This window comes from Carassius gibelio, chromosome B4 (assembly GCF_023724105.1).
Source record: "Carassius gibelio isolate Cgi1373 ecotype wild population from Czech Republic chromosome B4, carGib1.2-hapl.c, whole genome shotgun sequence".
In the NCBI taxonomy this organism is placed as follows: domain Eukaryota; kingdom Metazoa; phylum Chordata; class Actinopteri; order Cypriniformes; family Cyprinidae; genus Carassius; species Carassius gibelio.
This window is the reverse complement of record NC_068399.1, coordinates 11,766,511-11,838,599: the sequence shown is the minus strand read 5'-3', so window position 1 is coordinate 11,838,599 and position 72,089 is coordinate 11,766,511. Positions and strand designations below refer to the sequence as shown.

The following is a 72,089-nucleotide window of genomic DNA, read 5'->3' as shown; positions in this document are numbered from 1 at the left end:
AACTTTACCCTCCCAATTGTATGTAAGTGTGAACTCGTGAACCATTGAAGAGGAGTGGATGAACATTACACAGGTAACAATCAACAACTTGATCAACTGTGAAGGAGATGTGTTGCACTGCGTGAGGAAAAATGGTGATCACACAAGATACTGACTGATTTTCTATTTCTATTTTCTATTTGCCACAAATAGAGTAAAACTGCACATTTTAGAGTGGCCTTAATTTGTGGCTAACCTAAGGGACACCTGTGCAATAATCATTCTGTCGAATCAGCATCTTGATATGCCACACCTGTGAATTGGAAGGATTATCTCGGCAAAGGAGAAGTGTTCAGTAACATAGATTTAGACATATTTGTGAACAATATTTGAGAGAAACAGGCCTTTTGTGTACTGAGAAAAAGTCTTAGATCTTGACTTCAGTTCATGAAAAATTCATTATTTAAAATATAGACTTGCGGTAAGCAAGCACACACACACATCTGTGCCACATTACGGCTCTGACAAGGTTTTGTTTCGTCGCCCATGCCATAGGTGTAGATATATGTTTCTGCCAGTTAGTGTCCACTGCCCACACTGCATAATGCACACTTGTAATATATCTAAAGAGAGAGAGATTCAATGATATTGCTGTAAATGAAGTGACCCCAACTAAACAAGCCATAGGCGACAGCGACAAGGAACCAAAACACCATCTGTGACAGAATGGAGAAAAAATGGAGAAACCAGGCTCAGTTGGAGGGCCAGTTCTCCTCTGACCAGACGAAACCAGCAGTTCAATTCCAGGCTGCAGCAAAGTCAGATTGTGCAGAGGAATAAAAAACATAATATGCCTGCGCATCTCTGATTTGATGTTGGTCTACCATCACGCTCAATTTTTCTTCTTCGCTGTGAATTACAATTTCCATTCATCTGACCATCCGCAATCTTGGAAGCGCCTCCACAAGAAGTTTGGAGGTACAGTTGCACTGCCTTACCACATAGGTGGTAAGCCAAATTGGTAAATACCCACAAGTGTAGGTTAGATCTTGTGTATGTTTAAAAAAATATTGATATTTGGTGCCAGAGTATCGATTACATCTCGCGGCCAGAAATATTGTGATAAATTGGCTCGTCGATTTATCGCCCCACCCTAACAAAATATGTGTAAGAGATGATAAAATATATACTATAAAATACTAAAAATATGTACCAGCATGTATGCAGAATTTTACCAGAGAGAGCGAGAGAGAGATAGAAGACAGAGCAGAGGTAGAGAGCAATAGCAAAGCCCCCAAAAAGGATAGCAAAGAAGAGGGCTAAGAAAAGAATGTCCCAAGAAATAGACTGAGAGAAGAGAAAGAACAATTGTTATGGTCTTATTTTATGACTTAAAGCCAAACATTTAATACATTTTTCCCACTGTAATAAATGTGTAACAATTAGCAGACCTTCGATGTATACACATCTTGGCCTAGGCCCTTTTTTTAATGTAACTTGATAACTCAATTTTTATATATTGTTTCAAGAGTGATGTTGCCATATGTGTTACCTACAAAGTCATCTATTATTTTCACATCTGTACGTTCATATAAGTTTATAAGATATATAAAATCCACAAAGTAAAATCTGTATGATGTATCTGTATGTATCTTCCTTTATTAGGATCACAGGTTCAGTACAATCCTGCCATAAATTCTGTAGACATGTTGTGTTTTGTGTTTGATCATGTGGTTGGTGTAACCGACTTAATGTAAGTGTGAGTTTTTAGGTTTGTTTGTCTTTCCATGCACTCTCATGTCTATGTATGCTATGTGAGCAGAGTGTTCTACCCACAAGCCATCATACCTGTGGGCCATGCCACAGTTATGTTGCCGTCTATTCTCAATGTTCCCTGTTCTCACCTGAGGGTATTTTTTATTTTTTATTTTTTTTACCTTAATAAAAAGCCCATCAAACTCTGTTCCTGAGTCATTGTGTTTCTCATTCCCTGCACCTGCACAACCATATAAAATTATGTATTATTTAACTGTAGCATTTTTTAAATTCTAAACTTAGGTGTGTGGCACATTAGACAAAACTAAAACAAATAAACCATGTGAACAACCTGATTTCCTCAAGGTAAGGCATTTGACTTGTATAATCAGTTTTCTTCAGGATGAGAAATTATATAAAAATATTTTGATAGCCACATTTTATTTTTATTAAATGTTATAAATGTTGAAATGTTTAAAAATGTTTAAATTAAAAGATAAAATGTTACATTCACAGTAAATTCCTCATTTATTTATATTCTTACCAGGGAGTGGATAAACTGGTATTATAATTATGTTACACAAGTACAGAAATGTTACATCTGCATAGGATCATTGATTGTCATTTGGGCTTTATGTCTTTATGACCCCACATTTTACATTTATTTGGGTGCTAAATTGGCAGTGGTTCCCCCCACTTTCAAGGAAATGCTAAACAGATCCACACTCTCATCTCCCCATCGAATTTTAAACACATTCCAATGTACTGGGAAACAGTCATTCTCAGTACCTGGCTCCAAATATCTGATGGCCAGCTAACTACCCCCATGCTCACAATACACATAAGACACAGACATAAAGACATTTTCTTTATTTACACTAAAAATAATCAGTTACAAATGTATCTGGTATATGCATGTGTTTTTTTTTTTTTTTTGTAGGTTTTCCTACTATATTGACATAGTTAACACTCGTTATTTGTATTTTAAGCTGTAAATGCTTATATTCAGGTTTATGAATGTATCTCTGATTTAATATCTTCTAGATGTTTCTTTCTTGGTATCAAAATGATCTGCTCTTTATTCCTCAAACAATGATCTACACTATGTATTCGTGAAATACATCATACTATTTGTACTGTATTTTGGGTAAAACTGCACCAATCCTCCAGACTAGCGATAAACATGCAAATGGCCAATAAATGGAGACCAAGAAAACTTCTCCTGCTCAAAAATTCATGCCTGGTATTGGCCATTCCACCCAAAAGGTGGGTGTGTCTAGGAACTATTAAAAGTCCCTAAATCAGACTAATCATTGCTCAAAAACCCTTCTTCTTTAGACAGACACTCTCCAAGACTCTTCAAAACTCTTCTCTTGAGTCTTATTTTCTGCCATTTTTTTTATCTTCAAGTACCTTTGTCAATTAGCTTAGACCTTTCCTTACTTCAGAAGAACCAGAGGAAAACCTCTAGCTCACTCTTAAAGAACTCATCAATAACCCCAGTGTCTACAACATCAGGACTCTTGTTCCGCAACGAAGCCAATGCAAGTAACCTTTTAAAACTATTTAGATGCGTATTTAAGTTTTTAGCCCCTTTTTAAAGATGATTTTTAATTCTCTTATGATTAAGTTGTGTTTAATTGATGTCAAATACTGACATTCTTTTGCTCTTCTCTCTCTTCCTTACATTCATTCATTCTGCATATGTGTTTTGCTTAATTGCGTTTTATGTTAGCTGTAGTTTAATGTATTAAATCCCTTATTTTCACAGTTGATTGTCTGTGTGTGCTGCTCACAATTCAGAGTCACAAAATGTTGATCCTTGCTGAATGTTAAATTACTGCTTGTACTGCATAAAGTAAAGCTATTTTTCCTTGGGTAGAAAATAATCTTTCCTAGAATTTAAAAGGATGGATAAGGATGGACAGATCAAATAATTGTTATATTAAATTAAAATTAAATTAAATTTATGCATTTAGCAGACGCTTTTATCCAAAGCGACTTACAGTGCATTCAGGCTATCAATTTTTACATATCATGTGTTCCTGGGGAATTGAACCCCAAACCTTGCGCTTGCTTTCTTGCTAGCGCAGTGCTCTACCAGTTGAGCTACAGGAACACATATATTGATTCTGTTACAGTTAATTATACGATTTCATACTATAATAGTTATAATAAATTATAAATGTCCCCTTTGATCTAATTTGCTACATAAATATTGTATTGAGGATAATTTAAGAGTTTTATTTTTATTTTTTTTTATCAAATTAATTACATGGTTACACTTTAGTATAGGGACCAATTTTCACTATTAACTAGTTTCTTATTATCATGCCTATTATTAAATGGGTCATATGATGCGATTTCATACGGGAGTAAAACACGGGTTTGATCTTTGATACATGAAAGGCGGGATGAATTCTCCTGTACGCCGGAGGAAGTGTGAGTCGGACTGTCACCGGACTAATAATTTTGGTGACAGGGAACGGGCCAATAAATTTGGGAGCTAACTTATTGGAAACAGAACGGAGTGGAATGTTGTTGGTATAAAGCTATAGTTTTTGACCCACAACGTTTATGGGAGGCCTTGACCGGTGGCGATAGGCCTTAGCCTTAGTGCGTGCCCTCATCTGTGAGCCTGTGAGACTCTGCTCCACGTGCTGTGTCACCTTTGGATGAAGGCGTGAGCGGAGGAGACTTCGACTTCAGATTCCAGACTAGGGAAAACTGGTGGCTGGTAACCTATACTACACTCAAATGGAGAGAGGCCCATGGATGACAATGGTAATGAGTTATACGTGTAGATAGTTGTTTGCTCCAGGATTAAGGATTCTTGGATACCAAACATCGCAACATTCTCTCCCAATCTTGGTTTACTCGCTAGGACTGACCATTGCTTTGGGGAAGACAATTTAACTGTAGCTCCCAATAATTTACAAAACTCTTGACAGAATTGGTACACAAACTGAGAACCCCTGCCATGTAACCAAAATATGTGATCAATTACAGTAATCGCTATCTCCTTGGCTGAAGGTAATGGCAAGTGAATAAAATGTGCCGCCTTCGAGAACCGGTCCACTACGGTCAAAACAACCGTCATGCAATTAGATGGCGGGCTTACCCCTCCTAAGGCAGTCTTGACCTTCGATTTGACCTCTCATATGAGTGTGGAGATAACACATTTCTCAGGTAAAATACACTTAGGAGTGACAGGGCGTTCGGATGGATCAAAAATGAAAGATAATGAATCGGGTTTGATGTTTTTGGAACCCGGGCGGTACGAGAGAGAAAAGTCCAAATGTCCAAAAAAGTGCCCACCGAGCATGCCTGGAGTTGAGTCTTTTAGCAGATCTAATATATTCAAGATTCTTATGGTCAGTCCAGACGATAAAAGGTACCCCGACCCTTCTAACCAATGACGCCATTCCTCCAATGCTAACTTGACGGACAACAATTCCGTTACCAATGTCATAGTTACGTTCGGCAGGTGGTAGATGATGGGACAAAAACGAGCAAGGATGCATCTTATCGTCTGAGGAAGCGCATTGGGAAGGAACTGCATTGACCTCCACCTTTGATGCGTCGACCTCCACCACATACTGATGTGTGGGATCAGGCGACTAAGATGGGAGCCAAAATGAAGCGGCTCTTTTGGTTGGTAAATGTAGCCTCAGCTGTATCTGACCACCTGAACGTAAGTCTGGAGGAGGTCAAGGCGGTCAGAGGTGTGGCTAGTTGGCTGAAATAACGAATGAAATGCTGATAGATGTTGGCGAATACCAGAAACCGCTGTAGGGCCTTACGGGAATCTGGACTTGGCCAATCTATCACAGCCTTAACCTCGTCAGGATCCATGCACACTCCCTCAGAAGAGACTATGTAACCTAGAAAAGAAACAGATTGTGCATGAAAAATAAATTTCTCTGCCTCGACAAAAAGCACATTCTCTAGCAACCTCTGAAGCACTTGCCCGACGTGTCGCAGAGAACCTTCTTATCAACAAAAAAAAAAAAACACCCCACAGGAGAAGAGGAAGGTCGGATGAACCCCGTTGCTAGAGAATCTGAAATATATTTTTCCATGGCATTCCTCTCAGGAATAGAATGAGAATAAAGTTTTTTTATCTTTAGACTGATAAATTCCTGGTAATCTATAGAACAGTCATAGGGATGATGTGGAGGAAGAGAAGCAGCGTGAGATTTACTGAACACTTCCTTCCGGCCCAGGTACTCTGCGGGTACGTTTGACAAAAACGCTGCCTTCTCCTGAAACACAGAACCAGACAGAGACAAACAAACAGACACCATACATGACTCGTGACAATGCTCACTCCACATAGTTATGGAGTTCGAGCCGCAATCCACTTGAGGATTATGTTTAGCAAGCCAAAGGTGGCCTAAAACAATGGGTGCAACAGGGGAGTCTAGGAGGAGGAATGGAATTGTTTCTGTGTGATTGCCAGAGATGATGAGGGTTATGGGACCAGTCATAAATGTGATGTTTGGGAGTTCTTGATCATTAAGCTTTGACAGAGATCTGATGGGAGAGCGATGTGATGGGTAGTTTTAACTGGTGTGCCAGATGAGTGTCTGCAAAATTACCCTCCACTCCAGGAGGAGAGTGGATGATGAGGGCTTCCCGGTGGATATCCCGCCGGATAGTAGCCTCAACTTTACTACCGGGCTTGCTCTTTTACCGGGAAAGAGTGTAAGAAATGTCCAGAGCCACCACATTAAAGGCAGAGTCCACGGGACCTCCGTCTCTTTCTCTCCTCCTGGGACAGCCAAGCTCTCCCCATCTGCATGTGCTCGTTAGCGACGACAGGACCGACCGTGTTATCCGTGCTGCTGCTATGACCTCCAGTGCTTCCGGGAGTGCGTGTGGATCGAGTGTGCTGCTCCAGTTGATCAATGCTGGCATCAACCCATAGAGCCAAGTCAATTAATCTGTTGAGTCTAGGAGGTAAATCCAGCATGTAAATTTCTCTGAACACGGTCGGCCAGCCCATGCAGGAACAGATCCTCGCCTCCTCGTTGCATTTGCACTCTACTGCCAGCGTGCGAAATTCGATCGAGTAGTCAGCAACAGAACAGTCACCCTGACTAAGATCTACAGACAGCCAGCTACCGCTCGGTCAAAGACGCTCTTCGTTTCTGCAGCGAGTGCAGGGAACGAGGAGCAGCACGGGTCCCAGTTCTCCCACACCACCATTCCCCACAAGGCTGCCCATCCCGTCAGTAGCATGAGAACGAAAGCCATTTTAGACTCCTCCGTCTTGAACGTTCGGGGCTGCAATGAGAAATGCATTGAACATCTGGTAAGGAATGTCCTTCTGTCTTTCTACAGAAGTTTGGCTCACTGGCATTACTCTGGGGAACCGATAGGCAGGGCTCCGGTCGATGGCTCGTCTCTGGTACAGCGCGGGCAACAGGTGGGAATGCTAAGTTGTTGAATCTGCTGGGTCTGGTGTTGGAAATGCTCTCCTACTGCTGATCCATCGGCGAGACGATATGATGGATGCAATCTGCCAGCATTGTTGAGCTTTCTGCTTCCATGAATGGTCAGATCATTCTGTAACGGTGAAGTATGAGAGGAAGCAAATGCAAGAGTAATGATGATTTAATGAGCCAAGTTCACACAGAACCTCAGAGAATTAACAGAAAGCCAACAGGATGGATATAGGGTAGATCTCTTGCGGCCAGGGATCAGTTCTGGAACCAGGGGTTGGGAGTAAAACACGGGTTTGATCTTTTGATACATGAAAGGCGGGATGAATTCTCCTGTGCACCGGAGGAAGTTTGAGTCGGACTGTCAACGGACTAACAATTTTGGTGACAGGGAACGGGCCAATAAATTTGGGAGCTAACTTATTGGAAACGGAAAGGAGCGGAATGTTGTTGGTACATGTAGAAAGCCACACTTTTTGACCCACGACTTTTACGTATTCTACCAACCTTGACACTACCTCACTGAGTGGGAAGATTTGTATAACACCACCTAAAGGTTCACACAAAGAAAGAAGGCATAACTTTTATTCTCGCTGTAGTATTATTGTTGCCACTGCCGGCATGTTGTAGAGATGCTGTGTGTGTTCATCGTGAAAGTGAAACTACTTTGTTTGGCCTTCTAAAAGAGGATGATGTCTACTTCATCATTCCTATAGCTGATCCATGCTGTTCGCTGAGGAAATACATAAACTTCATGCTGTGGATCGATGTATCATCTTTCACTGTGGACAAAGTGGAGTCGAGTCTAGGGTCGACATGTGGTTGCCTCAAGTCCGCCGGCCGTTCCTCACTCAAAAACGGCATGCAGCACGAATCACAATGCAACACGTAAAAACACAAGTCATTATAATGAGTAATTATTTCCCCAATGCATGCAACAAATGCCTAGTTTGAAATTAGTTTTATTGGTTTTGTCTGCTGGGAGACATCATCACAGTGTGTTAAAGGGTACATCATTTTCGTCACATGCTGGAGGTATTCAGCCAATCACAATGCACTGGATAGCTGGACAATCAGCATACACCTCACTTTTCAGAACAATGAGTTTTGTAAAAATCTAAGCGTTTCAGAAAGGCGGGGCATAGAGGAAAAACAATAATGTACATGTACAATTATGTAACATACATATCACATAAACACATTTCATTATACCAAATAACCCAAATAAATATATAAATAAAAATAGTTATTTTTAGCAACGTTATATGACCCCTTTAGCATATAGCACATATTCTGCATGACCATATTCCATTTTACATGTCCACCAGCAGCACCACTGGCATTCGTGCATTGACTACAATAGACCACACTTTCTCATTTGGTTTGCTCTTTTTTTTTTTCATCACCAGAATTCAAAATTATTGACACCACTTGCTCATTCTTGAAGTGAATGTTTGAAAGGAGAGTAGATGAAATGCTTTGGACTGCTATCTCAAACTGAATGCGATGCGTCCAGTGTGTGATAAGTTGCCCTAGAGACACGCATCACATGGCGGCGGAGCTATAACCAAAATAAAACACACCTAAAATCAAATGAAAATCCTCATTATAAATGCATCATAACACAATCGGTTTGTTCACAAAATCAACAAATGTAATGTTTAATGTAGGACCTCGGTGAACAGTCACGTAAATAACTGCAGAATCGGCTGCTTCGGCCAAAGTAATTATAAGAGCCTACTTCCTCCAATCTGTGATCTGAACACAGTTAATGATTAGCTGAGGAAAACAATGCTCAAGATTGTCTGGACCCATTTTTGTCAGGGTAACAAATGGCTAAAGGACATTGCGACATTAAGCGAAGTGATAACGTGATCATACAACAGAGGAGAGGTCTGTTGCAAAATGCCCCCACTCATGAGGAAACTAATGGTACATTGACATCCTGAGTCCCTAAAAAGGAGCTGATTTAATTAACTCTTTTTACAAAATACAAGGATCCTGTGTATCACAGCATCACATGATCCCAATGTATGGAAACGCCCCAGGAATTGTTAATAATTAGTGGACCTCAACACAAAGAATCAATACAGGATCACCCCATGACTTTGCTTCCTGCTTGCTTGAGAATCTTTCTACGAACTGAACTTTTCAACAAACTATCTCAAAAGGACAACCATTAAGAAATCTGAAGGTTTAACTATAGTCACAAATAATGTTTCATGCCTTTTATATATGTTTGATGTGCTCAAGTTAATCGGTGCAACTTTCACCAATTTTTTATGTATGGTTTTTATAACTTTAACAGATAGTGCTATTAAATGTGTGTAAGATATGGAAAGTTTAGTATTGAATGAAAGCTCACGTTATTTGTCTAAACTTGGAGCAAAGGGAATTTCCAGATTCTGTATTGTGTGCATATCATGACACTTTATAAGGTATTAACGCAAAGATCCATCCCACATGACAATGCCACATGATATTTAATCGAGAAACAGTACGGGGCGTGTCTAAGCTCTGCAACAGCATCCCATTGGGAGATGAGCTAATATTTCCTTACATATGGTGGAGAATGCGGGCAAATTTGACCTAAAAATACATAATACCAAAACATTTTGCATTGTATTTGTTCTATTTTATCCGGAAGAATAGATCAAAGACAGAGAAACAGTTTGTTGTGCTATTATAGGTACTTTATTATTGCATGCCAGTGTGTGAATGAATGACTGCAGTAAAGCATTTAATTGTCCTCCGAGACAAAATAAGTCGCCCTAAAGCGCATAAGAAAGAAGCAAGCGTGTTCCTTGTTTTCCTTTCTTTTAAGATAAAGGCCTCCATAGTTCGATTTGTTTGTGCGTGTCCCACATCAAATTCGTCTATGTTATCTCCCAGGTTTGAGACATTAATCTAGCTAATTAATGTTCTCTTGCCAGTTAATTCACTAAAACTAGTGAACTTGGGAACGCGGTGCTCAGAGAGAGTGTCTGAACGTTATATTATGGGAGAATTATGAAATCTTGATCAAGTAAATCATTGTGGTTAAATCCATATGTCTGTAGACTTAAACAAGTGCTGAGATCCGCCGAGATCTTAATAACGTATTTTATTAATTACAGTTAATCTGTAGATTAGTTTACCTCACTCTAAAGAGCTGAGATGGTTCAGCGCTCAGTATACATTGCCATAGTAACAGCCGTAACCCGGAAGTTCTAAGAAACTTTTACCGGGGCAGTTTGAGCTATTTTTAAAGAAATAGCATAGCATGAGCTAAGCTATCTGAAGCTAGAGCCTTTGTATTGTAACATATGCAAACGTAAATAGCCTTGAAGGCTAGCAGTTAGTACATAGCATTTTTGTGGGTTTAAATGCAGTGTGTTTCGCAGTGTTTGAAGTGTTGAAGTGACTTTACATCTGAACTTTAACTCATTTTCACCTCATTCTTTCTCTTTTACCTTCATTAATCTCCGTTCTCCTCTCCTCCCACTGGAAAGAACATTGACAGATACAAAATTAATAAACGCTAGTTTGTTTACTCTTATCAATTGAAACGCTGTTGTTTTATTGATAATTAATGATGGTTCTCATCCCCATTACTTTAATGATGCGTTGTGATTAATTCAGCTATAACATTTATAATTGTAATGACATATGGTTTAATTTAATTTCATATTTAATTACAGATTTGGAATTTTTATTTAATTTCATAAATTAATTTCAGTTCCGGCTTTGACATAGCTACAATATTTGCTGATAATTGAATTGTAAGTGCTTTTATAATCTAATCAAAACAACATTAAAGATTTTTAAATACTTAATCTGTCATTATTGCTCTGAAATTGTAATTTCTTCTGCAATTTAGCAGGGTTTGGGCTACCCTGTTTCAAGATACTTATTGATTAATTTAATTTGTATTGCTCTTAGCGGCTTTTAAAATTTAACTAATCAAATGTTAATCAGGAAATACCTTTACTAATTTGAAATTTGAATTTAATTTGCAATTTAGTTTTGGGTCTATCTGCTGGGACTTCTTTTCCCTTTCAGTTATTTAATTACCCCAAAAGGAAAATAAGGATTTTCCTCAATACTTAGGTTAGTTAGTGTTATCCCTGCTAACACAGTAAAACCAACCTCTAGGTGTATCGACTCAACAGCGCTACCACCCTGTCATCTTTCCTAAACATTGGGAGCAAAACTCTATTTTCTCTCTCTCTCAGCTATCCTCTTCTGATTTGACTACCGTTGCCATTTTGGGTTGTACCTGTGAGAATCATAAAAGCAGAGAACTATAGAAACATTTAATCAAAAAATTTTTGTGAAACCTGAACACTTCATTTCAAAATTGTCTGACTCTCAACGTACCTTCCCTTCTCACCCTGGGAGCCCTACCCAGCCAAGGCTAACGTAGGTCAACAAGAGAACCGATAGTCGTCCGCCAAGTATTGAACCCGCAGCTAGAAAAACGCTCATATTTATGTTTGGTTGTCAATCCTACTTGCTGAGAAACCAATACGGTCATTGCTATTGTTCTCTTCCGCACTGAGGAATTTTAATATCAATTAGTCCTGTTATTTAGAAATCCCCATTTCAAAAGCCCTGTCTAGAAGCATCCTTCTAAATCGAACTTAATTTTTTTTTTTTTTTGTCTTTTTTTTTTTTTTGTCCTCATTCGGTGTTGTCTTCCTCACTCTCATCTTACCATTGGCTCTTATCTTTCTTTACAAGAAAAAGAAAACCCTTTCTTTTATAGGCAAATGGGAAGCTGACAAAAGATATTTTGTTTCTTGCTGTTTTTTCCCCCTCTTCTTTTATCTCTCTGTTCTCTAGCTGTTCTATCTTTGTGTGCTCATTTATTTTCCCCACAGAAATTACAAATTAGAAGCACACCCACCAGAGATTCACAGTCACTGAGAACTAAACTCGCCTGCCCATTACACACTCCACATCAACCAACACGTGACATTGCACCTTTACACCTCTGTTGTCTTTGTTTTGTTTTCTCCTCTTCAAGTTCTGTGTCAGTCTAGGTTCGAGATCTCCCTCAAAGCGGCAAAACATGTCTCGCACAACAGACCCTGTTGGCCACTGGGAGGACCTCGAGACTTGGCTAAGTGTCACAACAGATAGCCTCCTACCTAAGGCTGCTGAAACACTGAAACATCAGACACAGGACCAGCTGGATGACAACATAACAAGCCTCATGAGACAAGACCCAAGTCAAAGCTACAGTCACAAAGAACTAGCCAAGATCACTGGCTCCTTAAGCCACACACTCATCGCCACCCTCAAGCTGAGCGACAGGCATGCCGCCCATCTCCAGCAGGAGCTAACACGCGCACAACGACGCATCACGCAGCTAGAACTGGAGGCTCAGGAACAACGGGAAGAACCAGATGAAGTGGAACAAGGCACAGAGGAGGAGATCACCAGGCTAAAAGAGACACTAGTAGCTACTACAAAAGAAATGGAACAAGTCAAGGAAGACTACGCTGATCTCTCCAACAAGCTACAGTATGCGGAACAGCTCCTGGAAAAGGCCAAGGGCGACTTCAGAGACAAGAACGGCAGAATTACAGCCCTTGAAACTCACCTGGATGAGTCAAGAAAGGAGATCAGCCACCTAACACGACAGCTGGACTACATCAAAGAGGAGTCAGTCAGCTTCAGAGAGGAACTCAGACATGCCTACGCGCTGTGTTCTGAACCTCCAAGGACACAATGGGCACCAGTCTCACCCCTGCCAAGCAGGCCAGGGTCCCCTGTTCCTGGACTGACACGTGATAAAAAGGGGGAGGGGGCAGTGCCGAAACACTCACCAGCTCCCTCTGAAGAACTTCACGTAACGTCAAAGCTGAAAGAAATGGCTCCAGCCAGCCATAGATCATCACGTGGCTTGGACCTCAAGTACCTCGACAAACTCGCCAGGAACATTGGCAAGTTTACCCCAAATGGGCCAGGCAGTCAGGGGATCACAGGATATCTGCAAGATGTCGACTTTCATCTGGAAATGAGACCCAGCGTCACCGACAAGATAGACTTTATTTGATCCGAGCAACATCCAGCTCAGAGGTTCGCAGTTTCCATAAAGACTGATTACCAGCTGCTCCGAGAAGCCCTCATCAAAGAATTTGCTGACCCTGAGTCGGAACAAGGACTAGTGACTGCCCTGGAGACGAAACAAGGTCGCCAGGAGCCATCCCAATTGTTCTACGGCCGACTCAGACAAGCCTACTTCGGGACTCGCAATGAACAGAATATGGAGGAGGATGAAAATTTTAAAACCCTCTTCCTGAGGAATCTTCACCCCGGGGTAAGCCACCATCTTGGCGTCCTTGCATGTCCACGCACAATGAGTGCTCAACAACTGCGAGACTTGGCACATAAGGCCTACGCTAAACAGAAGATGACTTCAGAAAAGAGCAGCAAAACCATGGCAGTTCTCGACTTCAACACTCAGAGTCAAGGGCTGGCCCTAGAGGGCACCCAACGTCAAGATCATGCCAAGGCAACACCCAGAGAGTGGAATGCACCCTCGTCCAACAGAGAACGGGACTCCCACACCGGTACACAACCTAAACAAAGGAACAACCGCTGGGGTGGACCGCATGGGCGACAACGCTCACCTGGACGTCACTGGGAAAACTCATGGGACCGAACAAGACCTCATGAGAGACATAGGGAAAGATCGTGGAACCAGCCAAGCTCATTTGGAAACTCAAGAGATAAAAACTCATGGGAATTCAACGAAAACTCCAAGGGAAAACGACAAACATACCCTGGAGCAACCAACCCAAGGAATCGACGAAAAAACTCACAAAGATCCCTAGCTGACCGAGCTCAACCTGAATCCACACAAGAACAAAAGACTTCACCGTGCTTTGACTCCCAAGAGCTGATGAAGATGATGATGAAAGAGTTCTTCCATCGAAAGGAGGAAGACCGAAAGTGGGAAAAGAAAGAGAAACCAGATACAGCCTGACTAGCGGCCGGACGAGAAGACAGCGACCACCTGACCCAACAAACCACAGAGAACAGCACTCCTTCACCTCACTCTCAAAGAACTATAACTACCCTAACTTCAGATGGACAAGCAATCGTACCTGAAAACCCAGCCACAGAGTTAGTCCCTAACTCAACACCTGATGCTCCAGATCATAGCAGAGCTCAACAAACCCCTGCTAACGAAACCTCTCAAGTCCCTGAAAGTGCTGTCTTGGTCGTCTGCCACTCCTCCGAAGAGCACCCAATCAGTCCTGACATCTTACCTGTTTCCTCCCAAACTCCAGTCCCTCAACTCCTAGGCGACCTCATTGAGAAAGGTATAGCAAGAATGTTTTACCTCTCCATCATCATCGAACGCCACATCAAAGTCGAAGCCCTTCTCGACACGGGAGCCGACATCACTCTAATGTCGTCAGAACTCCTTGAAGAAGTCCAAGAAAGAACAAAGAGGTCTAGTAGCACCCTCAAACTTCAAAGGTGTGAACTGAACCTCCAGGCATATTCCCACATGGGTCTAAAACTAAAACATGTGGCCCCAATTAACCTAACTGTGGGACCAATGAATCTCGTCCACCCAGTGTACGTTTCACCACTCAACACCTATCCACTCCTCATCGGGAAAGACCTGCTTAATCGCTTTGAACCTTTGATAGACTTCAAGCACCTGAAGATCTGGACTCAAGTCCGCAAGCCTCTGCCCTTCCAGTCGGTAAACCCCAACGAGTCACAGTGTCAAGCCACGGACACCGCCCCCCATTCACTGACTGACGATGCAAAGTCAAAGCCAAGAGCAAGCTCAACTCCGAGTAGCAAGAACCAAAACCCTTTCCTCTGCTCATTGCAAGCATCTGACTCAGACTCAGGTCCTCTTCAAATCATGACTGCCATAAACGTCCAAGACACACCAGTGTCTGATGCAGCACTAGCCCTGTGGTCTGAAAACTCAGCCATCAGCCTAAAGCTTTTCAAAACATTAAAGCAGAGACATCAGAGCCTTCCACATGTCTCAAAGCACAGCCGCTTCCCTCTCAGTCCATGGTCAACAACCATGGCTACCTCAAAGATTGTCTGCGCTGTAGACCTACGCTGGAACAACAGACTCTTGAGTCACTACTTCCTCGTTGTCCCCAACCTACATCATGACATCTACATAGGAGCAGACATCATGGTTCGTCTCAATGCCTACATTGACAGAGTGAATGATGTCATATGGGCTCCCCCATCACAGCAACGGACCACTTCAGTCAATCTCAAGAACCTTCGATCTGGCCAAACAATCCCAGATGCGTGCGCAATGATCAGTGAGCAAGAGGTCACAATACCTGCCTACAGCAAGAGTGTCAGCGTATGCCTCAACATGCGACCTGGCCAAACTCTCAACAGTAAGCTAGGTTTCTTCCAACCTTCCAGGACCTACCTAAGACTAGGACTGACCTTGGAGGCCACACCTCTCATGGAAGTATCATCTCGTGCCATGTATGTGTTGATCAACAACTGTACGGCCAAGGACATCAACATTCCCAAAGCCAGTCACCTGGGATGGCTCATCAACCAAGCGTTCTATGACTTTGAGCTAGCAGTACCTATCATTGGTCCCATACCAGCCGAACTAATGTCGGATGAATGCGACGACACTGTAACATTCACACAGCCCCACGAAGTCATTGCCATCACTTGTGTTCTGCCAGTGTCCAAAGAAAGCGTCTGTCGATCAGAACTAACAGACGACACTCATCTTGCTGTCTATGCTGTCTCAACGCAGTCTGTGACAGAATCAACTGAACGGCTGATCACTGAGGCCCAGAGTACCTCAAATGATTTGACAGAGGAACCCTACACCGGGTTCAATGCACAAGTCCAACAAATCCTGAGCGAGGCGGATGCCCTCCACAGTGAAATGGATCGCCAAGGACTGCGAGAGGTTCTATGCAAATACAAGGACTCCTTCGCAAAGGATTCCCTGGACTGTGGCTTGACCGATATCCACATGGTGCGCATCCCAACACATCCAAATGCACCACCCACATTTGTGCAGCAGTACAAAATTCCGATAGCGTCCTACGAATCGGTCCAGGAGATCATTGACTCCATGTTGGAAAAGGGGGTTATCCGGCCTTGTAACAGCACCTACTCTGCCCCAATATGGCCAGTCCTAAAGCCCAACGGCAAATGGCGGCCCACCATAGACTATCGCAAGTTGAACCAACAAGTTCCCTTATCGCGATGGCCCATGACTCAGTTGGACCAAGAGATTCCCAAAATTAAACGCTCAACGATCCTGTCCACACTGGACGTTGCTTCCGGATTTTCGACAATCCCTGTCCACCCTGATGACCAACACAAACTGGCATTCACTTTTGGCAATCGACAGTCCACCTTCACACGGTGCCCTTTCGGCTATGCCAACTCACCAGCTGAATTTAACATCTTCCTAAACAAAGCATGCCCTGATGCCAGAGCCAGAGGTAACCTTGTTTACGTGGATGATGTCCTTATGAAGAGCTCAAATGTGGCAGACCACCTCAAAGAAATTGACCACGTCCTGAACCAGCTGACAACAGCAGGAGCAAAAATTGCCCTACACAAAGGACAGTGGTGTAAAACTAAGGTAAATTATGTTGGCTTGCTCATCGGACGTGATGGCATCGAACCACAGTCCAGCCGTACACAAGCTATCCAAAACATAAAGACACCCACTAACATCTCTGAGCTACGAAGCTTTCTTGGAGTGTGCAATTACTCACGACAGTTCATCGAGAACTACGCTGACATCGCAAGACCACTAACTTCCCTCCTGAAAAAGGATGAACCCTTTGCTTGGTTGGAAGCTCAGGACACAGCTATGCTCTGCACCTTGCCTGGCCTACCCCGACCCGGAAAAGGAATTCTATCTGGAATCTGGATTCCCCAATGATTGCCTCAGTGCAGGCCTCTACCAGCTCCATGACAAAGACAAACGAGTGGTCGCTTATGCCAGCAAAACATTACTTCCCCCAGAATGCAAATACTCAGACTGTGAAAAAGCGTTGCTTTGCACTGTATGGGCCATTCAGCGTTTCTCCAACTACATTGGAGCGCAAAAGGTCATCATAGAAACGTGTCACCAGCCAGTGACCTTCCTTAACAGCCAACGAATCAGGGATGGCGTGGTAACCAACGCACGCATAGCTACATGGCTAATGACGTTCCAAGGACGGGACATTGAGGCAAGATATGCCCAAAACCACAAGTCATCTCTGGGCAATGGGCTAGCAGCCTGCCAAAACTGTTCAATGGACATGCCGCACAATTCAATGGAAACCAAAGAACTGTCACAACCACAGGTGACAAACTATAGGTACTTCGAGGAGAATGTGTGTGAAGGCATGCCCACAACATATGTCGATGGCTGTTCTTACAATCAACAGGGCAACTTGAAGGCTGGAGCTGGTGTGGTCTGGCTCAACAACGACCCTTGCCCACCACAACAATTCAGACTGGGCCCTCAATCATCACAATATGCCGAAATGGCAGCCATCCTCATCGCACTACAACTTGCTGCATCCCACAACATCAGATAACTCCTCATCTGTACCGACTCCAACTATGCCCGTCTAAGCTTCACATGCCATCTATCTGGATGGAAACAGAATGGATTCAAGACAACTAACAACAAACCAGTCAAACATCAGGAACTCTTCCAAGCATGCAATACCATAGTCACCGACCATGACATGATCGTTTATTGGAAAAAGGTCAGAGGTCACTCACGTCAACCAGGACAAGACAAAGATCTCAATGACCAAACTGATGCCCTCGCCAAAGCAGGTGCATTACATGGAGAGTCCTGGACATTTTCTGCCCTCACACCCACCCACCCCATCAGTGGCGGCCATAACCCGCCACCAGCACGCCACTGGTGCGCAAACCCCCACCTCCTCCCAAATTGAACTCTCACCTCAATTCACTTCTGATGATCTCTTCACCCTTCAAGCATTGGATCCAATCCTACAAACCATTGCCATTCACATTTCTGACCCACTAACTCATCCCATTTCCTCCTCCGACCTATCCAATTCATCCGATCTCCGCCAACTTCACTCGATCAAGCACATGTTGCATCTCAAAGACGGCATTCTCACATATGTCCCTGAGCCCCTAACTTCGCCAAAGCTTGTAGTTCCTCAAGGCCAAAGGGGGATGATGCTGGCACATGCCCACGATGCACCATGCGCTGGACACCACGGTGCCAAGGCCACCTACGAAACGCTCAAGCAAGTGGCGTACTGGCCTAGCATGCAGCAAGACGTGGCGGAATATGTTAAAGGATGCCTGGTGTGTTGCCAGTTCCAACCGGCCAATCCAAACCACCGAGCACCACTACAACGGAAGGGAATGACGTACCCATGGTCAGACCTCCAAATAGATTGGGTAGGACCCCTACCACGGTCAACACGAGGTAACAAATATTTCCTCACTGTGGTTTGCGAATTCACAAAGTGGGTAGAGTGTCTCCCAGCTCCTAACGACACAGCAGAAACAACAGCCTGCCTGTTAATGAACCACATCTTCTCAAGATTTGGACTGCCTTCAAGAGTCAACTCCGACCGAGGAACCCACTTCACCGCCGAAGTTATGCAGGAAGTATGGAAACTCCTGGGCATACAGGCCAGGCTTCATATAAGCCATCACCCAATTTCCTCAGGTCAGGTCGAACGAGTCAACAGGACGGTGGCAAGCATGTTGAAGAAGTATGTGTCCGCTAATCAAAAGGATTGGGATGTCAAGCTTCCTCTTGTACTGATGGCCATCAGGGCCACCCCTCATCGGTCTACTGGAGTACCCCCATTCGAAATGATGACGGGACGGCAAATGACACTACCGTTACACCTGCTGTACCAACCTGGTGACATGAACCTCATCACCGCCTACACCACTCACCAGTACCTGGAAGAGTTGCATCGGCACCTGAGAGCGACTTTCGCCTTCGCACAACAAAACCTCCAAAGAAGCACAGAAGGTCGAAAAGCCTACACTGTAAAACCTGACAAGTAAACTTAACTCAAACCGTTTGAGTAAACAGATTGCCTTGATTTAAACCATGTAAGTTTTAAAACTTTGCATTCAAGTAATTAAGTGATTAACTAAGTGCTGATTGAGAATTAGTGATGAACAGCTGCTGCTAACAAACAGAATCACTGAAGAAAAGAGAAACACAAGAACTACTACAACTGACTTCAGACACAGCCTTAGATGAAATCAACTGAAATAAAATACATGAAATCTCTCAAGATCTGATTAAACAACCCCACAAACAGCATCACCAGCTCCACTTATTAATAACCAGACTGACTTTATTTCTGTCAGACGTCTACAGAAGATCTTATTGAGAATGAACTAAGGTTTAGATGTTGATTTATTGTTTCATTTGAAGTAACCATGTTAGAGATCAGTGTTTGCTTTAGTTGGGCTCTTGACCCTTGACTTCTGTCTTAGTCTTTTCTCTGGCTGTTATAACCGTGTGTTTCTAAAACACATTTGTTGTAACTCAATAGCCCAGAAGAAATGCCATCAGGTATTAACCTGTACCTAGGTGTGGATTGTTATACTTTATATTGGTGATGATAATCATCAATTATCGATCCATATGGAGTCTAATCTCTGATGAAATAGGGGTGTTGTGTAATTTGATTTATTATAGTAAAAGTGATTCTAAGAGCCAGTGGTTCTGTAATAATCAGTTAATACAAAGACTTTCCAAACAGTGTGGTCTTCTACAGTGTCAGTTAGTCACACACAGACATCAATAATCAGATTATGAACCTCAACAATGGTGACCATAAAAAAATAAAAATAAAAAAATGCTGCAGAGCATGCTGGGAGCCATGGATGAGTTTTGTACTACAATAGTACCCAGCATGCATTGCAGCATGTTTTTTTGTCACCATTGTTGAGGTTCATATTCTGATTATTGATGTCTGTGTTTGACCCGTTACTGGCATAGAAGACAAATGTATGTGTACAAAATGTTTATGAAGTCTTTTTTATATTAACTGATTATCACAAACTCTTAGTGTCACTTGTATTAGGTCCACTTCTACTAATCACACATTTGTTTCCTCAGCAATTAGACTCTGTACAGATCAATATTTGTGAATAATAATCATCACCTATATAAAGTAACAACACCTAGTACACCTAGGTACAGGTTAACGCCTGATGGCATTTTTTCTGGGCTTTTGAGTTACAACAAATGCGTTTTAGAAACACACGGTTATAACAGCCAGAGAAAAGACTAAGACAGAAATCAAGGGTCAAGAGCCCAACTAAAGCAAACACTGATCTCTAACATGGTTACTTCAAATGAAACAATAAATCAACATCTAAACCTTAGTTCATTCTCAATAAGATCTTCTGTAGATGTCTGACAGAAATAAAGTCAGTCTGGTTATTAATAAGTGGAGCTGGTGATGCTGTTTGTGGGGTTGTTTAATCAGATCTTGAGAGATTTCATGTATTTTATTTCAGTTGATTTCATCTAAGGCTGTGTCTGAAGTCAGTTGTAGTAGTTCTTGTGTTTCTCTTTTCTTCAGTGATTCTGTTTGTTAACAGCAGCTGTTCATCACTAATTCTCAATCAGCACTTAGTTAATCGCTTAATTACTTAATTGCAATGTATATCTTCTTTCAGTGAACTCAACTGAATTAAGTTCAGAGTACTCCTAACTGTTAGTTTTTTCAACTTAAATGGTTTAAGGCAATCGGTTTCCTCAAACGGTTTGAGTTAACATAACTTGTCAGGTTTGAGTAAGGCTGTATCTGAAGTCAGCTGTTGTTCCTTTCTCTCTTTTCTTCAGTAATTCTGTTTGTTAACAGCAGGTGTTCATCACTAAAGCTCGATTATCACTCAGTTAATCACTTAATTACTTGATTGTAATGTTTATCTTCTTTCAGTTAACTCAACTGAATTAAGTTCAGAGTACTCATAACTGTTAGTTTTTTCAACTTAAATGGTTTAAGGCAATCAGTTTCATCAAACGGTTTGAGTTAACATAACTTAAGGATGTCTGTTTACTCAAACCGTTTGAGTTAAGTTTACTTGTCGGGTATTACAGTCAAGGCAATCGGTTTACTCAAACGATTTGAGTTAAGTTAACTTGTCGGGTTTTACAGTGTACTATGAACCAAGGCACAATGCTCCTCATCGCCTGTCAAAGAAATTCCTACCTCACTGGACAAGACCCCACAAGATTGTAGACAAGCTCTCACCTGTTGCCTATCGGATCAAAATCAGAGAAGGGTGCAGTGAGCCAGTCTTTCGATGGGTCCATCGAAACCAGATAAAGAGGCACCAGGGCTCCAACCGACAGGAAAAGGGGGAGATCAAACCAACTGACATAGACTAACAATCTATACCCCCTATACAACATGCTCTATACCCCCTAGTTATAACTATCCTTTTAAAGAAACATATAGTTTCATTTTACACAAAACCTACACACTCCTCCACAGCACTGCTAGAACCAACTCCTAGTGGAGAGGAGTCGCTCCACACATGTGACACTCCGTGTACATTCTTAACCTAACTCAGTGTCCTTGTGTCCCTCTTTGGTTTATTTTTTTTATTTTTTTTTTTCTCCTCTGTGTGTTTCTCCTCTTATTTTCTTACTATAACTTCCTTTCCTTTCAGTCCCCTTCAGGAAATCCCTTAGATGGTCCAGATCTAGAGATAACAGGATTGACTCCTTTCACCCAATTTTTTTTTTTACTAAATCATTGTGAAAAGCTGTCTGCATCTAAATTAAGGTAACCCAAACCAAAATTGTCGGAAAACGATGGCTAGTCAACACCTCAGTGTGTACAGCTACCGTCATCTACGAGCAATTATCTCGCCTAACCTAAACTATATGGATCAATGTCACTAAGGGCTCGATCCACTATATCAATGATCTAGCATTATATCACCTCAACGACGATGAGTATTAGGCTGAACTCTAAATCTCAATGTTCTTCAAACCGCATTCCTTTGTCCTTGATCCATAATTGGGAAAAGGATCAGGTAGGAAGGAACACAACTGATTGATTTGACTCCTGCCGATGCAGCCTTAGAAGCTATATCGTGCTTTCCGCCCACTGGTGAGCCAATCGTTCGGTCTTTGTCTGTTGCTGACACAGCGCTTCGCATCTCTACTATCGTAGGATGTATTGTGACCTTGATAATAGGCTTCCCCCCGCACAAGAAAGTGAATGCCGTACAAGTGTCTCTCAGTTAACGCACGTCTGGCGTCCTAAGAAGTTTCTTTTTTTCGACCTGTTAAAACTGACCAGGAACCCATATTGAAGAACCCAACCAACCTGATTGAGATTACGCCCATACCGCTTTGTCGAACCACTGACAGTTAGATCGATTGAAAACCCAATTATAACTAATCCTAAACAATACACCCCTATGTCACTTGAAGTGTTCTTAACCCATCTATCCCAAGTTACCCAAGTCCAGCACCAGAATTCAACAAGTCATGGAGATTGTTTGTTGTTTGTGTCTTGTGCGTGTGTGTGCCTGTTCTCTCTGTCTCTTGTTCTAGTGCCCGTCGATGTTCGCACCAGGAACATCACCGCGCAAAAGGGGGACTGTAGGACCTCGGTGAACAGTCACGTAAATAACTGCAGAATCGGCTGCTTCGGCCAAACTAATTATAAGAGCCTACTTCCTCCAATCTGTGATCTGAACACAGTTAATGATTAGCTGAGGAAAACAATGCTCAAGATTGTCTGGACCCATTTTTGTCAGGGTAACAAATGGCTAAAGGACATTGCGACATTAAGCGAAGTGATAACGTGATCATACAACAGAGGAAAGGTCTGTTGCAAAATGCCCCCACTCATGAGGAAACTAATGGTACATTGACATCCTGAGTCCCTAAAAAGGAGCTGATTTAATTAACTCTTTTTACAAAATACAAGGATCCTGTGTATCACAGCATCACATGATCCCAATGTATGGAAACGCCCCAGGAATTGTTAATAATTAGTGGACCTCAACACAAAGAATCAATTCAGGATCACCCCATGACTTTGCTTCCTGCTTGCTTGAGAATCTTTCTACAAACTGAACTTTTCAACAAACTATCTCAAAAGGACAACCATTAAGAAATCTGAAGGTTTAACTATAGTCACAAATAATGTTTCATGCCTTTTATATATGTTTGATGTGCTCAAGTTAATCGGTGCAACTTTCACCAATTTTTTATGTATGGTTTTTATAACTTTAACAGATAGTGCTATTAAATGTGTGTAAGATATGGAAAGTTTAGTATTGAATGAAAGCTCACGTTATTTGTCTAAACTTGGAGCAAAGGAAATTTCCAGATTCTGTATTGTGTGCATATCATGACACTTTATAAGGTATTAACGCAAAGATCCATCCCACATGACAATGCCACATGATATTTAATCGAGAAACAGTACGGGGCGTGTCTAAGCTCTGCAACAGCATCCCATTGGGAGATCGCATCGTAGGATGGACCAAATCTGCTTTGATAAAACCCCAATGCTCCAGTCTAGTCTCAAGTCTAGTCTCCAAGCGCATCATCTCTTGTTGAAGGTGATGTTGTGTCGCTTAAATGTGGTGCGCTGCGCTACGTTGCTCTTCCATCTAGGCCATGGCTTGAACTACCAACACGCTGCTAGCGTTCTTGCCATCCAGAACTCAAAACCACTCCATTGAAACTTTGTGACAGCGAAACCATGCTTGCTTGCTTGCGCCTTTTCAACCCAGGCTCCTAGCCATCAGCGTGCTTGCAAGTCATAAAGAGCTTCAACTTTCCGTGACAGAATCTTCAAAGCTCACGCCGCACAAACGAGAGGACTCGGAAGAAACTTTGTCCACCGTCAAGGCAAGAGCTGTTGAATCTCTCAAAATCGCCGGGCAGTCAACCAATCAATCAAGGCAAAGGGCATCCTCAGACGTCATCTACGCAACCGCGAATCCCAGCCGGGATTCCCCTTTCAGCTCAACGCGTGTTTAGATCCATATAATCTATAGAATAGCTCAAAAAATTCTTGTTTCATTTATAAAGAAGTATTGTCCTGTGTGGTGTATTTTAAGATTAAACTTTGCCCAGATCCTGTGCTACCTAGCCTGTAGCGTATACATTTTCTTTCTGTTTGTATTATCTTGTTCATGAAGTAAACTCAAACAGATTTTAAGGATATACTGAATTTTAAGTTCGCTGGACGAACCGTTGATGAAGTATAAACTAAATCAATTTGGACCCAGTTCAAGGAAAGCAATTCGAATCTTTAGATTTGATTCTTATCAGAATAAATGAGCTAATATTTCCTTACATTAATGTAAGCCAACACATTATGACAGCACTCAAAACTACTTAGCAGCAGATACTTCATTACAAACAAGCAGAGTTTATATTAAATATTATTCTTGCTCAGCAGCCCAGTAAATGTCTTCACTTACGTTATTTTTGGCTTCCATCGTCATGTGAATAATAGCTCATTAGTAAATCAGGGTATATATCTTCTTTCGATAAAGAGCTCACATAGGGTGGAACTTGTCATGAAGTTAGTGATAACAAAACCCGCCCATTTAGAGGAAAGATATGATTAGTCCGTTTTTCTGTAATTTAAAATTATGCTCCCATTGATTTACAATTGCTTGGTCCTCTGCAACTTCACAGCTGGACCACCAATCACAGAGCTGCAAATGCTAGGTGGAAACATTTTAATATGGAGGAAATAGTTGGAGATCATTTAACGCATTCACTGAATAGGCAGATTTGAAGAATTTATTTCCACAGAAATTGTATTTATTTTATTTAGATGATGATTCTGAAATTATGAATCACTTAAAATGATTTATTTATTTAAAAGAAATGATGGCTTTTATTATAAAGAACATTTTTAAGTTTTTCATTTAAAAAAATATTATTAAAAAATTGTAAATATTGTTTTTACAATAGTTTAGGCCCTCCCTGACACACCAGCAAGTCCACCTCTGAATGTCTGAAAAAAATTAATTGCCAATTATCGCAAATGCTTGATTGCAGTTGTTGCTGCAAAGGGTGGCACAACCAGTTATAAGATTTAGGGGGCAATTACTTTTATACGTAGTGCCAGGCAGGTCTGGATAGCTTTTTTCCCTTAATAAAAGAAATCATTAAATTTCACAGCGCTATAAATATATATATATATATATATATATATATATATATATATATATATATATATATATATATATTCACACACACACACACACACACACATATATGTGTATACATGTATAGTCCTTATTTTATGGACATGTTGAATGGGCTACAGTAATGTTATTTAGTCTCTGATTGGTTTTAGTTTAGTATTTTAAAGGTTATTTTAACTTTAATCTTGAAATAGAGATTTGAAATGTGATGAGTAGGTTCCTGTGGTTTGGTTTGCAGTTAGAATTTTTTCACAATAAGAGGTATTTGGACACTCTGAATAGGATGTCTTCGATCTACCATCCATGTTCCTTAATACAACTGCTATTCTTTAAGGTAAGCCAGAAGTAAATTCCAGATGCTATTTTCACATGTATTCTCTGTATAGGTCTGTGAGCACTCAGATGAGGACATGCCCTTTGCTTTCTGTTCAACCCGTTCGTGGACTGTTGGATGAGAAGTTTCAGATTGTGGTAACAAATTTACCACCAAATCAAAAAGTGACACTACACTCTCTGCATCAATCAGATGACAAGGACTTCTGGGAGGCATTTGGACACTATGTCAGTGATGAACATGGATCAGTGGCAGGTGCGTAGTACACTAATGTATGATTTGATTCCGTCATTTATTGGAACCAAGTGGAGTGGGATCAGGAGAAATGTGACATGGGTTCTCTTTGACTGATTGATGAGCTGCCGGATTCTAGATTATCTGTAGATACTTAAACTACTGCAATTCCCTGCTAATCAACATGACTATTACTGAAATGACAAGAGCTTGATTAAGGAGCTCTGCTGTGTTTTCTGACAAAAAAGATCTGATTTTCCAGTGTTAAAAGGGCAAATTTGCCTGAATGTACATTGTTGAAATGTGGGTGGCAATTTCACCTGCTAATGAAACACTTCCCCCAGGTAGTCTTCCGTCCCCCAGTTGGATAACAAGGATCTCCATCCTAACAGAGCTGATGCTCCTTTATATAAGGTACTTATAAAAGCATGGGGATCTACAACTAGGTCCTACTTAAACTAGATGGAAAAAAAGTTTACTTTCACACTTGGTTCCCTTTCCTGGTCCAAACCTGAGTTCTATTACTCCCCCCTCTCCCTGCCCCCACTGGACTGTGTCCATATTATTTTATTTGGGTCGAACCATAGTTCGTTTGTGTAATCAAGCCAGCAGCTGTTTATCCTATTGCTTATTAATGATGGTGAAGGAGAAGGCGGCAAATGCATAATGTTGCTCTCTGCAATTTTATATATTTATGTTTTTGAACCGTTCATTTTGTTTTCAAAGCTTTTGTACATAACGGCACTTAGTCTGTCTTGCGAAATGTAATGCAAATACTCTAAATGGTTTAAATGCACTTGAATGGTTTAAACGCAGAGCACAAATTCTAAGTCATGTAACTTACCTTTTTTGAAAACATTTTCCAGAGCAAATTAATTACAGATTTTATAGCAAGGATATCAAAATAACAAAAACTTTAAATTGGTATTTTAATATCCGTTTCACGAGTTCACATTTACTCATAATTAAATAAAGGTTTAAGCATATTTGGCGTGCTGTCCGGGGAGAGAGCTCCGCGCCCGGCAAGACCCCCGAGCCAGGGGAAACCCCCCCCCCATCCGGGGAGAGGGGTCTGAGCTCGGAGGCCGGCCCAGCCCAGAGTGCTCCCCCGAGTGCTTCTACCTGGCTGGGGTAGAAACTTGGGTGAGGGTGCGGGATTGGGGTGGTGAGGAGATACGTGAAGGCTCCTGCGGGAGCTGATGCTGCTGCGGCAGTGAGGAGATACGTGAAGGCTCCTGCGGGAGCTGATACTGCTGCGGCAGTGAGGAGATACGTAAAAGGCTCCTGCAGGAGCTGATACTGCTGTAGCCGTGGGGGAGATATATAATGGCTCCTGAAGGAGCAGGGTGCTGTTGGAATGGGAAATGGAGATGACTAGGGAAAAAACGGGTGGCTGATGAGGGTTTGGTGGGCTTTTTTGAGATTTAAGCGGTCTGATCGGATAGGAGTGTTTGGTATTGGAGAATAGGTGATTGAAGGTTAAAAATCTAGATAAAGTGGCCCTTCATGGTCTGATCTTTTTTACTTCGCTTTATATGAAATGACATGGCTTCATTGTCCAAGACTGCTAGATCAGAAATGGTGGGGTGGATATTTGGTTTAAAGCTGGAAGTGGTAGTGAGCTCTGAGCATCTGAGAAAGCCAAAGAAGGCTAGGATAAACATGGCATCTAGCGTTCGAGCAGTGTGGATGGAATGGTAACCTTTGCGAAGCGTAGAAATGCATTTAGTCAGGATTTCAAAGGTTATGGGCTGCCTGGAGTCTGGGCGCGTGGGATGGGCTCTTTGAATGCCTTTGATGAGAAGGGAGGTCTGTGAATTGGCTATTTGGGCTGAGGGTGAACCAAATATGAGTTTATGGAAAAATTGGATTCCACTTAGATAGCTTTTGATGGAGCTGACTTGGAGGGTTTTGTTAATGTTGAGGAGTGATATAAATGAGGTGATGGAAAGTAGGGAAAAATCAGGGAACAGTAGATTATAGGCGGAGTGGAATGCTTTAAAGCATTTCCATGCTGTGAAGTATGACTGCAGGGTGCTGGGGGAAATGGCTTAGAGAATAGAATTTCTTGAAGTTTCAAGAAGGGGTCTCAGAGGAATATTAGCTCTGAATAAGGAGGCACTGGGGTTGGGAATGGTTCCGCCTGCGGTGCCAACAGCCTGAATTTCTGAAAGGCAAAACGAGAGAGAGAGTCAGCTATTTGGTTCTTTACCCCGGGAAGGTGTTTTGCGGTTATGATAAACTGATCGCAAGCTGAGATCCAGATTAGCCGCTTTAGTAAGGGCATTAAGGTGGGGGAATGAGAACGGCCGTTATTAATGCAATGGACGGTAGCCTCATTATCGCAGTGAATTACGATGCTGGTGGTGGACCACTCTTTTCCCCATAGAGAGGCTGCCACGACGATAGGATATAGCTCGAAAAGGGATGATGATATTAATGGCTGGGGTAAATCTAACAGCTGGGAGGGCCATGTAGAAGCGAACCAGCGGTTTTGGTAAAATCCTCCGAAACCGATGGAAGGGGCGGCGTCGGTAAATAATTGGATGTCGGTTGGGGATGAAACCAAATCACTGTAAAAGAAAGATAATCCGTTCCATTGATTAAGGAAGGATATCCACAGACTGAGCTCATCGCGGCATGGATTGGTTATGAATAATCGGTCCTCTAGCTCGTGAACGGAGGACGCGAGAGAGAGGAGGTGAGAGACGAAAGGGCAGCCTTGAGGGATTATGCGCATCGCGAAATTTAGATGACCGAGAACGGATAGCAGCTCACGTTTGGAGCAATTTGGATTTGCTAATAGAGTGGAAGCCACCAGAATGGTTCTGTCGATTTTTTCCTGGGGTAGAGAAGCTTGAAATTTTTGTGAATCTAGATTGATTCCCAAAAATTCGATGGAAGTGCTTGGACCTGACGTTTTTTCCTGTGCGAGGGGAATCCCGAGCTCTGCAAAAACCTTTTGAGTTGTCATAAGGTTTGCTGCTGGGATGGAGTCAGGCGGTGATATGATTAAGAAATCGTCTAAGAGGTGAATTAAATTAAAGTAATTGTTGGAAAGGATCCAGCAAATTGCTTCTGACAACATGTCGAAAATGTGAGGCGGACGGAAAAGTAAAATTTATTTCTCCAATAGACGCCGAATAAGTGCCAAAAATCTGGGTGGATGGGCATCACTTTAAACACAGAGGTGATGTCGACTTTGGCCATCCAAGCGCAGCGTCCTGCGTCTTTGATCATAGTGATGGCTTGGTCGATGTCGTGGTAGTGAAGAGAAAATTCGTCGAGTGGAATGAGACTATTAATGCTCGGGAGCGGGGAATTATGCGGCGAAGAAAGATCGATGATGAGGCGTTTTTTACCAGAAAATTTTCTGGTTGCTACGCCTATGGGGCTGATGCGGAAGATGTGAAGTGAAGTGACATTCAGCCAAGTATGGTGACCCATACTCAGAATTTGTGCTCTGCATTTAACCCATCCGAAATGCACACACACAGAGCAGTGAACACAAACACACACACTGTGAGCACACACCCGGAGCAGTGGGCAGCCATTAATGCTGCGGCGCCCGGGGAGCAGTTGGGGGTTCGATGCCTTGCTCAAGGGCACCTAAGTCGTGGTATTGAAGGTGGAGAGAGAGCTGTTCATGCACTCCCCCCACCCACAATTCCGTCCGGCCCGAGACTAGAACTCACAACCCTTCGATTGGGAGTCCAACCCTCTAACCATTAGGCCACAACTTCCCAACCCAACTTGTTGAAGGGGGGAACGGAAAAAGGGAAGATCATGAAATCAGCGTCTATTTCTTTCTCAATTAACAGGTCAACTGTTTCGGGTTCCGTGAGAGCGGACTGAAGGTTGGGGCATATGAGGCTTTGGGAGGGGAGACTTTCGACCCCAGGATGAAAACCGTGTGAGAGGCCCGACAGTAGGTAGTTAGAAAAATCTGGGTTGGGGTGATGGAGCAATTCAGAAGATAGGCGAAAAATATTTACTGGAGTCGATAAGTATTGTTTCTCATTTTTATTGACATTTTTTTGTACAGGACAAATCAAGCGGGCGTGAGCGCCGCCACAAAAGTCGCAAATATGCATGAACCGGCAGCGTTGTCTTGAGCACCTGCCGGCATTGAAGCTGATGCAGAGTTGCCTATCAGAGAAAGAAGGGGGGCGGCGATTAGAGGCATTGGGGAGGGAACGATTGTTTGGGAAATTTGGTACATAGCTGGTGGACTTGGGTTGGGATGGTTCGGCACAGGGAGGAATGGATGGGTTGACAAAAGGGCATGTTGTAGAGGAGTGTGCGATGGATCGGCATACTGCGCATGTGATATTATTGCAGCCTAAAAATACCCAATTGTGAACTTCAGTGTCCAAAGCTCCCCAATAAGGACACTGATTCCACTGAGATACTCGGATGGCGCATTTTGCCGAAAATAATTTATGGTAGGTGTAGAAATGGGAACCCCCGTATGATAACGCGAGCTCTGCGATTATTGTGAGATAGTCGCTGAGCTCGCGTCTCCGTTGTGGAAAAGAGGAACAGATTACTTCGGAGTAGCGATTGAAGGCGATGGAGAATTCGGGAAATGAAAGAATACGGGACTGAATGTGAGTGGTGTTTTTTAGAGTGAGTGAGAACTCGCCGCAGTCAATTTGGCGTGGCATGGGTAGGAGCTTAGCTGAGGACAGGGAGAAGGATGAACGGGCATGAGAGATGGAGGAAGGAGTAACAGCTGACGGAACCGCCTGCGGAAGCCGGCTCGCTCTTGGAACGGTTGCAGGAGCTGCACGAGAAGAGAGCCCAGGAAAGAGAGGGGGAATAATGGGTGCTGGAGTCTGTGCCATGAGTGGAGGCGGCCTTGTGCTGTGGTCAGCTCCGGTGGCGAGGAACATATTATCAAAAAGGGAGGGAATGGTGGATGTTGGGTCTTTTGCCATTTGCTGAGGCGGTCTCGCCCTAGAGCAGGATGGCGGGGCTGGGGGCCATGGGTAGGGGAGAGGATTAAGGGTGGGAAAACTTTGGGACTGGGAGTAAGACTGCGCTGATAGCGGAGGCGTGCTAGCGCTATCTTGGCGGCTTGTGCAGGCGTGCGCCTGTGTGTCGTCTGGAGCATAGCGGCACTGATTTGTTTTATCTTTGGTTTTAGATGGAGGAGTGTTTATTGGCGGTGGCGCCCTTGCCTGGAGGGATACGTAGAGGGCTTGTAACTCCGCCTTGTTTAGCCGGCGAGGAACGGTGATGCCGGCGTTTGAGAGGGCCTGGCGTAGACTTGTCAGTGTCCATTTCTCCGTGGCTGGAGCGGAAGAGAGAGCTGAGGCATGAGAGGATGCTGGTGACGGTGGCTGACGCCTGGAAGGTAAAGTGGAATCCCTGCGTCTGGAGGTTTGAGCGGTGGTATTGCGGGAAGATCTGCGACCCCGCGGTGCAGCCGCTGGCTCGGTAGGAGCATCTTCTGGGGCGTTGGTGTCCCGAACTTCGGCTGTGGACGCATGCGGAGCTGCGTCGTGAAAGGTGTCGTCTTCATCAGAGGATGATTCGGTCTCAGACATGCTGCAGCGATTCGATGCGTAGTTTCTGGAAATCGAGAGATAGCGAAGGAAGGACTTCTTGCTTGATTATTTATAGGCGTTTTCCTCTTGAGCTGATTGGTAAACTGTGTAATTGCTAATGATGAACTGGCCGTGTTAATTATCCGTGCATGTTCCTCCCGAAATTTGTTTGAGAAACTTCCCTTCAGGGAAAAATAAACACCTAGATTCCTGTGCTCATATATCTGGGTCAATTATAAGTAGTGACTTCTATATTGATCCAGAAATCAACTGAAACTTTGTTACAATTTGCAATGTTATGGATGTATGCTCTCATGTATAATTTAGGGTTCAAAGATGAAAGTTTGGGAGGCACTTATGAAGGCACAGAGCCAATGGGGTTGCTTTGGAGCATGAGGCCCATACCAGGGAGTCGACATGGACTCAGGTAGCTTTGCCTAGAAAAATGTTATGGTGTGTGTTTTCTATTACCAAGTATAAATTCAGGCTTCATTTTTATGCGAGGAGTTTGGAAACCAGAAGTCACCTAACTACTGGTCTTTACGCCAGGTTACGTAAGAGGGACATTTTCAGACCAATGGAAGTTTGCATTTCAGTATACTGTGAGCATCTATCTCAAGGCTTCAGCCAGCAAACACCCTTGGCAACCAGTGTCACTGAGCGCTGGTACATCGCACCAGGTGTGAAGAGGATAAACATCATGGAGAAAGAAATACAAGGAACTTTATTCCTGCCTCCAGGTACAAACATCCATATTAGATTTATAATCACCCACAAGCATTCAAGTTAAATTCTGACATTGATTCATATTCCCTGGTATCCCAAGGGGTTGATTTATATTCTATTTTATGTCAAAGAAGTCAGGTAAATTGCTTGAAAATGAATTGTTGTGTTTTAGGCTCCGGGACATACCCAGGAGTGCTGGACCTGTGGGGAGGAGGTGGTGGTTTGGTTGAGTACCGTTCTGCCCTGCTTGCATCTCATGGCTTTGCATCCATGGCACTTGAGTACACTCAAGACACTGATGCTTCTTACTTTGAGGTAATTCAGAACTTTTGGTTTAATAATGTGGACCAATTTGACATGACATTTAATTTAGTTTGGCATTGTAATTACCTACCTGGAGGTCCAGAGGAACTATTTCAGCACCCACTCAGATTTCCGGGCCATAAAAGCAAATGTGATAATAAATGGAGTTACAGGGTTAGTTCACACAAATAGCAAAATTATGTCATTAATAACTTACCCTCGTGTTGTTCCAAACCCGTAAGACCTCTGTTTATCTTTGGAACACAGTTTAAGATATTTTAGATTTAGTCCGAGAGCTCTCAGTCCCTCCATTGAAGCTGTGTGAATGGTATACTGTCCTTGTCCAGAAAGGTAAGAAAAACATCATCAAAGTAGTCCATGTGACACACACAGTTTCAATGGAGGGACGGAGAGCTCTCGGACTAATTCTAAAATATCTTAAACTGTGTTCCAAAGATAAACGGAGGTCTCACGTGTTTGGAACGACATAAGGGTAAGTCATTAATGACATAATTTTGCTATTTGGGTGAACTAACCCTTTAAGATTATCAGATTATTTTGTAAAAATTATCACAACATCTCATAAACTGTTACAAAGAAGGTGGTCACACATTGGATGAATGCAAAAAAGAAAAAAGAAAAATAATTATAATTATAATTAAAATTAAATAAAATAAAATAAAATAAAATAAAATAAAATAAAAACACTGTCCTTCAGCAGGAGAACAGTCATCCATCCTGAACCTTAACTCAAAATGTAAAATCCATTTGGACTGAGTGCATTCAAAGCTGGACGCAACGTCGGGTTATGTGGTTGGAGAACTGTTTATATAGTCTTTACAGATATGCATGTTTATGTATACATGTTTTTTGTAGAAAGCATACCAGATACTGAATAATCATCCAATGGTAAAGAAGGATCATTTGGCTGTTCTTGGGCTAAGTTTGGGAAGTGCCATCACACTCAGTATGACTTCCTACTCCAAAGTCATTAAGGTTTGCTTGGCACATGTAAACACGTGTATCTACATTTTAAATGCAGATTATTTGTATTACATTAAATATTTTGGTGTTTCTTTTTATTGTGCAGCCCCAGTGTTGTGTGTGCATAAGTGGAAGTCATCTGATGCCTGTTGATAAATCCCTCTCTGATCTCTTTGAGCTGATGAAAAAGTGAGACACAGAAACCATGAGGATGTAGGATGAGAATGTTATGTCATTATACGTGTTTAGCAAATATTATATTTTTACACAAAGTTACACCACAATTAAATGAGCACTTAAGTTACAGTTAAATGTGTGTGTGTGTGGCTAAATTGGCTAATTTACTTATCTTACAGAAAATATTGGCATATCTTTAGGCTCTATCTATCTATCTATCTATCTATCTATCTATCTATCTATCTATCTATCTCCCCCCCCCTCTCTCTCTCTCTCTCTCTATATATATATATATACACACACACACACACACATATATATATATATATATATATATATAGAGAGAGAGAGAGAGAGAGAGAGAGAGAGAGAGAGAGAGAGAGAGAGATATGCATTTATTAGGTTCGACAAATTTATTCGGCATTTATGCATGTATATATATGCATTTATTTAGTTTTTTCAGCTTTATGTTCAAAATTATCAGTATATTGCAACTTTCATGTAAATATTCAATATCTTGAGTACATTCATAATTTAAATTTCTCACCAAATCTCAAGTTTCAAGCCTTTAGGCTCTCGTGTTGCTCTGACATTTTCTCACATGTTTAATATTGTCAGATATCAAATACCATTAGATTAATAAATTAAGTGTGACTTACGTGTCTAAACATATTATGGGTACATGATAAAACAATTAGAACAACTGTAATATTGAGTAAATTTGTACATTGTGAATATTTTACTACTACTACTACTACTACTACTACTACTAATAATAATAATACAAACATTTAATTCCAGCAATGCAGATAAGCTATGTGTGAATGAGAACAACCAGGTTATCCTCAGAAATCTGATCCTATCGCTTCCCAGTCAAAGTGCCAAAATTGATGTGAGTATATATCATTATGGATTTGTTGATATGTTTGTTTTGTCTAGTTTTTAATTTATTTTTAATTAAAAAAAAATTCCGTTAACTTCAATCATCTTTTAAAATGCACACAGGTCGGGAGAATAAAGTGTCCTCTTCTGTTGGTAAATGGTGATGATGATCAGGCTGTTCCTGTAGTGGAATCTGCTGAAGACGTGAGTTATATATTTTTTTCAATTCTGTCATGTGAATCTTTTTACTAAACATTGATTTCTACAGTGACATAAAACAGAGCAAACTTCAAAACTTCATTAAAAGTTCATGGAACACTAAATTACATTTATTTGTTTGTGTTGCACATCATTGCAGGCAATGCTAGCGTCTGTTAATATTAATTGTATGAGGTTAAAGAGCAACACAGATGGGAAATAAAAATTACCTGTATTACAGTGTATGATGTAGCTTCCCATCAGTGTAAACAATGTGCAAAGTAATTAAACTAAAAAGTACACGATTTAGTTATTGGCTTCTAAAGTAAGGAGTCGACTCTGAATCGCTGAAACGAGTCGTTATAGATTTCAAATCTTTTGCCCATCTCTATGTACGTCACTAGGAACACTTTGCATAATAATCTCCGCCTACCGTCTTGGGAGAAACGTAACTCTGACCTGCCCCACCCCCCCACACAGATGCTCCGGTTGGTGTAATAGCATCATGTCGAGGAGACAGTGTTTTTAATTGTAAAGGCAAGTTTGTTTTATTTTCACTGCCAAAGAATGAAGATCAGAAGAACCAATGGCTAAAATTCATTTTTACCACAATACCAGAGCAGTACTACAAATCCCTATTAGAAAATTGCTTTTCTAATCTCGGTGAGTACAAGGCGGGATTTTCAAAGCGTTTGGCCATAAAAGAGGGTTCATTACCAACTTTATTTAGACCAACAAGCATCTCCGAATCACAACGCGAAGTATGATTATGAAGTTATGTGTTTGTTTTCTCCCGAGCGTCTTATCAGTATGTGTGCTGTCTGCAGCCTTTGTCTGCGCTGATCTTCATTTACAAACATGTCATTAAAATGAAGTGTAACAAGTGCTGCTAACAGATATTCTGTGATAAACTAATCCATATGAAAACAACGCAATGTCCGTTTTTCACGTCTCCCTTCATTATATCTAATGTGACCACGCCCCCGCGCTGAACGCGCTATTCAGATTCAAACTTAAGCGCGCGGCTTGAATACACCCACACAGAAGAAAAAGCAGGGAGACTGTTCAAGTTTTTTATTTTACTGTTTGCTTCGCGATGAGAGGTATAAGACATAATTCACCCCAAAAAGATGCTAACGTATTGTTTACCATGAAGGTGTGTGCGGAACAACCAATCAAAACTGACTATGTCAGTTGACCAATCAGAACACAGTATGCTACCGAAAGGTGGGGTTTAAGGAAATTGAATCTTTTGAACAGCTTCGCACGAACCGTTTGGGGATCTCTGAGAATTTAGGTAATTTTAAAATGATATTTTGACAAAATGACAATGTTTTTTAACCTTGGATGGATTTAAACCTATTGTACAGGACTTATAAACAGTGATAGGAAGCTTAGAATTTTCATCTTACTGGCTCTTTAATTGTAAATTGTAAAAGGTCTCAGGTTACGTAGACACTGCGTCCTCTAGGGCTCACTATGGGGAGCGCCTTCACCATGACCAGTGTCTGAAGCATACACCTAAACATGACAATAACATTGGCTGGTGACAGTCTGTGATGTCATCACCTGGCGTGACCAGAGTATAAAAGGGCACCGGGAGAACACTTACCTATTAAGAGCTGAGCTAGGAAGCCCAAGCCTAGGGCAGAGCTCAAGGCTTGTAATCAGGAGAAAGAGATTCCTTTAAGGGGATACAGCCAGATGTCTAAAAACCATTCCTGGCATGACACCCACGTAGTCTACCAGCGGTTCTGAATAAACCTGCTAAAAGAACTTACTCGACAGTTCTTTGGTAGCAACACCCTGCTCAGAAATTTATCAACAGAGATACATAAGTTGAGTAGAGCCCAAGGCGAAAACCAGGGCCTAAACCAACTCAGAGAAAGGGAATGAGGCTGACAGCACCCAAATGCCCAGATAAGGAGCAGCACGCTTGCAAGAGGCCCTTCATGGGAAGCACAGCTAGCTCACTTAACAAGCAACCTGCAAGAAAGGCAGGAAAGGCAGGACTATCCTCCGGGGTGAGAGGAGCACTGCCTGGCTTGACCCAAATGGAGGAATCTTATCAGGGAGGCAGCAAGCGGCCCAACTACCTGATGTCACTGTCATGGAGCTCAAGTGCAGGGGCCTCCACCCTTAGCAAGGAGAGAGAGGAACCCAGCTTGACCAAAGTGATCAATAGCCCAGGATCAGAGGACCTAACTCTAAAGTTGAGACAAGGACTTACACAGTCTGCCCAGAAACCAGCAAGCTCAAGGGGACCCTTAAGCAGAGAGGGGAGCACAACCTTGTCTGCATGGGACAAAATGGGTTGGTGTGGGCGGATAGACACTTGTGTGTGTATGGTATGCAGGAGAATAAAATGATTCACTCCCGCAAAATAGAAATATCTAAACATAAAATATCTAAAACAAATAAGTTGTTATTCATCTATTGCACAAAAGTTATATGAACTAATATAAATGATTAACAGGTGCAAGCGTGTACAGAGTTTCTATTTAGGCTATAACACGTGTTTGCAGTATTGAGCAATGCAGTGCTGAATTTGCGTGCTCATGATTCCTCTCATTATAACACACAAATTGTAGACATTATGAAAGATTAATTATGCATATATTTATTGTGTTGTAAGAGATATGTGAGATTGCGGTAAAATGAGATAACTTTTAGAGACTATAAATACAGCGCTCTTTGCTGGCATTCTGCAATTCTAAACCATGCATGCAGCAGCCACTTACTTTAGTTAGTAATAACAGTGCTCTGTTATGCTTTAATAAGTATTTATCGAGAGCGTGCATGCTGGGATTTCATAAATTTCATGGAGGAAAAAGTAATGTAACTAGTAATGTAACTAATTACTAATTACTTTTGAAATAATTTAATCAGAACAATAAGGTGATTACTTTCAACCCTCTGAGGTCTAGGGGGTTTTGGGGGCCTGGAGAAGTTTTGACATGTACTGACTTTTGTGCTTTTTTCAGTTGCTTCTAAACATATTCATAGCTAAAGTCTGAAAACACTGTATTCAGTACAAACTTGAGTTATCTTGAAAGATTAGTCTCCAAGCTTTTCAACGATGTGTTACATATGGAAATCTGATAATATATGGAGAAGTTGTGGCCATTTGAAGGTAGGCACTCAAAAAAGCTCAAAAGGGATAAAAAATGGCCTCCTAAGATTGTGCAGATTGTCACCGGTTCTCACCGGCTGGGGGTGACAATAGGGCTAATTTACATCTCATTTAGTAAAGGATAATGTGCATCGTAAATGTCAGTAATTTATCTTTTTTGACTTTTTAAAAATGATTTAGAGGCTGAAATATGTGATTTTTATCTTTTTCTAAAACATTTTTTGCCATAACTCTATTTGAACTTGTGCATTGTAGATCACATGTTGCAAGACACTCCTTTAAAATCTGACCATGATTTTTAATGTTATTATTTTAATGTTAATGTAAACAAAAAGCACATATTGATGCTTATTCTATTTGTTATTTGCTGGTTTTCTACATAAAACTTGGTGAATGAACACAAAACAACAAACTTTGATGTTTATGGAAACAGAAAAGTATTATTGCAAATCTTGTTGCCTCCAATGAAATAAATCGTTCGGGCACACTTACTCTTTGTCGGGGTTTTCTTTGTGGATTTAACCATGTCCGAAGTTTGTACTGTGCGTCTGTTTGCCTCTAAATGTCCAATAATTTACATGTCCTGCCACTCTTATTAAGCAGCTAAAGAATATAACCAGGGTTCTAAATTAACACCCGCCAACCCGCCAAATGCGGGTTAAAATTCATTTTGGCGGGTGTTAATTAAAACTTACTAGCCAGTTTGGCTGGGGATGCATGACATGAGGCTCTGTTCTCGATCATTTATCCCCCTGGCAACACTTCCTACATTTCCCATGAACACTATGCTGTAATCCTACGTGATGACGTTTCATATGCCCATTGGCTGCACGCAGTTTGCAGTGAAACCAGCGCGAAAAAACAAGGAATAGAGCTTCCATCAGAAAACACAAGGAAGAAGAACAAATGGAGCCAGAGCATGGACCATAGACTGAAAGAGGAGGGAGTAAGCTATTAAAGAAAAAAATTAAGATTAAACTAAATGCGGCTGTGATTGGGACGGATTTCTGGGGGCGAAAAGAGGAACGAGGCAGGGGATGAGGATATTACGGAGCCCCGCACGTCACCTGTAGGAGAAAAAAAAAAAATCAATCCGTGACGACGGTTTTGCAATCCGTCCCCACAGATTATAAACCGTACTCACGAATTCATGAACTTTTCCCTTGGTTAAACAAACCGTACCCACGAATTCCCAATCCGTGCGCTCAGATTTTGTAAACCGTACTGTCAGTTTTTGAATCCGTACACACGAATTCATAATCCATGCGCATGCTTTCGCAATCCGTTCCCTCGGATTTGTAAACTGACGCGCATTTGTAGCTCCGCCCCCACCTGCAGATTAATTTCTGTTTATTAAACATTATTTTTCATAGTATCCAATGAGTCTTTGAGCGTTTATTTTACATTAATCACCAATAGGATAAGACACAGCCGCCTGTGTTTTATGGCCAAAAAAATAAACGCTAAAAAGAAGAAGAAAATAAGGGTAAAAAGCAAAACAAAACAAATAATTTGCCGGTTATGTTTTCATTCCTTTTCTCTCTAACTGAATGCAATGTTATTTTTGGCCTCATTATTTAATAATAACATTAACAGTGAAACTTGCATCTAACTCAGGCAGGTGGGGTGGGTGGAGCTTAGTCTTCATGTATATTAAGAAAGAATTGTACACAAGCATTTACAAAACTGTCAAAGTTTATTTAAAAATAAAGCAATTAATGAATTATTTTCTTGTACTCATTTATTTAGCCTACAAATTAAAATTATAAAAATAACTTTATTTTTATCATTATTAAATATTATTATATAGGTTATGCATAAGAATCTTTAATCCAATACAATTTACAACCAAGGAAATAATTACTCCAGAGTTAGTCACAATGGCAGGTTTATTGTACAATAATAATCAAGTGCTATTATAAGATTATTGCTTTATTATTATTAAACCTATTCCACATAATAATATTCAATAAAACTGTATGTTAACAGGAACTTGCTGCATGAATCCGTGAGTACGGTTTACAGATCCGTGGGAACTGATTGCGAAAGTGTGCGCATGGATTATGAATTTGTGGGTACGGATTCAAAAACTGAGGGTACGGTTTACAAAATCTGTGCGCACGGATTGGAAATTCAGTGGCACTCATCATTTGTTATTTTTACCGAAAAAAAAAATGGCTAGTGGAAATTCTGATTGGCTGGTAACTTTAGAAAGTTACCAGCCACATTGGCTGGTCATCAAAAAAGTTAATTTAGAACCCTGAATATAACCGTATAATGTCTGGAGAAAGCTTCTGGCTACAGGGCTGTCTGCAATCCAGAGAGTTTTCTTCTCTCCTATCAGTATTAGTCTAGATGGAAATAGGTTTTTTTTTATGCCATCTGATTTTTAAAAATCCTTAAAGTGTCTATTTTCATAATCTGCCAGGTGCCAAGCTGAAATAATGTCCCAAAGGGTTATTTTTTAACCCTTTTCTGCACCCAAAAAATGATATAGAAAGTGGCATAACATTAGAAGTAAACATACAGAGACAAATTAACACATTTTCCCATACAATTCTGACCCCAGGAATTTAATGGAATGGTTATTTTTTACATTTGACAACATATTGACCTTATTTATGGACAAAAATAGCAAAAAAATGGCCAAAGATGTGTAGAGGATCAACTATTTTTTCGTTTTCTCAAGCGCATAGGGTGATTTTTTTTTCCACAACATATTATTTATTTATCATTCAAGTGTCTTTTTTAAGATTAAATTAGGTACCAAGCTGAAATAATGTCCAAAATGCTTAATTTTTAACCCTTTGCACCAAACCCGAAAAATCTAAATATGATTTAAAGTGGCATAACTTTTGATGTAAACAACCCACAGAGACAAACGGACACATTTTTCTATACAATTCTGATCCCAGAAATTGTTATTTGTCATGTTTTATAACATCTTGACCATCTATGGTCAAAAAGAGAAAAAAAAAAGTTCATTTGAAAGCGTTTTTATTATACTTAGCAGCCTGAAATAGGATTTATTTTAACCTTTTACTTCACCTATCCTGAACCTGAAGATATTTAAAATAGTTTTACTTTTGAAGTAAACAAAACAAAGCAAATGAACTTAAATTTTAATAAATAAATAAATAAAATTAATTTTGGGGCTTTGCAGTTGGCAGTTGGTGGTCGGTTCGTACCTGCAGATCGCCATCTCCCACTGCTCTCTCTTTTGGAAAAATTTCTGTAAGTATTTGAAACTATAATTAAGATATACCTTTGTAGTCATAACTTAAAGTGATTTTTCAACAGTTTTTACTATAATCACAGGCTTTCGGAAATCGAATCTGTATTCTTGACTAGCAGTGTTAGTAGCTTAGTTGGGTGGGGGATATGAGATATGAGACTCTGTGAAGACGTCAGTTCACCATACCACATGAGGGATATTTGTGAACAGATTTCATTGAAATTACAGGACTTGTCTTTGGATACAATTGGCTATCACCAATATTGCTATAAAAGCTTTACAGGGAAAATAAATCGTTTACAAGTGTCAAAGGCTTCTACATCTGGTGAATCATTATCATTGAAAAGGGACTCTACGCCATGTCAAATCACGGTCAGTTCAATCTGAAGGAGCTGCAAGAAGGTGTTCCTTCTTGTTTCCCAATCAGTGCATTTTCTGTGGCAAAGCAAACTCCAAGTTCAAGGGCAAGACTGATGAGCTTACAAAGTTTCAGAGTTGGAAACACAAGGAACCAGGTTGGAAAGTTATTGAACCTAGGGCACAGGAATTAATTGGGAAACAAAAAGGAACACCTTCTTGCAGCTCCTTCAGATTGAAGTGACCGTGATGTGACATGGCGCAGAGAGTCCCTTTTCAATGATAATGATTCACCAGATATAGAAGCCTTTGACACTTGTAAACAATCTACACTCACCTAAAGGATTATTAGGTACACCTGTTCAATCTCTCATTAATGCAATTATCTAATCAGCCAATCACATGGCAGTTGCTTTAATGCATTTAGGGGTGTGGTCCTGGTCAAGACAATCTCCTGAACTCCAAACTGAATGTCAGAATGGGAAAGAAAGGTGATTTAAGCAATTTTGAGCGTGGCATGGTTGTTGCTGCCAGACAGGCCAGTCTGAGTATTTCACAATCTGCTCAGTTACTTGTATTTCACAATCTGCTCAGTTATTTTCACGGGCAAACCATTTCTAGGGTTTACAAAGAGTGGTGTAAAAAGGGAAAAACATCCAGTATGTGGCAGTCCTGTGGGCGAATATGCCTTGTTGATGCTAGAGGTCAGAGGAGAATGGGCCGACTGATTCAAGCTGATAGAAAAGCAACTTTGACTGAAATAACCACTCGTTATGGGGAAGTCGTGGTATGAGGAAGTCGTGGCCTAATGGTTAGAGGGTTGGACTCCCAATCGAAGGGTTGTGAGTTCTAGTCTCGGGCCGGATGGAATTGTGGGTGGGGGTAGTGCACGAACAGCTCTCTCTCCACCTTCAATACCACGACTTGGGTGTCCTTGAGCAAGGCATCGAACCCCCAACCGCAGCATAAATGGCTGCCCACTGCTCTGGGTTTGTGCTCACAGTGTGTGTGTGTGTGTGTGTGCATTCTGGATGGGTTAAATGCAGAGCACAAATTCTGAGTATGGGTCACCATACTTGGCTGAATGTCACTTCACTTTCACTTTTCACTTTTTCACTTTTTCACTTTTCACTTTTTCACTTTTCACTTTTTCACTTTCACTTTACAACTGAGCTATGCAGCAAAGCATTTGTGAAGCCACAACACACACAACCTTGAGGCAGGTGGGCTACAACAGCAGAAGACCCCACCGGGTACCACTCATCTACACTACAAATAGGAAAAAGAGGCTACAATTTGCATGAGCTCACCAAAATTGGACAGTTGAAGACTGGAAAAATGTTGCCAGGTCTGATGAGTCTCGATTTCTGTTGAGACATTCAGATGGTAGAGTCAGAATTTGGCGTGAACAGAATGAGAACATGGATCCATCATGCCTTGTTACCACTGGGCTGGCTGGTGGTGGTGTAATGGTGTGGGGGATGTTTTCTTGGCACACTTTAGGCCCCTTAGTGCCAGTTGGACATCGTTTAAATGCCACGGCCTACCTGAGCACTGTTTCTGACCATGTCCTTCCCTTTATGACCACCATTTACCCAGGGCCAGATTAACACTTTGTTGTACCCTGGGCAACAATATTCAAGGGCCCCATCAATCACGACCCCAGGATCACCATAATATGGTCATATACTGAATATATTACCGTAATATACAGTAAATATACTCAATAATACTTCAAATTCTAACTGTCATCAGGTGTATTTTGATTTACAAATATTTAAATGCTCATAGAACTACAAATGCACTACTATGTCCCCTATCAAAGACATTCACGCACATATGATGCTATGAAAACAAAACACATCAGCATTTGTATAATCTGGTAAAATTGACCCACTACATTGAGAGGGAAGGAAATATCCTCCATTTTCACAAAAATGAATAAATAAGCAACCACTTTCAAACGATTGTTTATTTAACAACATTTATTCCCAATAGACATGTATTGAATTAATAGAGCAATAACAGAAGACCACAGACAGCACATCAAGAAACAATTTGGTCCTCAGCTCATTTTAAGTAGAAATCACCCTGACAGGGTGACCCTGTTTCCTCAGAATTCAACAATGCAATCAAGTTATTAGTCCAACACAAACAATTTGAAATCTGCCAGTTATCCCTCCACAACAATTTACAGCATTTTAATGAAGCTGGCACCTCAAGGAAAAAAAATAAATAAATAAAATGCAGTGTATCGCTATTATCTGCTCATAAACATTATTATCCTAAGCTCATTTTAACTTGTTTTAAAATAGAACAACAACATATCACAGCACAATTAACCAGTTAAACATTTTAGTGCTACATAAACATTTAGAAATCTGTAAATTTCTCTGAAGAAGACAAGACAGAAATAAATGCTACGTAGTCTGGCAAAACACACACGCAGCAAAGGGTTAAAAAAGTTTTTTATAAATTGAAAGAACAGCATTGTTTGTTACATTTGTTAATTTACATCTATTTGTTAGATTTATATTATTTAAATCAAGCTTTTGAATGGTATAGTGTCTGTTATTATTGAAACTTCATAATGTTTCACTTGATTATACATTTAGTTAGGAATAATAGTTTGGGAAAAGTCTAACTAGTAAAATGTTTACATGTTATGTGAAAACTAGTACATAAGTATATAAATAAAAAGAGACTTATGTTGTGTTCACACCAAACACGAATACAGCATCTGGGGCGAATGTTGCAGGTTAACCACCACTGTCGATTAATGGGTACATAAGTCACTCAAGACATGTATATCATTTTTAAAATGTCTCAAAAATGGTCTTAAAGACCAGTTTTTTTAGTTTTTGGGATTAACGTTTTTTTTTTCACTACGGTGATGACGTCACGTTGGGGAGAAGTGGAGGAAAGGTAGCCTCAGCCTAGTATGATGTCGCGTTCCAGGCAACCGGAAACCCCTGTTTTTCCAACCTTAAACCCGTGAAAGTGCACTGGGATGGCAGTCAAATCCGTGACTTCCAATCCGTAAACTCGTACTAGATCGATGTACTCCAAGCAGAGATGCTCACAAGTCTCTGAGCAAGAGTCCAAGTCAAGTCTCAAGTCTCTGAGCTAGAGTCCAAGTCAAGTCTCAAGTCTCTGAGCTAGAGTCCAAGTCAAGTCTCAAGTCTATTTATTATATTAAGTCTCTGGTTATAATAAATGTTGCATCACGTACAGCGACCCATCCAAGCTGCTTAGAACACTGCATAGCTATATATAAGGAATTCAAAGCATGTAATATGTTATTATGACAACTCCATTTATTAGCATAAAATATCAACTTTGATTTTGGTATATAATCAGTGTAAACAGGCTATTGCAACATGACAAAAACACCAAGAATGCTTTACTTTTAAGTTAATATCTTTTAATAGTTAATATTTTGCATTTATGGATTCAGTAATGGCCTTCTGTCTGTCCTGGCTGTATAGCTGCACACCTCTTGTCTGGCTTAAGAATGAACAAAGCTACGCTGACTTATGTTATTCATACAATACCTATTCACAAATAAACATCAAAAACAAAGCCGGCTGCAAAGAATTTCTGTGCAAAACAGCTTTTACTACAAACACTTCAACACAAGAACATTGTTATCACACAAGAACATTTTGATAGAGAACCAAAAATATTTAAAGTAGATAAAATTAGAATAAATAAAATGGAAATGTCTACATACTATTACTACTGTAAACTTTGCAAATAGGACATCAGCCCCTTCAAGTCAATGAACAATAACAAAGTGGGCTGCGATGAATATCTGTGCAAAACGTCATGGCTCCGCTCCTACCCAATGACAGAGGCACGCAGGTTTTTTTCCACTGGAGTACTCACGTGAAGGATGCGTGCACAACTAATAACTAATATCATCACGTTATAAAGGGTTGGCCTGCGCTGGGTGCGCCCCTTCCCCCTATAACTGTTCTGTCTCGCGGAGGAGCTCATTTGTGTGCATCTGTGTGAAACACGCGCTCTGAAACACGCATAGGAAAAAAGAGCAACAGAAAGAAGGGCTCCCCTCCAGCCGTGACTCGGCTCCCATCATTCATGTTTATGAGCCGTTCAAAAGAATCGGTTCGTTCGCGAACGTCACAACTCTAACAGCGAGCTCATCTGACGTTTACTAAAAATTAACATTGTTCACGAGTCCCGGAGCTCGAGTCCGAGTCGAGTCTGAAGTCTTTCGAGGACGAGTCTCAAGTCGAGTCTGAAGTCACTGTTTGTGCGACTTAAGTCGCACTGGAGTCCGAGTCTCAAACTCGAGTCCCCATCTCTGACTCCAAGTACCGACCGTCACACAGCACGCGAAACAACAATGACAGCCTACGGACGCAGTGTTTATGCAAGTGGTACACGTTGAAAAAACGATTTTAGGACAATGTAACATTGCGATAAAAACTGGGATGAGGAAGAGGTGGCAAGAGCCAACATGTATGATGGCCCAAAGCCGTATAATTTCGAACCTGCCAGACGTGAGAGGCCAAATGAGGAATTGCCAAGAACTGATGGCCGTCAAAGCCAATTAAATGCATGGTCCGAGGAGAATGAGTGTAGAGAGTTGCTATCATTTAGCAATGCAGCAATGAGCAATGGAGCTAGTCTACATCAGCAGTGCACAATAACGACACACACACACACACACACACATGGCACTTAGGCACTTAGTGTGACGGCTAGTAAAAGAGGAGGAAGCAATTGCAGGCAATCAGATGAAGTTTATTGAAATCAGAGTCCAGAATGTTGGCAATGGGAAAGAAGGTCTACGGTGGCGTGAGAAGAGCTGGATGGTGAAGTCGATGGTGAAGGTGAAGACGGTCAAATGGATGAAACCAGGAACGGACCGGAACACGGACACGAAGACGACAACACGAACACAATCCAGCACACAAACACGGGAGACGGTAATCCAGCTAGGGAGCGGAGACATGAGTGAGGATCTGACAACAGACGGAGAGATGAGTGAGTTTATGTAGCTGAGTGGAGATGAGGATCAGCTGGAGCGAGACAATCAACACACAGGTGACAACAATCAACCAGACGAGCACATGGAGACTACGTGAGTACAAAAACAAACACAAAACATGACACGGAGGAAACAATGGATTTCCTACCGTGACAGTACCCCCTCCCCTAGGACGTCACCTGACGTTCCCAGCCTGCTTTACCTGTAGATTGTAATCATCAATAAGGCGGTGATCCAGTATGTCCCGAGCAGGAACCCACCTACTCTCCTCCGGACCGTAACCTTCCCAATCCACCAAGTACTGAAATCCGCGTCCCCTCCGTCTAGAGTCCAGAATACGATTAACCAAATATGTGGTTTCCCCATTAACGATACGAGGCAGGGGGGGGACCGGGGCAGGCGGGTTAAGACGGGAGAAAATCACCGGTTTAATTTTGGACACATGGAACACGGGATGAACCCTCCTGTACGCCGGAGGAAGGCTAAGACGCACTGTTACCGGATTAATGATTTTGGTAACAGAAAACGGGCCAATAAATTTGGGAGCAAGCTTATTCGAAACGGAACGTATCTGAATATTCTGGGTTGAAAGCCACACTCTTTGACCGACGACGTAACGGGGAGGCTTCGACCGGTGGCGATCGGCCTTAGCCTTGGTGCGCGACCTAGCCTGGAGCAGAGCTCTGCGAGCTCTGGTCCAGGTGCGGTGACACCTCTGGACTAGTGCGTGTGCGGAGGGGACCGAAACCTCGGATTACGTACTAACAAAATTAGGTGGTTGGTACCCTAAACTACACTTAAATGGAGACATGCCCATAGATGACACTGGTAAAGAATTGTGTGCGTACTCCACAATTGAGAGTTGCTGACACCAGGACGAATGATTATTGGAAGCCAAACATCGCAAAACCCTTTCGACATCCTGATTGGCTCGCTCGGTTTGACCATTGCTCTGGGGATGGAACGCGGAAGAAAGACTAACAGTCGCTCCTAACAATTTACAAAATTCTCGCCAAAATTTGGACACAAATTGGGGACCCCTGTCAGAAACCACGTCTGTCGGAAGGCCATGTATACGGAAGACGTGGTCAATGACAGCTACCGCTGTTTCCTTGGCTGATGGTAATTTGGGCAAGGGAATAAAATGAGTCGCCTTCGAGAACCGGTCCACTATGGTTAAAATCACCGTATTGCCCTTAGAGGGCGGGAGGGCGGTAATGAAATCTAGCGAAATGTGGGACCAGGGTCTCGAAGGGACAGACAGCGGTAAGAGTAACCCATCTGGAGGTCGATTGGAAGTCTTACCAATAGCGCAAACTGAACAAGCCAAGACGAAGTCGTGGACGTCACGAGCCATACCAGGCCACCAAAATCGTTGCTTGACTAGAAACCTAGTTCTACTAACCCCTGGGTGACAAGCAACACTGGAACAATGACCCCACTGGAGAACGTCTGACCATAACCCCTCCGGCACAAACAATCGGTTCGGTGGGCAACGAGCCGGGGGCGTTACCCCTTCTAAGGCAGTCAACACCTTCGATTCGACCTCCCATCTGAGCGCGGAGATAATGATGGTCCCCGGTAAAATGGGCTCGGGAGTAGCAGTATGATCGGAACGCTCAAAAAGACGGGATAAAGCATCGGGTTTGATGTTTTTGGAACCCGGCCGGTAAGAAAGTGTAAAATCGAAACGACCGAAAAACAATGCCCACCGAGCCTGCCTGGAGTTAAGTCTTTTGGCGGTTCTAATGTATTCGAGATTCTTATGGTCCGTCCATACAATGAAAGGTACACCCGACCCTTCAAGCCAGTGACGCCATTCTTCCAGTGCAAGTTTGACTGCCAACAACTTTCGATTGCCAATGTCATAATTAACTTCTGCAGGAGATAAACGGTGAGAATAATCCGCGCAAGAATGCACCTTTCCGTCTGAGGATGCGCGTTGGGACAACACTGCTCCTACCCCCACCTCTGACGCGTCGACCTCCACTATGAATTGACGTGAGCGATCAGGGGTGACGAGAATGGGAGCTGTAACAAAGCAGCTTTTCAGTTTGGCAAATGCAGCCTCGGCTGCGTTTGACCATCTGAACGTCAAACTAGGGGAGGTCAAGGCGGTCAGAGGAGCGGCTAGTTGGCTGAAATTGCGAATGAAACGCCGGTAAAAATTGGCGAACCCCAAAAATCTCTGCAGGGCCTTGCGAGAATCTGGGGATGGCCAATTTACCACAGCCTTAACCTTCTCAGGATCCATGCGAACACCCTCAGTCGAATAATGTGTCCTAGAAAAGAAACAGACTGTGCATGAAAAACGCATTTCTCCGCCTTGACAAACAATCCATTCTCTAGCAACCGCAGAAGCACTCGTCGTACGTGTTGCACGTGTTCCTGGAGAGACGAAGAAAAAATCAATATGTCATCCAGGTAAACATATATGAACAGATCGACCATGTCTCGCAACACGTCATTAACGAGTGCTTGGAAGACTGCCGGCGAGTTCGTTAGCCCGAAAGGCATCACGCAGTACTCAAAATGGCCTCTAAAGGTGTTAAAGGCAGTCTTCCACTCATCCCCCTCCCTGATGCGGACCAAATGATAAGCATTACGTAAGTCCAATTTAGTGAAAACGGACGCTCCCTGCAACCTCTCAAAAGCTGAAGACATAAGCGGCAAAGGATAGGTATTCTTTACCGTTATGTTGTTCAGCCCTCGGTAGTCAATGCAAGGTCACAAGGATCCGTCCTTCTTTCCCACAAAAAAGAACCCCGCCCCCGCTGGAGAAGAAGAAGGGCGGATGAACCCCGTTGCTAGAGAACTGGATATATATTTCTCCATGGCCGCCGTCTCTGGAATAGACAAAGAATATAACTTGCCCTTAGGCGGAGAAGTTCCTGGCAATAACTCTATCGCACAGTCATAGGGACGATGAGGAGGAAGAGAATCAGCACGAGACTTACTGAACACCTCCTTCAGGTCGTGGTACTCCGCGGGCACGTTAGCCAAATCCACTGCTTCCCCCTGAAACACAGACTCAGAAACATTAACACCAGCAGACAAAAGACAAGACAAATAACACTCCTCGCTCCAGCTAACCACAGATCCGAGGCGCCAATCGATCCTGGGGTTGTGTTTCTGGAGCCAGGTGTGACCGAGAACAATGGGAGATTGCGGTGAGTCTGTGATGTAAAATGAAATCTCCTCCGTATGGTTGCCAGATGTGATGAGAGAAACAGGTAAAGTGGTCTGTGTGATGACTGGCAGTCTGTGTCCGTTGAGTGCAAAAGGTGCAATGGGGTGTTTGAGGGAGGTGAGAGGAATGTTGAGTTTAGTAGCAAACTTAAAGTCCATGAAACTACCCTCGGCCCCAGAATCCAACAAAGTGTGATGATCGAGTGCGTGGGTGGACCACCGTAGACTCACCGGAAGGAGTGTCGATGTAGATGAGGTCTTCCTGGCAGAGATCCCACCCGATAGTAGCCTCCGTTTTACTATCGGGCTTGGTCTTTTACCGGACAGCGCTGGAGGTGATGTTCTTGGCTGCCGCAGTATAAACAAAGTCCCAGGGATCTCCGCCTGATCCTCTCCTCCCAGGAGAGCCGAGCTCGCCCCACCTGCATGGGTTCAAGATCTCCAGGTGGGCTGACCGCAACCTCTGAGCGCTGACGCTGAGCCTCCGGTCTGGTCGCGAGAACTGTTCTCCCCCTCCGTCTGGCGGCTTGGTCGAGTCGGTTGTCTACTCTGATGGTGAGGTCGATCAGGCCATTGAGAGAAGTGGGGAGCTCGACGGCGCGGATCTCCTGTTGGATGCGGTCAGCCAACCCATGCAGGAAGTGATCCCACTGCGCCTCTTCGTTCCACTTACACTCCGCCGCCAGGGTGCGGAACTCAATGGAATAGTCGGATACGGACCTGTTTTCCTGACGTAGGTCCGTGAGAAGTCTAGCCGCCTCCCTCCCGGCGACGGAGCGGTCGAAGACCCGTCTCATCTCCTCCGAAAGGGCGTGGAACGAAGCACAGCAGCTGTCTTGGTTCTCCCACACCGCCGTCCCCCAGAGGGCAGCCCTCCCCGTCAGTAGTGACAAGACGAATGCCACCTTCATTTCCTCGGTTTTAAACGTGCGGGGCTGCAGGGCGAAGTGCAGAGAACAATGAGACAGAAATGATCGACAAAACCTAGGCTCACCCGCATATTTCTCAGGGATGGGGAGGCGTGGTTCGGACTGGGAAATCCCCCCGGAGACGATCGGCGGTGTGGGTGGCGCGGGAGGCGCAGCGGGTGGCGGTTGTTGTTGTAGTTGAGCCTGGAGAGCGAGCTCGGACACCTTCGTCACCATTGCTTGGAAAGCTCGACCCATCTCATCTATCGCCTTGTCTTGGCGATCCATACGACCAACGGCTCTCTGCAGAAACTCCTCCAGATGAGATGGGGAGCGATCGCCTGCTGCTTCCATGATGGTCAGATCCTACTGTGACGGCTAGTAAAAGAGGAGGAAGCAATTGCAGGCAATCAGATGAAGTTTATTGAAATCAGAGTCCAGAATGTTGGCAATGGGAAAGAAGGTCTACGGTGGCGTGAGAAGAGCTGGATGGTGAAGTCGATGGTGAAGGTGAAGACGGTCAAATGGATGAAACCAGGAACGGACCGGAACACTGACACGAAGACGACAACACGAACACAATCCAGCACACGAACACGGGAGACGGTAATCCAGCTAGGGAGCGGAGACATGAGTGAGGATCTGACAACAGACGGAGAGATGAGTGAGTTTATGTAGCTGAGTGGAGATGAGGATCAGCTGGAGCGAGACAATCAACACACAGGTGACAACAATCAACCAGACGAGCACATGGAGACTACGTGAGTACAAAAACAAACACAAAACATGACACAGAGGGAAACACTGGATTTCCTACCGTGACACTTAGAGGCTTTTGCATCTGAACTCTTCATATAAATATATATATATATATATATATATATATATATATATATATATATATATATATATATATATATATATATATATATATTACTGTCATTGAATAGCACCGAATGGAAAATCAACGTTTTCTTTATATCTAGTGGCAGTGATCATGACGTTAGCTCAGATAAGTACCGGTAACCATTGTCATGGTGTCGTAGTATAATATGGGCCTTTATGCTAGCTATATGGGCCTTTATAAGCGTTTATCTCTTCCTCCGGTGAAAATGTTGTTGCAAACGTAGCCACATGTCTGTCGCTGTGTTTGGCAGGTGCTTGTGTGGGCGGTGCTGTCCCATGGAAACTGCACTGAAAAGCTTGTGCTGTAGGGAAGTGAGTGCGTTTTGGTCGCTTTTGGTCGATATCTATCTATCTATCGATCTATGTATTTATCTATTTATCTATAATCTGCTTTATCTGAATACTCTCATCTACTACTCGTCTCTCTAGTCACTCTCAATGCTCTCAAGGCGGGCTTTGGTAAATTCTCTCCCCAACGTGACGTAATGCAATGCATTGTCGGGGAAAGGAAAATCGTTGCAAACCGCTGAAAGATAGTACCTAATTTTTCATATTATATTACATTTTGTGATACCCAACAACATAAAATACAATGGATAACAGTTTAAATGTTTAATACCAACAAGCAAATTGCACAAAATCGTTGAAAAATTAGCCCTGCAACATGGCCTTTAACCCAATGCAAAGGCACGTTTACGCGCGTCTGGAGGGCTTGCGGCGCGAATGAGGAGAATAAGGCCAAAGACAAGAAACATTTCGTTTAACACCAAACAAATTATATTTTATCTTGAACCACTAAAGACACATCACAGCCAGCGGCAAATGTCAGAAGGTCTAGCCGAGGTAAGGCTGCTCTCAGTGGATACATAATCACAGAGCTCCCGCTGATCACATGGAGCTTATTTGCATATTTGAGTTTAAAACAACTACATTCTCCCCTAAAATACTTTTAATGCTACATTTAAAGCTATAACTCAGTTGGCAGAAGTCCCCCCCCCCCCCCCCATGATGCAAATTCACGTCTGTTGTGAAGTTAATTTCACTCGCGAATGAAGCGAATTTCACGTGTGAATGAAGTGAATGATCTCAAAATGTTCAAGCGGCAAACGACGCTAGATTTGACGCTCTATTTGCATGAGGTGTGAACACAACATTACTCATGTTTATGATCTCTGTTGAATAAATTGCTTCATTATTTTTTTCTGAGGAAATAAAAACATAAATAAAAAACACGAACGATGCTTTGTTTTCAGCATTCAGCACATGGGCGTGGTCACAATAGATATAATGAAAGGAGACGTGTAAGAAGGAAATCTTTTTCCTATGGATTATTTTATCACAGAATTTTTTTTTTTGGTAGCACTTGTTTAGTTTAAAAGTGTACGTCAAGTTTTCCTTAGATATATTTCTCATACTTTTTTCGTTGAGTATTCACTGAGTTACAGTTCATTTTAGTGACTCGTTCTGTATTGCACATGCGCAAAATTCGAAATTAGTCTAGTAGTTCACCTGTTTCAGTCAATGCAGTCTTGTTTACGGTCTTTTGGGGCAGGATAAGCGATATATTTAAATTGTTTAGGTGAGTGTGTCTGCTGCGCACTGACGACACAGGTAACTGACCCAAGACAAAATATAGCTTATTTCTTTAAAAACATAATTATTCAGGAACTATTAAACATGAACGTATTAGTATCAGAAATTTATTTTAATGTATTACAATGAATAATACAATTTAATATTACAATGTTAATATTGCTTTATTTTGAAATGAAAAGCATAACTCACTATCTTGGAAATAAAGGTTTATGTCTTTAAATCTGTACTGTATATAGTCAGTTATTTCAATGACTTGGCCGGCGACAGCCTCTGACGTCACTACCCTGCGACTTTAAACAGGCACCGGGAGAACACGTCATTCTCTTCTTCGCTCTCTCTTCACTGCCTGTTCTGTTTGAAGCGTGCATCTGAAAGAACTGGTAAGAGCAATCTTTCTCTGTCTATCATGGCAACTACTAGCAAGCATTTAGACAATGTGTGCATCCATGTTATTTGACACTTGATGACACACACGATCTTTACGTCATTTGTTTGGGTGAAGAGCATGCACGCAATGTCTTTGAGGAGGCAATCTTTGTGCATTGTGAGTGTTTTTTCAGTGAAAAAGCTCTGCTCTTGTTCGTCTCTCTTTCCAAAAAAAAAAGGCAGCCATCTGCTTCCCGCAGTTCAGGACCTGCCGCTGCCGAGGCACGGAGGAGAATGAGCTCGTGAGAATTTCAGGTGGATCTGTCTGAATTGTTTAGAGATGGACTTTCCCCTTCGCGCTCGTAATGGCGGAGGACGAGAGAGAGCCTCATGAGGATGGTGTTATATCTTTAACACTTTCTGATATTGAGGTTCGTGCTCTGCTGGGTTTTTACCAAGGGAAAGCAGGATATATTTGAGGATGGTGAAGAAGCTGAGGCTGAGCCTTCACAATCCTCCTGCCCTGTGTATGTAGAGCTGTTGGAGGTTATGGATCGCGCCGCAGCAAATTTGGACTTGCCACTAAAGAGCGCTAACAAGGTGACACCATGAGGCTGTCTTGACAAGCATTATCTTTCTGACCATAGCCCACCAGCTCAGGTGAGCCTTCCATTTCTGCCTGATCTGCATACAGAGATTGAAAAGAAATGAAAAAAGGCCGTTTTCTTCTCGCATCCATCGGTTTCTTCTTTAGAGTTTTGCCAACATCGAGTTGATACGCAAAAGTGACTATGAGAGGATGCCCCCTGTAGAAAGAACTTTCTTTCTGCGGGAGAGACATCCTCTCTTAATCTCCCTCCTTGCCATTTAAGCCCCTTCAAGAAAAACATCTCGCTTGAATGTCAAAGCATACATGGCACCATTAAGTGTGCATGAAAGACTCTGCGTACTTTCTGAAATCCTGTACGGTAAGGGTTACGCGCTCTGCCTCATTCCCTTTTTTTGAGATGATCTGACCTTGGTTCCTTGGGCTCCATTCAGCCAGAGTGCATTTGTTTAAACACTTCAAGCATCGCTTCCCTCAACATGAGGGGCTATTTGGGCAATTCCTGTGTTAGTTTAGCAGCACTCCCCTTTTACAAGAAGGGTCGACTATGAGTGTGCTACTCTGAATTCAGAGTTCTCCTCTCATATGAGACTGAGTTCTCAGTTTTTTTTTTCCCAGAGTGCACCAGCATTATTTCCACAGATCGAATTGATGACTCATAAACATACTGTTTTGTGATGGACCATCTATGAGCTGCTCTATCAGAGTGCCATGAGAATCCCTTCTTAGAACAATATTTGAAAATCCATGCTATGGTAAGTGTGTACGTGAAGTCTTTGCGCACTTTCTGAAATCTGCACTGTGGTAAGTTCGCACACTAGTATTCTTTGTTGTTTCTAAAATCCTATATGGGGAGGGTTGCTTCGTGCCCTTTCTTGAGTTTGTAAAAGCCCTGTTCATCTTGGGCACCACTCCACCTATGTATCCTTGGATATCTAAACAGAGTGTTGCTACTAGGGATCTGTTGAGAGAGCTCCTTCAGCAAGCTTATGCAAAAGAAAGAGGTAGCCCCTGTATGAAAGTCAAGACCTGCTAGGTTCTTAGCCGTATCCATTTAGGAATCTTTCCTGATTCCAAGCCTTTAGCTCTACCCCAGGCCGAGGCCCTAACAATTAAGTTTTGTATATAGCTTAGGCCTTTGGCTTTAATGGGGTACTGTCACATAACAGTCGTCTAAACATCCCAGGGGCAACTCCTTGGAAATGGTAGAGTTGGTGCTTAGTGATCGCCATGATTCTGGCTTCCACTTCCCTCGGCATGGTGGTGTGGGTATACTGTTCCCCATAGTGACCCCTAGAGGATGCAGTTCGAAGTTCCCTTGAAAGGGAACGTCTCAGGTTACGAAAGTAACCATGGTTACCTGAGTAGGAAATGAGACACTCTATCCTCTAGCTCCCTGCCATGCTTTGGACGCAAGCTTCAGACAATAAGTGATTGACATGTTCTCTCGGTGCCTGTTTATAGTTGCGGCGGTAGTAACGTCAGAGGCTGTCAGTGGCCATGTCATTGGTGTTATTTCAATGTATGCTTCAGACATGGGTCACGACGAGGTGTTCCCCATAGCACCCCCTAGAAGATACAGTGTCTCGTTCCCTACTCAGGGAACCATGGTTACATTCGTAACCTGAGACATTTTTAATAAGTAGGGAAAATTCCCAACCTTAAAAAAATAATCTTTTTTTTTTTTGTCTAGGGTCTTTGCATTGTAATAGTGTAAAGAAATACTTCAGATTTATAAACGCTGACTTGTTAGGATATGTTTTCTCCTTAAAATCATACAATTTCCTATTAATTCATTAGAACGTTTATGCATACTAGGGATTACCAATATGGCAGCGCGGCAGCTTCACTTTCAAGTGTAAACTGAGAAATAAGTGACATTGTGCATGTGTATTATGTTTTCAGTCTATAGATATGTGTGCTGGCATGTAGTGTATCTTAACAAAGTGACTGCCAACTACTAGCCTGACATGCATGATACAGCATTTTTAGTCATTTTCACAGATAAATTTGAACGGGGATCAGGATCATTCTGATAACATTGTCATAAACATGGACAGGAACTATTTGTTTTACAAGTTTGTATAAAGGGGTCATGAAGTGACTTTTTAATATTTTGTACCATTTTCTGAGGTCTACTTATAATTCCATCAATATTTTACATAAAAACATCATCATTTAGAAGTAATAGGCTATTTTCTTTCCTGACCCCCTTCATCAGAGCACTCATTTTGAATAGGTGTGGCAGATTGTAGACTATGAAGTAAATGCCCACTGCTATGACTGGCTAACACTTGTGTATGTTTGACAGATGGATGCATACATACTCAGTAAATATCAAATGATCTGTAGTAACAGACAAAAAAAAATTACTGTTGGATCCAATATAGTCGGCACAACATCGTATTTTAGTTTCAGTTTCAATCTTTCAAAAAATCCCATGTCATTTTTTTTTTTTTAAACAAATCTGCAGAACCAAGTTATCACTATTGCGGTCTGGAACTTTATAAAAAATAGCTTGACACTGTACAGAGTATCTTGTTGTCTTCTGAACCAACTTTTTCTTCTGATTTCTGAATAGATCTACATGTTCACCTCTTTCATTTAATACACTACATACACAAATCGGTGGATGGGGCTAAACAGGCAGTGATGTAGAAGCAGGCAGTGATCTTCTGCAGGGGCAGGGTTTATCCACACTTTTATATATGTCAAAATAACAAGGGAATTTTCGTTTCTCAGTTCATGACCCCTTAAAAACTATAATAAAAAAATGAAAGGATGAAATGCATTCTTACCAATGATTTGGATATTGACTATTGAACTTTTAAACCCAGATGGCGAAGATGATGAAGAAAGCAGGAAATCGGCACTTGTTGGAAATCCTAATGTATCCTGGTGCAGGGCATCTCATTGAACCTCCGTACTCACCTCACTTCCGTGCAACTAACTATAAACTACAGTGGACAAATGAGAGAAGTATGAATGCTTGATCTACTCTCACAATTCTTCTTGTTGTTAATAAGACCTCTCAATGTCAGTTCTAATTTTAGGTTTAGACTTTATGTGGGATTGTGTATTTTACTTGTGAATGTGTGTTGTTATTGTTGCTGCAGTTGTCATGCTGTGGGGTGGACAAACCAAACCGCACGCATATGCACAAGAGGATGCATGGAAGAAGATATTAGCATTTCTGTGGCAGCACCTGTCAGCACCCTGACTTCGTTTTAATTGTCATCCCATTTAAATCTCTGGTTTATTTTTAAATGATGACATTTGGATTCTGGAAGTTCTGTTGACAGGAGAAAGGTTTAATTTCAAAGTTTTGTTGAGAGATACATTAAAGATTTTATTTCAGAGTTTAGTTTCAGTGTAACTTCTTTCAAGTGATGAAGGAACAGAAGAAAGTTGATACAATCACCCATGTATCCATGTTTATGCTACTGTGTCCTTATCACCAAATAATAAGTAATCATTAAAAACCAATAATTAAACTAATTGACAACAAATTTGATTATCTTTAAACAGATTATTGATTAATTGAATGGAAAACATCTGCCAGACACAGCAGTCTTCAGTGCTTCAAATCTGAAATGATGCCAGGATGAACTGTAATACGTTTCTGAAGTTTTTCATCTATACAACAGGGTTTTCTTTAACCCTCAAGCATCCTTTGTACAACAGCCCTTAATCTGTCCTTCATGGACAAATTCTCAGGTGTGATCCCATTTTTTTTTTTTTTTAAAGTAATCACCACCTTCACTAAAATAAAATTTTTACCATTAAATGTAGCATATTTTTAATGTAAAATATGCTCAACTTTTGCTATATTTAAAATTTATTTTACATAAGTAAAAAAAAGAAAATAAATAAAATAAATATTCCAGTAAGTTACGACAGACAAAACTTAAAAACACTGGTGACTTTGGTGATATCTGGTGGATAATAATGGTATAAAAATAAAGAAGTATAAAAAATATCGATAGCCAATAGTTGGAAGTAGGTTTCAATGTTGTTGTTGTTTTTTTTTTTTATGTGGGTGTGCATGCTTGTGTGTATGTATGTGTGTGTGTGTGTGTGTGTGTGTGTGTGTGTGTGTGTGTGTGTGTGTGTGTGTGTGTGAGAGAGAGAGAGAGAAAGAGAGAGAAAAATAGAGTGTTTGACACATTGAGGATATTGTATAGTCTCGCCCCTTCATTTATGTGTGTTCTGATCTACTTTGTGTTGGATTTATTGGACAAATAATATATATTTGCATTTATTTTCTATGGGAGGAATTTAGCAGGCCTTTTTAATCCACTGAACTGTTGAATCAAGTCCCAAATTTGTCAAGAAGGACGTAAAATATGCTTATTTTTGTTATATTTAATATTTCTCTTATTTAAGTGAAAAATATCATTGCCATAAATTCAGACAGCCAAAACCTAAACATTTAATGACTTTGGTGCCATCTGGTGACATATGAATGTATAAAAATATCCAACATTTTAATGCCACTGTTTGGCTGAAGTACTCAATGGCTTGTTTTTTGTGTTGACACATTGAAAATGTTGTATAGGCTCAAACTTAAATTTATGTGTATGTTTGAACCGTATTTGTGTCAGATTTTTATTTTATTTTTATTGGACAAAATGGGTGCACAATTTTGGGGCATGAAGGTCAAATTAAAGGCATCATATGATGTTGCTAAAAAGAACATTATTTTGTGTATTTGGTCTAATGAAATGTGGGTAGCACTTTATTTTACAGTCCTGTTCCCCATGTACATACTCTGTACTTATTCTAGTAATTACAATAACTATGTAATAACTAGGTACTAACTCTGAACCTACCCATAAACCTAACCCTACCCTAGAACTTTCTTAAATAAATACACTGTAAATACACTATAAGTACAAATAAGTACACGTACTGTAAAATAAAGTGCATCCAAAATGTGTTTATGTGGTTTAAGGTTCAAAAAGATTTTCCACATACTGTTCCACTGTGTCACATACATTATTTCTCCTTTATGCCCCAGCTCTGCATATTTTGCATATCTCTCTTTGTTGACACACCTGATTCAGATATCCAGCTCGTTAGAAGTGAGCTCCATGCATTAACTGTGTTTCCATTGACACGGTCCCTACACAATGTTCATTGCTCCCTACTCTCTGAGCAGGGGAAATCTGTTGAAGTTTACTTCACTTCAGAACATTCATTCACGGATATGTGCTGCGCAATGTCTTCTCAAGTGTGACGTCATATACCTCTATAAAAAATGTAAAAAATGTAAAATCACATCTCGCATACTTAAATGCACTGTGGATGGAAAATATACTATCGTTTCGAACTGGAATCCTCAAACAGAACAAATGTCTGAAGCCATAAGAGAAACATACAGAATGTGCAGAAGAGGGGGGCACAAGGACTGGAACTAAGAACCGCAGCACCACACTGCTCAAAACTCACATTTGAATCTCGGTGGCAAATCCTATATGTATGAAAATGTACTTACATACTGTGTGAGTCAGACACACTGGCACTGTAGTCTTCTCTCCCAGGATCAGGTAATAGTCCTCTATAATTTGCATTGCACATGTGTAAATATTTGGGTTGTGTCCTCTTTTGAAAGGCCAAACAAAGTATTTTCGCTTTTACAACGAAACAGCATCTCCAAGACATGGTGCTGCAGCAACAGCGAGAAATTTAAATTATGCCTTCTTTCTTTGCGTGAACATGTGGGCGGTGTTATGCAATTCTTCCCACATCATGATGTAGACACGTTGGGTCATGATCATTTGAGACTTAAGTCTTTGCAACTTTAGGGATCTTAACTAACAATGAACAGCTAGTAACACTCCAAAGAGAAAGGAAAACTAGAAATTGATCATATGAACCCTTTTTTTTCAATCACTTAACATTGTTGAATCAAATCATCTTTTTGTGTGTGTGAGTGTTCAGGTGGCAAATTTATGAAAATAAGATAAATCTCAGATTAAGTTTAAAATCAGATTTTTTTTTTTTTTAAGAATGAATTGTCTCTGTAACAATGAATTATCTAACAATAATGTCAGTGTGTGGATGAAGGATAGAGCGAGGACTCAATATGCAGGAGGAACTGGGCTTTAAGCACAAACAATAATTAAAAAAATACACCATAGGGGAACAGGTAGTTTAACTGGCAAGGCAAGAACAAGGACAGGACAATATAGGAGTGTTAAGGCTCTGTCACAAAACCAAGAATAAACTGTCTCAGGTTACGTATGTAACCATAGTTCCCTGAGTAGGGAACGAGACACTGCGTCCTCTAGTGGTCGCTTTGGGGAACACCTTGTCGTGACCCGTGTCTGAAGCATACATTGAAAAAACACCAACTTGTTGGCCGGCGACAGCCTCCGACGTCACTACCGGCACGACTATAAATAAGCACCGGGAGAGCACGTCATTATCTTCTTCGTCTGAAGCTTGCGTCCGAAGCATGGCAGGGAGTTAGAGGATGCAGTGTTTCGTTCCCTACTCAGGGAACTATGGTTACATACGTAACCTGAGACAGTTCCCTTTTGAGGGAACTTCAAACTGCGTCCTCTAGGGGTCGCTTTGGGGAACTGTATACCCATGCCGCCATGCTGAGGGGAGTGCAGGCCAAAATCATGGTGAGCACTAAGTACCAACTCTACCATTTCCATGGGAGTTGCCCCTGGGACGTTTAGACGGCTGTCTGTGACAGTACCACTTAAGGCCAAAAGGCCTAAGCTACATACCCAACTTAATTGTCAGGGCCTCGGCCCAGGATAGAGCTGAAAGCGTGCAAACTTACCACAGTTTGGATTTCGGAAGGTGTGCAAAGACTTCACTTGCACACTTACCATAGCATGGATTTTTAAATACTGTTCTAAGGAGGGGCTCTCGTGGCACTCTGATAGAGCAGCTCATAGATGGAATGTTGCATCTCAAAACAGTATGATTGAGAGTCATCAACTCGATCTATGGAAACAATACTGGAGCGCTCTGGGGAAAAAACAGAGAAAACAGTCTCATATGAGAGGAGAACTCTGAGCTCAGAGTAGCACGCTCATAGGTGACCCTTTTTTTGGAAAAAGGGGAGTGCTGATAAATCACCACAAGAATCACCCAAATAGCCCCTCAGGTTGAGGGAAGAGATGCTTGAGGTGTATAAACAAATACACACTGGCTGAATGGAGCCCAAGGAACCAAGGTCTACTTATCTCAAGAAAGGGAATGAAGCGGAGCACGTAACCCTCATCGTACAGGATTTCAGAAAGTTTGCAGAGTCTTGTGTGCAAACTTACCACTTGTGGATTTTTAGAAAGTGTGCAAAGTCTTCACGTGCACACTGACCACCATGTGGTTTTGAGAAAGTACACAAAGCGTAGCATGTGTACTTAAAGGTTCCTAAGCATCGCAGAGGTGCTGAATCTCACAGGAGAGGCAAGCTCAATTTTACAAACCTCGGGCAAGGGGAGCATCACCTCAGGCAGCATATACAAGAAGACTTCTACACTTCCCGCTATATGCGACAGCACCCCTAAGCGGCAAGGTGACCCCTCGGGGTGACCTGGCCAGACATCCATGAAATTCCCTGCAGTGCTGTGCCAGGCCTGATGATCAAGGAGGCTCCCTCAGAAACCTGTGATCTCAGCCACCTAATACCGGAACATGAAGCCGGATGGCTGGTGCTTGTGAGTGTTTAGTAAACACTGTAACTGAGCACTGCAAAGGAAACATACAGAGTTTATTAGTAGACACGTAACCACCAGCAATTTAATAAACATACAGTTGCAATCAAAATTACTCAACCCCCTAGAAACTGCAGTACTTTACAAATACAAGCTTTTCTGAAGATCCAGGATAAAACAAAAATTTTATCTATAACAGTTCCCTGGCATATTAAAAGTGATATTGTCAATATATAATGTAATACTTTTGAGTTATAAGATTTTTTAATAGTACTGCTATGTCAGAATTATTCAACCCCTATTCAACATTGCTGTTTTTAAATCACTTATTTGCATGGTGGGGAAAAAAACTGTCTCAAAACACAATTAAGCTTTTAGAAACTCTATTAAAAACTGAATTAGCTTGAGCCGTTACACATACAGTTAGCCCATGCATGTGTTGAGTTGAGTAGCAAAAATGTCAACAGAGATCTCACAAAAGCTAAAGAGAATAAATATCGTAGTACTTTAGAAAGGCTAAGGCTAAATGAAGATTTCCAAGACATTGAAAGTTCCTATAGACACAGCTCTCAGACTTATTCCTTAGCTTAAAGGGGGGGGGGGGGGGGGGTGAAATGCTATTTCATGCAAACTGAGTTTTTTACACTGTTAAAGAGTTGGATTCCCATGCTAAACATGGACAAAGTTTCAAAAATTAAGTTGTACTTTTGAAGGAGTATTTTTGTTCCAAAAATACTCCTTCCGGTTTGTCACAAGTTTCGGAAAGTTTTTTTTTTGAGTATGGGTCTGTGTGACGTTAGATGGAGCGGAATTTCCTTATATGGGTCCTAAGGGCACTTCTCCCGGAAGAGCGCGCGCTCCCGTATAGCAGAGCAGAGACGAGACATTCACTGACCAGAGCGAGAGCGAAATGTCACAATGCTTATGAGCGAAAACATCTTCGCTATGCCGAACTAGCTGCCGAAGCACGGCATCATGGCTGGAACACAGAAGTCTGACCAGTGGAGGTGGGCTGCAGAGGTTTTGTGGCAACATCTATGACCAGACTGCTTAGAGACCTGGGAATAAAGGGCCAGAGCCGGCGGTTGGCAATCAGAGCTGTATCGGAGGCAGCAGAAGGCAGCAGTCAGTGGCTCTGGATGAAGAGGAAAGACCCCAGCTGGGCCCGAAGTGAGAGGGTCAGGAGGTATGCGGTCAAGTATGCTTGACTCAGGGAGGAGGGCGCCCCTACCATGCACAGCCCCATGGGATGTTGGCTATCAACAACGAGGCAACTCCTATGACTAATTGGGTATGGGACGCAAGCGTAGGATTGATCACCCTGTCGCTGGCCGCCTGTGGGGAGGGTGTATAGTGTGAAAGGCCGAAACACCCTAGGAACCAAAGGTACACTACTGATGATGCGTTCCCAAATTTCTTCAGGCTCTCTGTTCATGAACTCTTGGAAATGCCTGCACAAAGGATAGTAACATCTTATCCTGTGTTCTTTGAATTTGAATCTTGGTTGCGAGGGCAAGACAACCCTGCACAGATTACCAAAAAAAAAAAAAAAACATCAAGGGACCAGTGGACAGAGTTTTTTTTTTTACAGAGCATCAACGGACTTGTGCAAGTGTTTTTGTTTGTTCCCTGCATTTCGAAGATGCTTGTTTTACAAACAAGGCCCAGTTTGACGCCGGATTTCCATATCGTTTATTTCTTAAGGATAATGCAGTCCCAACGAAAAAGGGTCACGATCGTGTGTTGGAACCACAGGCGGTGAGTAAAACTGCTTCAAATATCTCTGTGTTGTTAACTTAGCTATCGGCGCATAAGCACATCAAGTAAACCTCTTGTACACCTTTAAAGAAAAAAAAAAAAACGACATAAAGTGGAACTTAGTCATTTTCCAAAACCGCTAAGTGTAACGGAGGCCAGCGAGTAGTGCTGTGCAGGTTAACCTTTCCGATCTCAAGAGACGCACTAGCAACAGACACTAGTGGCTGTAGCCATTTAGCCTCCTTGTTAGAGGAGACCCGGGTTCGAGCCCCACTCGGAGCTAGTGCTCGGAGCGTCAGAAAGGACCCGGGAGAGAGGGCTTACATAAGCATATATATACAGTTTCAATACATACCACATAGAGACGCTGTTGTAGTCGTTGCTGCTGCTGCTCTCGTTCAGTTTCAGCCTCGGGATCTGATTCTGGATCATAAATAAACGGCTGAATCTGACTGTTAGCCATGGTTTGTTTTGGATGATGTTTTTTTTTTCCTCAGGGTAATGTCACAACTTCCAAACGCTCTCAACGCAAAAGCCTACTCGCGCTCGTGATTCTTTAGCTCCGCCCACACGTCACGCATGTGTTTTACCAGAAAATCTTTGAGGTTGTGGAAGAAAAAGCACAATATCACAAAATGTTTAATCAGAGCAACTGAGAAAAATCTGCAATGTTAAGCCAAAGACTTTCAAGATGACCCGATGAAAGGAGGAAAACCATTTCAAAGCAGTGTGTAAGAAGATCACTAGACAAGTATTGCCTTTATGTTGAGACATTTTGTAGAATACCACTCTTGATCAAGAAGAACAAAGGACAACTTGAACTTGATAAAATACATTTGTGTAGACTTGTGGAGCTCTGGAGGAATGTTAAATGGAGTGATGTGACCAAACTGGAACTTTTTGGACCCATGGATCAGCGGTATGTCTGCTGCAAAAAAGGCAAAGCTCATAAGCAGAAGAACACCATCTCCATCCTCAAACTTGGAGGTGGATCAGTCCTGTTATGGGGTTTCTTTACTGTAGAAGGAAGTGGAAATCATGACTGTATGAAGGACATCATGGATTATTTAAAGTGTCAGGCCATTTTGACAAGAATTGTGATGCCTTTGGTGCAAAGACTGAAGCTGATGATCAATGGACTTTCCTGCAGGCCAAAGTACACATTCAAATCTACTACTGCTTGGTTCAGGGATCAGTCATAGAATGTACTTGAGTGATCTGTTCAGTCTCCAGGCTTAATTCTCATTTCAAATATCTGGTTGAAGAAAGCAGTGGCAATGTGAAAACCAAAGATTGTCAGTGACCTGAAAGCTTTTTCAGGTGTGGGATGGGCCAAAACTGTAGTAGAAAGGTGACAGAAGCTTCTAAACACTTACAGACAGCGTTTATTGGAGATTTTAAAGAATAAAAGATTCTGCAAAAAGGGGGTTGAATAATTTTGAACATGAATGTTTAGGGCCAATTCGAATTTTATCATGATTCATCAATGTTCCATTCTCAGAATCACTCAAAAGTGTATTAACAAACTTTCTCTAATACTTTACTGATGCCTGTGTTAAATTGATTTCATAAAATGTTATTCTATGAACATAGAACCATAAAAACATTATAGGTCCAGCATAGGAGACAGTTATGCGAGAGGTTTCCACCTAACCTCGATCAGGTGGAGAGCTGGTGGTTACAGGGGAATTAGGAAGGGGAGGATAAAAGCAGAAGTTAACCCTCTGAAGTCGATTAACGCACATTCACATTATGAGGCTATTTTCTCCTGTTAAAGGTATTTCCAGATTAAATGAAACCTCATATTGTTTTAAAGGTTTTAAAGATTGTTTTCCTGGATAAGTAAATACAAGTCAAGTTATCGGTATCTTAAAACAAACCAAAACAAAAAAGATGTTGACAGAAATGCAGTTACACTGGAAGAGTTACAATGTAAATATGCAGTGTCAGTGTGTTATCTCTTGTGGGGTGGATTTTGCACACAAATGCTTTTTACATTTTATAAAAAAATACATAATTCATAACATTTGATTTATCATAATAATGATAATAATAAAAAAAAAAAATTAAGCAAAATATTTTAAAGTGTAACCTTCTTTATTTGTTTTACTTAACAGTGACCCACCAAATCCTTCATATCTTACCTGATCTGCCTCATTGTGGTTTTATGTTGACAGGTGTTGAAAGTCAGTGATGCATTGAGCAATCCGTAGTCACTGAGATAGATACTAAAATAACAGTGGTAAGCTCTAAGTTCCCATAACTGTGTTGGGATCATGTTAAAGACTAAATAGCTGAAGCACCTGCTCTGGACTATAGTGGCAACATGTCGGCATATTGTTTTCTTTTCTTTGCATACACACTCTGTGCAACAATACTGTTGATCAATAAAGTTTATGAAAAAGAGTGTCATAAATTCTTGCCTCTACAAATGGTTTCTTGAATTCTCAGTGAAGTATAGAAATGAATTTATTTGTAGAATAGAAATTGTAATATGTGTGTGTGTGTGTGTGTGTGTGTGTGTGTTTGACCTCTAGGTTGATTACTTCCTTCTCAGGCATAACTTTTGAAATGTGCGGAACAGGCATGTGGATTATAATCAGTGCTGCATAACTTTCTGTAAGCTTATTATCTGATGGTTAACGAGTGAAAACAAAGTTACTTTGACTTTAATTAAGAAATGTTTAACTTCTTGAGATATAGTATTAATTTACATGAATCTGTGATTTAGTGAAACATCAACAATACCTTTTTATGTTTATGATCTTGTGTTCTATTTTTTTTTTAGTATGTGTGTATCAGTGATGAACAATATAATATATCCTGACTAATGTTATTATTATTAGTATTAGTATTAAAACATATTTCTGAAAACATTTTGTTTACAATCTCCTTAATTTTTCAATACTTCCTGTTAGCGAGCAGTACTAGAAAAACAAAATGGCTGCAGCATTTAATACCAATGATGATTCAGTAGATGAAACTGACCGTTTGAAACCATTTTCAATTGAATTAATTAAAATGAATATTTTTATTAAAAAAATCTTTAACCTAGTAAGATTTCATATTTGTTGTATGAATATGTGATTTTGTATGATCGAAACATGATTTGTAAGACGTCAATGTTTGAAGTGAGTGTTAGCAGTTTGTAAAAAAAAAAACGCCTCAGGTTTCGCATGTAACCATGGTTCCTCGAGGGAAAGAGGAACCAAGGGGATACGCTTTCATTATGAGCGACTCTGAATGTCACTTCGAGATGCAGTGTCTCGTTCCCTCGAGGAACCATGGTTACATGCTTAACCTGAGACGTTCCTCTTCAGGAACTCGAGCTGCATCGAACGCTATGAGGAACTAGGTGCCCACGCTGCCAGACTTCCTGCCTAGTGTGTATCCGAAGAGGGGTGGCTTGCATATCGAGGTCATAGCACCTCACAAAGGTGGAAGGCATGGGTCATCCCACAGCGATTCAGATGTCCTGCATCGATACACCTGCTAAGAAGGCCTTGGAGGACACCATACCCCGTGTGGATTGAGCCTTGACTCCCATCGACGAGGGAGAGAGAAATCCCATTTTAACCCCCCTCTAACGCCGAGATCTTGGAATGGTCCTAACCCCCCATTATGGCAGCCCTGACAATTGCTTTCCGATGCTATTCATGAATCAAGTGCACAGACATGCTATCCATTTGTGGGCCCCATCAAGGAACTATTTTGAGAGGGTATATCCCACATGTGAATGATAAATATTGATGGAGTCGATATTTTGTATGTATAAAGTGTATTTGTAAACTCCACTTCATCCATAAGAAAAGTCATTGTGTATTCTTATGTACTGCTTTATGTCACAGCTATGCAGTTGGTGATATTTCATTTGTAGAACACTGCCAAGTCATTCCTGTTGATGTACATCTGCCAGCCATTGGTGGATGGATTATAAATTCCCTTTGTCTCAACACCCAGTTGTTCTGCCTCCTGTCTGGGACCATCATCCAGACAGAAAACATGTACGCCATATTATAATTGATTTAGCTAAAAAAAACAAATGTCATTAGAGTCTATTAAATGTAATGTTTTTTTTGTTATTATTAATTATATGAATATAAAATGAATATAAAAATGAGTTCAAGTGAATTGCTACTTTAATAAATGGCGCATATGAGTTGTGTCGTATATTAATGATTGTGTCGTATATTAATTATGAAGACAAAGATGAATGGGACTTTTACCAGCTCAAGAAAGGGCATGAAGCAACCACACAAGCCCTAACCATATAGGATTTTAGAAAAGAATGCAGAGTATTAGCTTGCTAACTTACCACCGTGTGGATTTTAGAAAGTGTGCAAAGATTTCACGTGTACACTTACCATACCATGGATTTTAGGATACCATTCTAAGGGTCTCTTGTGGCACAAAGAGCAGCTCATAGATGGAAGAGTGCATCCCAAAACCAATATGTTCGAAAGTCACCAACTCGATCTATGGTATAAATGTTGGAGTGGCTAGCAGTAAATATCTAGTTTAGTGGGCAAACACCCAGCTCTCAACTGAGAGGGGAGCTTGACTTACTGGAGCTCTGGGAAAACAGTGAACTCAGCTCTCACATAAGAGGAAAACTCAGAATTCAACAAGGGAATAATGCTCTCTCTAAAGCTCTGCTGATACTATCATGAGAACAGCCAACAGAGTGAGGAATCCAACTCCTCAGAAGGGGAAAGAACACAAGCGCTCGACAGGAAGCACCATGCTCAAAATAACGCTCAATGCTGAGGGGAGCAATGCTTCAAAATGTTTTAATAGAGACACACTGGTTGAGTGGAGCCCAAGGTACCGGGATCTAACCACCTAAAGCTAATATGTGCACACTTACCATCATGTGGATTTCAGAAAGTACACAGAGATTAGCGTGTGTACTTAAAGCTTACCAAGCATCACTTCACAGATACCCAGAGGTACTGAAATGAATGGGAGAGGCAAGCTCAAATACAACCCTCTAAGGTGAGGGGAGCACTGCTTGAGACAACACTACACAAGAAGGTTCTCGCATTGCCACCTATACTTCCTGCTCGATGCCTCAGCAGGATTGGATATCCTGGTGAACAAGAAGCCCCTCAGGGTGACCTGGCCGGACATCCAGGAAATTTTGCAGTGCCGTGCTGGGGGTCTGATGATCAAGAAGGCTCCCGCGGAAGCCTATGACCTGGCCGCATGATCCAGGAAGCATGAAGCAGGAACCAGGGCTATCATACCGGCTGGACACAATATCGACGAGTGAAGTAACACTGCAAGTTGAATCCGGTTTCTGAATCTAGCCAAGGGGGGTGCTCACAGAGGACCTAAGGACAGAAACCAACAGATCCCAGAAAAACACTGCAATAAATAAATAAATAAATAATCTCACAGAAGGATTATACTCCCATAAACACCAGCACATTTCCACACACACACACACACACACACACACACACACACACACACAAACACATACATGATCTACATACATTTTTTTTAATAACAGAATTCACAACCTGAAATTCTTACTTCTGTGGGTTTCTGCATCCACACTAATAGATGTCCAAATATGTGAAAATGTATTCTTGGACCAATTTTTCTAAACCCTGTACACTACTGTCCTGCAGAGCCGGACAGTAACAGAGTACATTTACTTGAGTATAGTACTTAAGTACAATTTTGAGGGATCTGTACTTTACTCAAATATAATTTTTGGGGAGTACTCATGACTTAACTCAAGTACATTTGAGAGGCAAATATTGTACTTTTTACTCCGCTACATTTCTATCCATAACCGTAAGTACCCGTTACTTCTTCGGCCCCGTCCACACGGAGATGGAGTTTACCCCAATCCAATCTTTTTTTTTCTCTCGTCTCCAGAAATATCTGCGTCTACTAAAACCACAAAACGATGTAGTATACATTGCCAGACCAGCATGTAGCGCTGTAATTCTGCCACACAGATACACTTAAAACGGAGAAGAACACATGGACTTGCTCATAAACCTCACACATGGTACACAAATGAACATGGACCAGTACATTTATTAATCCGTGTTAATGTTAGTTAATAAAAAGACAATCGTTCAGTGTTTGTTAATTTTTTTGTTGCTGTTACGTGATGTAGCGGTGTCTGACTAGGGGCGAGATGTGGGCTGATGACGTCATTGTTTCAGAAAATGTATTCGAAAATATATTCGCCGTCCAAACAAAAACGCAAAGGTGGCTTTTTTTTATTTTATCCAATCTGGGACCCGGTTTCAAAAAACATCAGTTTTACTCTTCCATAACGCTGGATTCCGTGGGAACGAAATGCCTATCCGATAGAAAAATATGTGTGTATTCACAGAAACGCGTCTTCTTTTGGACGAAAAAAAAGGAAAAAAGAAAAGAAGACGACTTCAGGACATTTGGTTGAATTGAAGTACAGTACACACACGCACACACAGAGTTGTCACACATAGATTATGTGTGTGAGATTGGTGTTATTCAGCTGAAAGTGAAGAGAAAGGTGGGAGAGAAAGGTGCTTAATACTGTCACTCAAATAAGCTGAATTTGATTTTTCCTTCATTGTACGCTGACCTAAACGTCTCCTTTAATCATTATTATTTTCAAATCTATGCTGCTTGTATAACATGGTCAGGTTCAGAGATGTGTCAGAACATTGCTATATTGTCTTTTTCACTGATTTATATTTAATGATTTGATTGATTAAAAAAATATAGAAACTCACATGTACACACAATTGTTAGCTGAATTGTCTTTTCTGATATTACACATTAATGTAAGCTGAGCATTTGCTTTGATGTTTTTGAGTATGCTGTGCGTTTAACACAGTCAGGTTCAAATGTGGGTGCAAAAAATCCATTAAAAGTCTAGCAGAGGTTTGTCAGAGCGTTTCCATTGTGCTATTGCCTTGTGGGCAAGTGAGAAATGTTTAATAAAGCAACATGGTAAAAATATGAAAATGACTTGATTTTACGTTCAATTCCTTTTACATTCTCCAAGGTATTAACATTTTTCATAACTCCATGTAGGATGTTTCTGTACAATAAATGTATGCACTGTGGCAGTAGTAATGCATTATTTAGAAAATGTACTCTTGTACTCAAGTTCTTTTAAAATCAAGTACTTCAGTACTTTTACTTAAGTAGACATCTGACTGTAGTACTTTTACTTGTACTTGAGTAAAATTTTCCAAGGGGTATCTGTACTTTACTCAAGTAATGAAGCTGTGTACTCTGTCTGCCTCTGCTGTCCTGTAGAGTTTAGCAAAAAAAAACAGGAAGCTAAGCTTGCAACCTTTAGACAAAAAAGCGTAATGGCTAATGCTAACGCAGGGAAGGAGACCTGGATCCAGATGCATAAGATTATTTTCTATGTTAAGACACTGTTTTAAGAACTATTAGTCAAACAAAGGGTAATCAGAGTATCTAAGTTCCTCTTCAGGAACTCAAGCTGCATCAGAGGATGCTTTGTGAATGCCTTTCACCACACAGAATCAGCTCTTGAGAAAGTTCACGGCCAACGATGTAAGCATTTGTTACTGCTTTGCTACACTCTCAGAAGGCACTCCCTGGTGTTTCTTTCTGTGCCAGCCCTACTTTTCATCGGACGCGGATCAGTGGCTGTGTTCGTGTGTTTCACTTTTGGATCTGGTGAATGTAGACGGCAAGTCCCAGAGTTCTTCCCCCCGAGGAGACGCCGTGACGCTCTGCCTGTCTTTCTCCAAGGAGATTGATATGGAGGGCATCGATGAGCTCGCAAGATGCACAAGTATCAGTTACACAAGCATATTTTGCCTGATGTTGTCTGCATGTGATCTTGCGATTGTGGTCACGCTGCTGCTGAGACACGGTGGCAACTGAGATCATGGGGATTGCACATGATCTGGCAGTCGGGTTGGAGACAACTCTTCCTATATCCACCCCTGTACCCTAGATCTCGTTCTTGAGGCTTGGAACCCTGCGCTGCTGTTTCTACTTCCTCTGATTGTGAGCCCGCTGCAGAGTGGCTTGCGCTCTGCCGAGGCAACATGTATATTACAGGTTCATCTCAATAAATTAGAATGTCGTGGAAAAGTTAATTCATTTCAGTAATTCAACTCAAATTCTGAAACTCATTTATTAAATAAATTCAATGTACACTGACTGAAGTAGTTTAAGTCTTTGGTTCTTTTAATTGTGATGATTTTGGCTCACATTTAACAAAAACCCACCAATTCACTATCTCAACAAATTAGAATACTTCATAAGACCAATAAAATATTTGCCTTCTCTAAAGTATGTTCATTTACTGTACATGTACTCAATATTTGGTAGGGATTCCTTTGGCTTTAATTACGGCCTCAATATGGCATGGCATGGGGGTGATCAGTTTGTGGCACTGCTGAGGTGATGTGGAAGCCCAGGTTTCTTTGACAGTGGCCTTCAGATCATCTGCATTTTTTTGTCTCTTGTTTCTCATTTTCCTCTTGACAATACCCCATAGATTCTCTATGGGATTCAGGTCTGTTGAGTTTGCTGGTCAGTCAAGCACACCAACACCATGGTCATTTAACCAACTTTG

The 72,089-nt window shown here is 41.6% G+C and overlaps 1 protein-coding gene and 1 pseudogene across 1 annotated transcript; both read left to right on the top strand.

Annotated features, from left to right (window-relative positions):
- The first annotated feature begins 12,234 nt into the window (after window positions 1-12,234).
- On the top strand, window positions 12,235-14,424 carry LOC127956939 (uncharacterized; annotated as a pseudogene).
- An 11,315-nt stretch (window positions 14,425-25,739) lies between these two features.
- On the top strand, window positions 25,740-57,433 carry LOC127956949 (bile acid-CoA:amino acid N-acyltransferase-like). The gene is made up of 10 exons (XM_052555281.1): window positions 25,740-25,959; window positions 31,818-31,917; window positions 32,040-32,230; window positions 32,389-32,531; window positions 33,396-33,515; window positions 33,610-33,692; window positions 34,482-34,572; window positions 34,686-34,766; window positions 56,912-57,053; window positions 57,191-57,433. The coding sequence occupies exons 1-10, from the start codon at window positions 25,740-25,742 to the stop codon at window positions 57,292-57,294; spliced, it is 1,275 nt and encodes a 424-aa protein (XP_052411241.1). The 3' UTR covers window positions 57,295-57,433.
- The last annotated feature ends 14,656 nt before the right edge of the window (window positions 57,434-72,089 follow it).

What these genes read in the sequence shown, in the direction of transcription:
- LOC127956949 (XM_052555281.1), top strand. Translation starts at nt 25,740, where the DNA reads ATGTATTCTCTGTATAGGTCTGTGAGCACTCAGATGAGGACATGCCCT. An exon ending in TAGTGGAATCTGCTGAAGAC is followed by an intron (nt 34,767 to 56,911) that starts GTGAGTTATATA and finishes TTTTAAACCCAG; the next exon opens with ATGGCGAAGATGATGAAGAA. An exon ending in ACAGTGGACAAATGAGAGAA is followed by an intron (nt 57,054 to 57,190) that starts GTATGAATGCTT and finishes TTGTTGCTGCAG; the next exon opens with TTGTCATGCTGTGGGGTGGA.